General features: G+C 32.7%; 3 protein-coding genes across 10 annotated transcripts in view; all 3 read left to right on the top strand.

Moving 5' to 3' along the window:
- The first annotated feature begins 28405 nt into the window (after positions 1-28405).
- Positions 28406-50056, top strand: LOC100242577 (protein LSD1). Its single transcript, XM_010657562.3, has 8 exons — positions 28406-28617; positions 28706-28748; positions 34478-34591; positions 42535-42645; positions 46700-46815; positions 49327-49407; positions 49505-49558; positions 49656-50056. The coding sequence occupies exons 3-8, from the start codon at positions 34480-34482 to the stop codon at positions 49695-49697; spliced, it is 516 nt and encodes a 171-aa protein (XP_010655864.1). The 5' UTR covers positions 28406-28617; positions 28706-28748; positions 34478-34479; the 3' UTR covers positions 49698-50056.
- A 1834-nt stretch (positions 50057-51890) lies between these two features.
- LOC100247713 (UPF0497 membrane protein 5) lies at positions 51891-54711 on the top strand. The gene is made up of 3 exons (NM_001397737.1): positions 51891-52166; positions 53046-53169; positions 54315-54711. Exons 1-3 carry the CDS (start codon positions 51922-51924, stop codon positions 54558-54560), a joined length of 615 nt encoding a protein of 204 aa, NP_001384666.1. The 5' UTR covers positions 51891-51921; the 3' UTR covers positions 54561-54711.
- A 7171-nt stretch (positions 54712-61882) lies between these two features.
- The window catches only part of LOC100252938 (lysine-specific demethylase JMJ18), a 10858-nt gene continuing 651 nt past the window's right edge, over positions 61883-72089 (top strand). The window contains exons 1-12 of one of the 8 annotated variants that reach the window (XM_010657559.3): positions 61883-62123; positions 62688-62743; positions 64059-64130; positions 64676-64753; positions 64857-65372; positions 65538-65762; positions 66298-66459; positions 67874-68242; positions 68359-69472; positions 69591-69694; positions 70208-70405; positions 71839-72089. The exon at positions 71839-72089 is cut by the window's right edge and continues 651 nt beyond it. In XM_010657559.3, the coding sequence (XP_010655861.1) occupies positions 62702-62743; positions 64059-64130; positions 64676-64753; positions 64857-65372; positions 65538-65762; positions 66298-66459; positions 67874-68242; positions 68359-69472; positions 69591-69694; positions 70208-70405; positions 71839-72089 (3131 nt within the window). In that variant the 5' untranslated portion in view covers positions 61883-62123; positions 62688-62701. The other 7 variants (XM_010657556.3, XM_010657558.3, XM_010657557.2 and 4 more) reach the window with 7 other exon arrangements.

Below are 72089 nucleotides of genomic sequence, written 5' to 3'. Positions count from 1 at the left end.
CTATACCGGTTCGGGAAATAACTATAGGTTAAATCCCCAATGCGAGGAGAAAAATCCGGAATTTCCCACTTTGCATCTGGTACTTGAACCTAGCAACCTTTAGCTCCGGGAGACTTTCTTTCTTCCACTTTTTACTTAGTTCTATGTGAGTTTAGTTTAAATCACCACTTTCAAAACAATTTTATTTTCTTTTAAATTTCAAGTTTGTGCTAAAGGAAATCATCAGAATCAATTTCTAATTTAGAGTCTGTCACTGATAGAGTGAAAACCCATCCCTGAGTTCGACCCTAGAACTGCTATACTATAGTAGCTTTGCTACGCCAGTATAAGGTCATAGGTTTTATAAATGTTTTTGATTAAAAGACCCGGCTGGGAAAAACAAGCGAATCACCTAACCTTCATTACATCATGTGTCTTAAGACCACTTTGAGACCATGGGATCAGATGTCGTCTTCGACAACCTTTATTTCGATAGGTGTTTGAGATTTGGTTGATATTTAGATGTCATCATGTTATTTCTTTTGGGAGACGCCTCTTTGATGTTTGGACCTAATTCAATTGTGGATATGGATGACTGGGATTACATATTTGATGATGGATGATCCAATGTTGTCTGATTTTTCAATCTACCATACATTTGATGCCATATTGGGGCATATTTCCCTTTCAATTAAGATTTATAGATTTTCATGAAGTCACGTGATCCTCATCACTTACAAGATGCATGTCAAGTTGATGGCCTATTGTTATCTTATCATGATCCCTCAGTGGAGTCTCTCTTGGGCTATTCAATCAGGCTCACACTTTTTGACATTTAGATGTCATCACGCTTCTTTTTCTAGAAGGCATCCTTTTGGTGTTTGGATCCGGTTTAGTTGTGGATATAAATGACTGAGATTGCACATTTGATGATGGATGATCCAATGTTATTTGATTTTCTGATCTACCATGCGTCGAATGCCATACTAGGGCATATTTTCCTTTTCGGTTGAGATTTATAGATCTTCATGGATTCACATGATCATCCCTATTTATGAGATACATACCGAGCTGGTGATTTATCTTTGTTTGACCATGATTTCCCAATGAAGCTTTTTTTCAGTCATTCAATTAGGCTCATACTTTTTTATATTGTCGTGATTCTCTGATGGAGTTATTTCAGGCACATGGTCTCCCATGTCATCATTTCAGTGGAACACATGTCAAACTTCCTAGACATTCTTATTGGAGTATCCTTGAGTCAATGATAGATTCCTCATTCATTCCCTAGCTGATCATTTCCAAGCCATTGATAGACTCACTTACTTACGTCATCTCTAGTGATATTTTTGGGTAGATGACAAACTCTCTCATTAGTTACCTTAGTAGATCATTTTTTAGCTATTGACAGATAGGCTTCCTCAGTGGGTCATTGTTGAGTCATTGATACGCAGACTCACATTATCTTTTTCCTTTATGGAGCGCTTTCGAGCCAGTGATGGGTAGGCTCTTACACGTTGATTCTCAGTGAGATAGTACAGTTTGATCACCTCTGGTCATTATTAGGTTCCTGTCGAGTCATTAGGGCATACTGGTATGCCTATACTTTCTGAGTCGTGGATAGTTTGACTCTTTGATACAGAGGTGATTGGCTTGAGCCATTTGGTTATCTACATACCAAGATGCATCAATTGCTATACTGGGACATATTGCCCATTTTTTTGTTGTCAAGATGATTGATTCACATTTAGCTTTTATGGTCTTCTCCGTTAGTCACATTTTCGATGATTCTGTCAAGACAAGCCTTCAGGGAGCATGGTTTTTGAGTTTTAACCGTTCCAATACCTATGACTCCTAAGTGGATCATTATGTTGAGGTGATGATAGTTTCCCCAGTGGACTATTATATTTTAGATCATTTTAGTGGATCGAGTTGTGGCAACACGCCACACTGGGGCATATTTCCCTTCATCATTCTTTTTTTGCTTGGCATTTAGAGCCACCGTATTTTCACAGTTATGGCATTCAAAGCCATTCTCTCTCCACATTTCAAGCTTTTAGAGCCACCATTTCTTTTCTCAGCTTAGGCATTCAAAGCCATTTCATCAGTTTAGGCATTCAAAGCCACTTTCTCAGCTTAAGCGTTCGGAGCCATTTCGTTAGTTTAGGCGTTCAGAGCCACTTCTCCAGTTTAGGCGTTCAAAGCCAGTTCCTCAATTAGGCATTCAGAGCCACATTCCTCTCATAGGTGTTTAGAGCCAAATTCTCATATAGGCATTCAAATCCATATTTTCCAATTTAGGCATTCAAAGCCATCTCTTCCAGTTTAAGCGTTCATGGCCATTTCTTTCAGTTTAGGTGTTCAGAGCCACCATTTTCTCTTATAGGCATTCAAAGCCGCATTTTTAGGCATTTAGAGCCATCTCTTCCAGTGCAAGCATTCAGAGCCATCTTTTATAGTTTAGGCATTCGAAGCCACGTTCCTCAGTTAGGCATTCATAGCCACCCACTTTTAGTTTGACATTCAAAGTCGCAGTTTTAGGCATTCAGAGTCATATTTTCCAGTTTAGGCATTCAAAGTCATCTTTTCCAGTTTAGGCGTTCAGAGCCACATTCCTCAGTTAGGCATTCAAAGCCACCCACTTTTAGTTCAACTTTCACAGCCACAGTTTAGGCATTCAGAGCCACTTTCTTAGCTTAAGAGTTTAGAGCCACCTTACCTAGTTTAGGCATTTAAAGCCACCTCCTCATATTAGGCATTCAGAGCCACTTTCTCTCCACATTTCAGGCGTTTAAAGCCATCATTTCTTTTCAAGTTGGCATTCAAAGTCGTCATTCACAGTTTGGTGTTCGGAGCCATCATTCACAGTTTAGGTGTTCAAAGCCACTTTCTTCAGTTAAGCGTTCAAAGCCACCTTCCATAGTTTAGGCATTCAAAGTCGTCTTGCTCATTTTAGGCATTCAGAGCCACCTTGCTTAGTTTAGGCATTCAGAGCCACCTTTCTCAATTTAGGCATTCAAAGTCACCTTCCTCAGTTAGGCGTTCAAAGCCACTTTCCTTAGCTTAGGCATACAGAGCCACTTTGTTTAGTTTAGGCGTTCAGAGCCACCTTGCTCAATTTAGGCAATTAGAGCTGCTTTCCTTAGATTAGGCATTTAGAGCCACCTTGCTCAGTTTAGGCGTTCAAAACCACCTCCCTCGGTTTAAGTGTTCAAAGCACCTTGCTTAGTTAGGCGTTCAGAGCCACTTTCCACAGTTTAGGCGTTCAGAGCCGCCTTGCTCATTTTAGGTGTTCAAAGCCACCTTGCTTAGTTTAGGCATTTAGAGCCACATTTCTCAATTTAGGCATTCAGAACCACCTTCCACAATTAGGTGTTCAAAGCTACTTTCCTTAGCTTAGGCACACAAAGCCATCTTTTTTAGTTTAGGCGTTCAGAGTCACCTTGCTCAATTTAGGCGATCAGAGCCACTTTCCTTGTGTTAGGTGTTCAAAGCCACCTTGCTCAGTTTAAGCGTTCGGAGCCACCTCCCTCAATTAGGCATTTAGAGCCACTTTTTTTAGCTTAGGCATACAAAGCCACCTTCATCAGTTTATACGTTCAGGGCCACTTTGTTTAGTTTGGGCGTTTAGAGACACCTTCATCAATTTAGGCATTTAGAGCCACCTTCATCAGTTTAGGTGTTCAGAGCCACCTCTTTCAGTTTAGGTCTTCAAATCCACCTTCCACAGTTTTAGGCGTTCAAAGCCACATTGCTTAGTTTAGGCGTTTAGAGCCACTTTCCTCAATTTAGACATTTAAAGCCATCTTGCTCAATTTAGGCGTTCATAGCCATTTTCTCAGTTTAGGTGTTCAAAGCCACTTCCTCAGTTTAAGCGTTCAGAGCCACCTTCTTCGGTTAGGCGTTCAGAGCCACTTTTCTTAGCTTGGGTGTTCAAAGCCACCTTGCTCAATTTAGGTGCTCAAAGCCACCATCCTCGGTTTAGGGATTTAGAGCCATCTTTCTCAACTTAGGCGTTCAAAGCCACCTTTATCAATTTAGGCGTTCAGAGACACTTTGCTCAGTTCCACCTTCCTTAGCTTAGGCATTCAGAGCCACCTTTATCAATTTAGGTGTTCAGAGCCACGTTGTTCAGTTTCACCTTCTTCAGTTAAGCATTTAGAGTTGTTTCCTCTTATTAGGCATTCAAAGTCGTTTTCTCATATTAGGCATTCAAAGCCACCTTGCTCAATTTAGGTGTTCAAAGCTACTTTCCTCAGTTTAGGCATTCAAAGCCACATTTCTTAGTTTAAGCGCTCAAAGCCACATTCCTCAGTTAGGTGTTCAAAGCCATTTTCCTTAGCTTAAGCGTTCAGAGCCACATTCTTAGCATTCAAAGCTATCAATTTTTAGTTTGGCATTTAGAACTATTATCTTCCCCTAGTCGAGCATTCAAAGCCACTTTTTTGTCGTTCAGAGCCACATTCCTAACATTCAGAGCTATCAATTTACAATCAGGCATTCAAAGTTGCGTTCCCAGCATTCAAATATGTTAGTTTTTAGTTTAGTGTTCAGAGCTGCCTCATTTTCTCAATTTAGTGTTTAGAGTCATTGCTCATCGTTAGGCGTTCAAAGCCACCTTCTTCAATTTCAGGTGTTTGGAGCCACCTTCCTTGTCTTAGGCATTCAAAGCCATCATTTTCATAGGCCTTCAGAGCCATTCTTCCCCATAGGCATTTAGAGCCACCACTTTCATAGGCATTCAAAGACATTTCCTTCATAATCATTCAAAGCCACAAGCCTTCAAGGTCATTCCTCCCATTGGCGTTCAGAGCCACCATTTTCATAAACGTTTAGAGTCATTTCCTTTATAGGAATTCAGAGCCACAAGTGTTCAAAGCCACCGTCTCAGTTTAGGCGTTCAGGGCCACTTCTTTCAATTTAGGTATTCAGAGTCATCTCTTTCAATTTTAGGCGTTCAAAGTCATTTCCTTCATAGGCATTCAGAGCCACAGTCCTTCAAAGTCATTCCTCCCATAGGCGTTCAGAGCCACATGCCTTCAAAGCCATTCCTCCCACAATCGTTCAGAGATACAAGCCTTCAAAGCTATTCCTCCCACAGGCATTCAGAGCCACAGGCCTTCAAAGCCATATTCCTATAGGCATTCAGAGCCATCATTTTCATAGGCCTTCAGAGTCATTCTTCTCCATAGGCATTAAGAGTCACCACTTTCATAGACGTTTAGAGCCATAAGCCTTTAAAGTCATTCCTCTCATAGGCGTTCAGAGCCACAAGTGTTCAAAGCTACCGTCTCAGATTGGCATTCAGAGCCATAATTTTAGGCTTTTAGAACCATAATTTTCATAGACGTTCAGAGTGATTTTCTTCATAGGCGTTCAGAGCCACAGGTGTTCAAAGCCACTATCTTAGATAGGCATTCAAAGCCACAATTTTAGGTGTTCAGAGCCACCATTTTCATAGACGTTTAGAGTCATTTCCTTCATAAGCATTTAGAGCCATAAGTATTCAAAGCCACAAACTTTCAAAGCCATTTCTCTCATAGGCGTTCAGAGCTAACATTTTCATAGGCGTTTAGAGTCATTGTTTTAGGCGTTCAGAGCCACCATTTTCATAGACGTTTAGAGCCATTGTACACAATTAGGCATTCAAAGCCATAGTTTAGTTGTTCAAAATCTTTCATCTCAGTCTTAGCGTTCAAAGCCACATTTCAGGCGTTTAAAGTCATGATTTTCCAGAGTTTGTCATCCTCCATTGTGTGTGATATAGCTCTTTGAGCTGCCTCATATGTCTTGATTGTATTGTTAGATACCTTATGCCTTGTGTCCTTGTATGGTACACATATGGTTTTTTTTCTCTTTGTATGTTCATTCCTATACTCCTTAGTGGTTCGGATGCTACTCAACTTTGACATTAATTTTTGAGTCACTTCTGGAGAAATCTTAGAGGGAGATTGGATCCATAGTGTAACTTTAAAAGCACCTTAGGAGTTTCCGTTCTTGCCACTCTCTTAGGATTTTATAGCCCCTTTTGTTCATTATTGGTTTGAGGGAGTTTGTGTTATACTTGTGTACCTTTTTCTTCGGCAGAGTTCACTTCGTTCCACTCACTATTCACACTTTCTTTTTGCTCTAGTGTTCACATTCTTTACACTTATGAGCTCTACCAAATAGGGACATATTTGTAAACCCTTCTTGTGGACCAAGGGATTTTTCTCACCACTTGTTGGTCACCCAGGAAGAGTTGGGCATCTCTATAGAAATGAGTGGGGGATGGGTTCCATATGAGCTGCATGCATGGGATGTGTGGCAAAGAAACCTACCACTTTTCCATGGTGGTGGTTGAAGATGGAGACCCTTTTGCTGAAGAGTGAGCAGTGAAACGGGTAGAAGCTTGTAAGAGAAAAAAAATAGGGGAAGGGAAAGCTATGGATAAAAGGAGTTTTTCTGAGATTCAATTTTTAAGGGTGAGAGCAAAGGAAAAGGGAAAAAAAAAAAAAACAAAGCAAAAGAAAAATAGGATGAGGGGAAGTTTTTCCGAGATTCAGGTTTTGGGAAGCAAGAGCATGGGGTTTTTTAAGGAAAAAAAAAAGTGAGCTAAGCTGAGAAACAGAGTGGGTACCAATTGAGGGGAGATCAAGAAGAGAAAACAAAAGTAAAAGGGATTTTTTTTTCCCCGAGAATAAAAGCAGAGCATCAAGGACGCCTAGGCCATTATGACTTGCTACTAAGCTACGATCTCACTCCCACTTTACTTATTCTCATGCATGATTCATTTTATTATTTGATCATTTCATTGGTATTTATTGATTTCTTTATCAATTGTTGCACTTGTCTCACCTTATTTAATAAAGACCCGTTTTTAGGGACTTAGAGGGGTGCTACGGTTTTTTACCGTACCTTCCCAATTGGTAACCTGACCCTCGGACCTGACTTGATTTTTCACAAACCCGTTTTTCCAAATAAGGAATTATACTTAGAGTTTTCTTTCTTATTTTGTTTTCCCTTTAAAAATCAAACAAAAATAAGTGGTGACTCCAACTCTTTTCTAAAAATAAAAATTTTCAAATAAATAAAGAGTGAGTGTCGCTGTTGAGTGGAAACACATCGTGCGAAATACGGGGTCAACAATAGTGCATTTTTTATTTTGTAAAATAGTAATATGGTAGTTATGCATATAGACATTATATTGTATAATATTTAACTTACAATCATATATTCATTAATAATATATGATATCTTTATACACCCAAGCCATATTTGGAATTCTATGTCAATAGAATATCTTTACAAAAATTAGGCTTTTATTTGATAAATTCCGACATTAACAATTATTTAAAAACTAAGCAATAATTAAAAAAAATACTCCTATTAGTTTAAACTAGGTAATTAAATGTTACTATAAATTTACTTTTGGAGTGAACAAGCCTACGTGCATCAATTGGTGTTGGTGGATCATCCTTTTCTTTTTTTCTTTTTCTTCCTCTTTCTCTAGTATTAGAAACAAAAATATTAAATGCAATAAAGCACTATAATATAGAAATTTATGATATATTTCAATTACATTTATAACTATATTTGTTTTAAATAATTTATTTAAAAAATGTATATAAGTATAAAACCTCCTTTACATGTTAGTAAGTACAACATTTATTATTTTGTGCAATAATTTATTATTTTATTCTAAATAACTAATTATTTTTTATAAATTAGTAATTAATAATTAAAAATAAAATTACATAATGAGATCATTAAATAAATAAATAAATAAAAACTTTATATATATATATATATATATAGCATATTTTTTTATTTTGTAAATAGTACTATTGCTCATTCATAGCTAAGTTAAATTCAATATTTGTATAGATAACTTTTATCTAAAAGAATAAAATTCATTTAGCATTATTTATGTTCGAGGAACATCATATAATAATATTGAAATTTAAATAAAAAATTTATATTATATCTTGGATTATATGTTGTTATTATTTATATAAAAAACATATAAATAACGTACTACACTATAAAAATTAATTGCTCAAATAATTTATCCTTTTATTACTTCATAACAATACTATTATTATATAATAGAACATTTAAATTTAAATAAATCTAAATCTATATCGTAGTGTTCAATTTTATGGATCTTTAATTATTTTTATTATTACTTATATAAATAAAATATTATAATATAAATATCAAGTCTTAAAAAATATGTATTATATTATTTCATAGTATAAATCATCTAGTTATTTGTCAATACTACTTATTAATATTACAATTTAATAACGCTATTTAGTGACAAAATTATTCAATTTGTCAAAAACTAATATATTCATTGATGAACACATTTTGTAAGAAAATATGGATAAAATTTAAACTTTTAGTAAGGAAATTATTTTCATCACCAAAAATTGTATTTAGTAACAAATACTTTTGTGGGCAAATAGTTTTTTGTCACAAAAGTGTTTGTGCCATGTCTTTTAGTGATGAAAATTTCAAATTCATCAACAAAAAATTTCAAAAAATGGCATTACCAACATCTAAAATTTCATCGATAAAAGTTACATTTAGAAATGAAATTATAATTCACCCATAAATTTTTATTAGGAAAAATATGTTTTCTTGTAATAACTATTTGGTCTCTTTTATGTTACCTTTCATATCACACCTTGACTATCCAACCTTTTTATGTTTTTGTTAGTGTCACACTCTAACTGTTTGACCTTTTTATGTTTTTTTATTAGTGTCACGTCTTAACTATCCAACATTTTTATGTTCCCTTTAGTGTCGTATCGTGATTGTATGACTTTTGTGAAACCAAGGTTTGGTTAATCTTGATTTTGATGATAACAAAACAAGGTTTAGAACTAATGATCATATTTCAAGTGTGATTAGACAAGACGATTTCCAAAGTGGCAATCACAAAGACAAATCAAGTCAAGGAGAAATCATGAAGAAAAAGACCACTTCAAAGAGAAAAGTTTTTCAAGACCAAAGCTTCATAAGATCTCTTTTTAAGGTTGTTGATGCATTAGGACTTTCATGCATTTCATTCTTTATTTATGCACCAAAATAATCCAAGAGTAATATTGTTTTAAATATCTTAAGAATTGGATGATTTCATGTTTTCAACTAAAACCTTGTGTTAAATGATTTTCAAACTTGTGTTAAAAGGTTTTAAGTTGAAAAAGGTTGGGTGTTGAGCCAAAAAATGGCTCAACCGGTTCAACCGGTCGACCGGTTGTGCTCGTCCGGTCGAGGACCAATTGAGGGAGGCCAAAAAGTTTCTCTCTCTCCTAGTGGCCTTCTCTTCCCGGTCAAGGTTGAACCTCAACCGGTTGAGGTTCGGTTGAGGCCCAACGGTCACTTACCAAGCATTAAATGATAACGGCTAGTCAATCGGTCGACCCCTAGCTCGATCGGTCGAACCCCCAACAGCTAATTTGGTTTTTTTCTTCTATAAAAAGGCTCCAATCTTCATTGTTTCATAAGTTTAACCTTCCCAAACCTTTCTTGATTATATTTGAGCCTTGGAAGAGTGTTTTTTAGTGCACCATTGTTCTACAACTTGCATATCCTTAGTGCATCATTCAATCCTAGTTTTTCTTGTATCATTTGAGCTTAAAGTTTTTGTGCTAGGATTTTTGAGAGATCATTCATTTGTAAATCTTTGAAAGGAAGTTTCTCAAGTGTGGGGTATCACTTGAGGGGTTGTTCAAGAGTGGGATATCTCTTAAGAAGTGTAAAGGGTGTTTGGAGCCAAAAGTCCAAGATGGTGAATTGGAACCATAATCCAATTGTATTGCTTAAAGGCTTGGTTTGGAAGCCTTGGATTAATGGAACCTCAAGCTCGGGATTGAAGCTAGAGGAGAGTGGATGTAGGTCGGGTTGCGCCGAACCACTATAAACTCTTGTGTTTGCATTATCTCTTCCCTACTCTTTAATTTATATGCAATTGTCTATATATTGATTATTATATACTTGCATATAATTGTATCTTGCATTCACTTGTTTAAATTTGCGAAAAGAGACCATCACCTTATTCACCCTCCCTCTAGGGTGATTACCATAGGTTGGATTAGCCTCAAATTCCTAACAATTGGTATCAGAGCAAGGCTTCTTATTTAAAACTTAACCGTCTAAGAAGTAATGGCTAATCCATCAAGCTCATCCCACATTGAAAGTTTTTCAACCAACCGACTTCCACTTTTTACGGGAACCGATAATCCCTATTGGAAAACCAAAATGACTTGGTTTCTCCAATCTATTAATCTTGATTTATGGGATGTCATTGAAGATGGTCCCCACATTCCTTCAAAATTAGAAAATGGTGTGATGGTTCCAAAACCTAAGCATGAATGAGATGAACTTGATAGAAAGAAAGTTCAATTAAATGCCAAAGTCATTTTTATCTTACATTGTGCTATTGATATAAATGAATTTAATCGTATTTGGCATTGTAAGTCGGCTAAAGAAATTTGAAGACTATTAGAAAACACTTATGAGGGAAACAACCAAGGTAAAGAGTCTAGAATCAATATCCTTGTGCATGATTATGAATTATTTTCTATAAAGGATTTTGAATCTATTGTTAAGATATTTTCTAAGTTCATTGTGATTGTGAATAAGCTTGAAGCCTTGGGAAAGACCTACACCGAAGTAGATAAATTCATGAAGATCTTAAGGTCTCTACCAAAGAAATGGGAAACAAAAGTGACTGTTATTCAAGAAGTAAAGGATCTCACCAAGCTTTCACTTGAAGAACTCATTGGGTCACTCATGACTTATGAGATAGAATTGTACAATCGTCAAAGAGTTGAAGAAAATGAGAAAAGTATAGCCTTCATGGCTTTAACAAATGATGATGAAGAGAGTGAAAGTGAAAGTGATGAAGACTCCATGGAAGAAGAATGCACAAATGAAGATGCCAACATGTGCTTCATGGCTTTGGAAGAACATCAAGATGAGGTAAACTCCAACTCTAACCATTTTGAATTTCAAGATGCACTTCAAGAATTATATTTTGATCTTGAAAAACTTGTTTTCAAAAATATTTCTCTCAAGAAAAAGAATTCTTGTCTTCAAAATGAGCTCAATGAGCATAATGAAAATTTTGAAAATATTGAGAAGCTAAAAATCTCTTTTGAAAAGGAAAATGAGGAGTTAAAAATTCTCAAATGGCCAAAAGACTTTTAATACATTTTTGATAAAAAGAGGCTAGCCTACAAGCTTTTCAAAAATCATTTTTTTTTTTAATTATGTTGTAAAGGAAGCCTCTAGTTTTTCGCCTTTAACTATTTGCAATCTTTAGAGGAGGTTACATTAGTGATATTTGTCCCTTAAAAAAAATCTCCTCATGGTCTTCAAAACTCTAAATTATTTTGGATTCCAAAGGGAAGAAAAACTAACCCTCTAGAACCCAAAAAGTTGTGGGTACCAAAGGTAAATTTGTTTTGTAGGGATCCATGCAAGAAGGAGGATATGCTTACCTTGGAAAGAATGCATTGATGATATTGGTAATGGTATCCCTTCTAAAAGTTTAATTTGTCATTATCATTTTTGCTAACACTTGGTATATTTTTGGCACATTAATAATATATCATTTGGTATCACTTTGATAAAATTAGTATATTTGTTAAACCAAGGTTTGGATTAAAAAGAAGATTTTTTTTACACCTAGGTAAAATTAAATGATCATATGCTTGTATGCCCTAAAAGTGTTATTCAATGCATGTTATATATCTTTTTAAATGCATATGTTCTCCCACATATTTTTCTTTCCAAATCATGCTTTAAATTGGGAATTCTCTAAGGATGAGCAAACTTTTATTTGGAAACTTTTTTCAAATGAAAAAATGGGAGATTCATTTTCATGAGGAACTATATTTTTTATTTCATGATTCCCCTTATATACTTTATTGAAACTTTTTGTTGATGAAAAAAAGGGGGAGAAGTAATGGTAGGTTGCTAACTTGGGAAGAAATGTTAATATTGTTTTAGCAATCCTATTCATATTGATGTTATGTTCTTTATTGGTTATATTTGTATGCATCATATTTAATAATAATGTCTTGCCAAATTGCTAAATGCTCTTTATGTTATTTATGTTTGATTATATCATTTTGAGCATCCTTAATATACTCCTTGAAGTTTCTAAACTTGAAAATTTTCTAAATTCAAAGGAGCATATATTGAGGGGGAGCTTTTTAGCAACCTTGGTTTTGTCATCATCAAAAAGGGGGAGATTGTGAAACCAAGGTTTGGTTAATCTTGATTTTGATGATAACAAAACAAGGTTTAGAACTAATGATCATATTTCAAGTGTGATTAGGCAAGACGATTTTCAAAGTGGCAATCACAAAGACAAATCAAGTCAAGGAGAAATCATGAAGAAGAAGACCACTTCAAAGAGAAGAGTTTTTCAAGACCAAAGCTACATAAGATCTCTTTGTAAGGTTGTTGGTGCACTAGGACTTTCATGCATTTCATTCTTTATTTATGCACCAAAATCATCCAAGAGTAATATTGTTTTAAATATCTTAAGAATTGGATGATTTTATGTTTTCAACTAAAACCTTGTGTTAAATGATTTTCAAACTTGTGTTAAAAGGTTTTAAGTTGAAAAAGGTTGGGTGTTGAGCCAAAAAATGGCTCAACCGATTCAACTGGTCGACCGGTTGTGCTCGTCCGATCAAGGACCGGTTGAGGGAGGCCAAAAAGTTTCTCTCTCCTAGTGGCCTTCTCTTCCCGGTCAAGGTTGAACCTCAACCAATTGAGGTCTGATTGAGGCCCAACGGTCACTTGCCAAACATTAAATGCTAACGACTAATCAACCGGTCGACCCTTAGCTCGACCGGTTGAACCCCCAACGACTAGTTTGGCTTTTTTCTTCTATAAAAAGGCTTCAATCTCATTGTTTCATAAGTTTAACCTTCCCAAACCTTTCTTGATTATATTTGATCCTTGGAATAGTGTTTTTTAGTGCATCATTGTTCTACAACTTGCATATCCTTAATGCACCATTCAATCCTAGTTTTTCTTATATCATTTGAGCTTAAAGTTTTTGTGCTAGGATTTTTGAGAGATCATTCATTTGTAAATCTTTGAGAGAAAGTTTCTCAAGTGTGGGGTATCACTTGAGGGGTTGTTCAAGGGTGGGATATCTCTTGAGAAATGTAAAGGGTGCTTGGAGCCAAAAGTCCAAGATGATGAATTGGAACCATAATCCAATTGTATTGCTTGAAGGCTTGGTTTGGAAGCCTTGGATTAGTGGAATCTCAAGCTCGGGATTGAAGCTAGAGGAGAGTGGATGTAGGTCGAGTTGTGCTGAACCACTATAAACTCTTGTGTTTGCATTCTCTCTTCCCTACTCTTTAATTTATATGCAATTATCTATATATTGATTATTAATTACTTGCATATAATTGTCTCTTGCATTCACTTGTTTAAATTTGAGAAAAGAGACCATCACCCTATTCACCCTCCCTTTAGGGTGATTACCATAGGTTGGATTAGCCTCAAATTCCTAACAACTTTTTTATGTTTCTATTAGTATTGTGCCCTGACTATCTAGAATTTTCATGTTTTTCCTTTGACTCATAATCTTAGGCTATTCTTTTTCATTCCCTTTTATCCATCAGAGCTTCCGGGTTGAGCTTTAGCCTCTTCTATCCACCATTTGATGTTAAGTCACTTATTTGGTTATCTATTTCCTTTCTTGTCTCCTTTCTAGCATGACCATTCACCTTTTTTTATAACATGGTCTTTGTTGTTTCACATAGACATTGTCACCACCTTATTTAGCAAAACCTTCTTTGAGATCTATGTAGATATTGTATGTTTCCCTACTGGTAGATCAATGAGCACATTTCATGACTTTAGAGAGTTCACATCATACCAAGACAAATTTGGTGATCTTTCTTGTTTTTTGGTAAAACCCACTTTGTTTCACTAGTTTATGCACTCATTACACTAGTAGACTTTACTCAAAAAAGGCATATTTTGTAAACCCTCAAATTTGTCCTAAGCTCTTTCCATTTACATTTTTAACCTAATGTTTTAAGTTCACTTTATTTATCTTTTATTTTTTATTATTTTTTCCTTTTTCTTTTTCTCTTTCTTTATTTATTTTCTTTTGTTTACTCTCCATTTCTTTTTTTTATTCCCTCCATCCACAACCTATTTATGCCTCCTCCCAACTTTTTTTCTTCTTCTCTCTATTTCTCTTCCTTCATCTCTCATTCATCCTTCATACTCATCACTTCTCACTCACAACACACTCACCATCAACCCACTGCTCTTGAAAGTTCTCTAATGTCGATGACACTTGCCAATCACTAGCCACCCACAATTCATCGACCACCCCTCAACTTCCCTTTCCTTATTCCTCTATCTTTTTTTTACCTTTCTCTTTCGCTCTCTTTTCCCCTTTCTTTTTAAATTTTATTATTTATTATTATTTTTTTTTTTTTTTACCCATCTCTACCACCAAATCTCACCATCGTGCCACCCATGAATGTCACATTCCTCAACACCATTGTCATCCCTTATAGTTCTACAATCATCTTTCTTCATCTGTGGGTTTCAAAGTAAAATTAATGGTAAAAATATTTCATTTTCATTTACACAATAACTATTTTTTGGGCTTGTATTTATTTGGGCTCCTATTGTTACCATAAATTATGAATATAAGCTTGAATTTAAGTTTTACTACAGTGTTTAGAAAATCAAATTGATTTGACTAGTCAAACCGCCAATCGGTGTCTGGTCCGATTTGATTCACTTTTTGAGCCAAGAACCCACTCAACACATTCTTGTTTGGGCTTCAATATGGGCCTCACATATTTTGGACTTGGGCAAAAGGCCCCTTTGAGCTTAGTTATGGTCCTTAAGCACCCATTTTTCATGCATTGATGAAAGGTTGAACTTTGAATTTAAAGGCCTCAATTTCTCCTAATGTTTTCAATGTGTGATGGCATTTTACGTCAAACAATTCACATGTCACAATGTGGAGGCTCCAACCATTGACCAAAAATTCAAGAAGTGACACTATAACCACCACACCAAGTGTTGATTTTCAGTAAATGCATTATTAAATAATTTTATCATATTTATTTATGTAATAATAAATTTCAAAATAATGTAAGTAAAATAACCTAATATCTTTTTAAATTATAAAATAATATGATATTTAATATGTAAATGAAATTAAATAATATAATTCATTTTCAATATATATCTTCATGTTTATATTCATTTTCAATAAATATTATTGATTTTAAGTCTTTTTATACATACTTAAATATTTTAGATTTTTTATAATTAGTTTTAATTTTAATAAAATATAAATTGTATATTTATGATATTACCAGTTCGACCACTAATCCAACTAATGAACCATAAATTGACAACTTTTTCGATTCAATGATTGGTCTGGTTCTATAAAAAAATGAGTTTTAGGCTTAGTTTCAATGTCATTTAAATTTGGGTTTGTTGATATTTGGATTGTCAATCTGGTGACTTAAGCCCTATATATTATTGATTTGGGTTTTGCTTAGTTGTTAGTTTGGGTTCATTCTTTCCGTGGGCTTTTGTTTTTGCATGGGTTGATTGATTGAGATGGGGAAGATTGACAAAAATGTGGCTCCATAGGGAAGAAGATGTTTTTTATAGGCTACCTAGAGTTTAATGATGATTTCTTTTTAAAAGCTTTGATATCTTGATGAAGCAATGTTATATAATAGAAGAGTGGGCAGATTTTTAAGGGAAGCACTCTCTAGTTTTTTTTTTTTTTTTTATGTTCCTATGTTTTATTTGGTGTGTGTGTGTGTGAGAGAGAGAGAGAGAGAAAAAGAGAGAAAGATGGGATGGGGGGGGAGCTGGTTGGGACTATTTTGCCCTGTTTAAGTATATCCTTCCCCATTCATTCTTTTATTTTTATTTATTTGGATTTTGTAAACATAAGTTTGTAAATATTGGCTTGTCATATTGTGGACCCGCATTTTCCACGTGCGTCCCCACTCGAATGGCAAGACTTGCATTTTATTTATTTTGTGAAAAAATGATTTTTTTGAAAATGACTTCGAGTCGCCACTTATTTTTGTTTTTTTTTTTAAAGGAAAACAAAATAAGAAAGAAAACTCTGTGTGACTCCTTATTTGGAAAAGACATATTTGTAAAAACCAAATCTGGATTTGGGGGTCAAGTTACCTATTGGGAAGGTACAGTTGTGAGTCGTAGCACCCCTCTAAGTTCGTATATATATAGTCTCTATTAAACAAATTAAGAAAATTGTGGCAATTAATTAATTAATTGTGAACACCAAGATTTAAGGAATGAAACAATATACACAAAGATGATGACAAAATAAAATTACAAGAATGTATAAAACAAATGACAATAGAATTATGCAAATTGATTTATTGAACTAATTAGAAGAAAAAAAATTTGAAAGAATTACTTTTCAAGAAATTTTAAATGGTTTTATTAAAAACAATTTTGAATTAGTGATTTCAATTTATTTGTTTACAAAAAATAAGTTTCAATTTATTTTCAATTAATGATTTGATTAAATTTCATTTGTATTTAATTTTCGAAAAAAGTTGTTTATAATTATTGTATCAAAAGAATTTATTTCAAAATTTCAATTTAGCAACAAAAATTATTTTTACTTGCTTTTACCATAAAGGAATGAATTTTTACAATTTTATTTAAAAAAAAAGTATTTCGATTTATTTTCATTTAAGAAAAGTGACCTATACAAATTATTATTATTATTATTATATATATAACTTTATTTGCAAAAAAAAATTTAATTAAAAATTAATTTTTGGGACAACTTTATTTACAAAACAATTTTTGGACAACTTTTATTAAACAAAGAAATTTTTAGACAATTATTATTAAAAACAAATTTTCAATTCTGTTAAAAACAATTTTTTTGGATTTTTCTAAAAGCAATTTTCTAAATTTTTATTTTAAAAAATAAAAAATAAAAAAATTTCTTTTATTAAGAAAAATATTTTAAAATTATTACACACTCAATAAATATATATAAATAAATATTTAAAGAAACCAATGAAAATAAAATCAAATATTAGTAGGAAATAAAACATGTACCCAAATAAGCTTACATTTAAAGTCTTCCTGAGCCTCATTTTCTTCCACAAAATTCATATTTCACGTGTCATAAATCTATACTCATCCAACATAATTGCAGGATGGGTCTATGCAAAAACAAAAATAGCTCAAATGTAAATATTTAGAAATGTATAAAATTCATAATAGATATTCAAACTCAAATTTAAATTTCAAATTAGTCCAACAAATTTTGTCAATCGAGATGGGCCCAACTTAGCAAATATAACCCAACAAAAATATCTCACATAGGCCCTAATCCAAAATTTTCAAATTAATAGCCAAAATATAAATTCAATTAATCAAACCCAAAACATGATAAATTAAAATAAATTTCATTAGACCTAAATTTAATATCTCATAATTTAAGTCTAATTTAATATGCAAACTCACATCCAAAATATACCACAATATTATATCATATCTAAATTAAATAATTTAAATGAGTAAAACCATATAAATTATCAACTAATCTAACCCAAATTAACAAATTCCAAATTAATTCACCAACAATAAATTAGCCCAAATTTCATATTAATTCAATAATTCAAATCTCACTAACAACAATTACTATTAAAATCAAATCAAGAAAAATGAATAATAATAATAATAATAATAATAATAATAAAATGGAGAATGAGATGAAGAAAATGAGATAAAATGAGAGAAGGAAATGAAGTCGGGTACGGTGGAGGAAGAGAAGGGAAAAAAATGGCATGAAAAAAATTGGAAGAAAAATAGGTGGGAGAAGAAAAAAATAAAAAATAAAAATAAAAAATAGGGGAAGAAGTGAGAAGGGGAGGGGTCGTGTGGCCATGTGGAGGGGAGAAAAAAAATGGAAGAAAAATGAAGGTGCCTATGAAGTGATGCAATTGCCAGTGTAGGAGTCTTGTGGCCATGGGGAGTGGTGGTTGTGTTGGAATAGATGAAGAAAATAAAATTAAAAAAAAAAAAAATGGGGCTGAGAGGGTGGCAATCATGAGTGGTAGTGTGTGGGTAAGAAGAACGAAGAAAAAAAAATGGAAGAGAAAATGGGGGTAGGTCGTGTGTGGGTATTGGGAGTGGAGTGTGTGGGAAGGGATAGCAAGCAGAGAAGAAGCAAAAAGAAAAAAAAAAAAAAAAAAGAGGAAAAGAAATGGGTTGGCCATTTGGCGTGTGGGTCGTGTAGTGTATCTCCTGTGAACTAAGGAGCCAAGAGGAAGAAGTGTATGGGGAGTAGAGAAAAATAATGAAAAAAATCAAAAGAGAGAAGTTGGAGGGAAGTATGGGAAGTGGCTTAGACGTGTAAGAGAAGGGAATGGGTAAGGGGAGTAGGTGGAGTGGGTAGGATGAGGAGAAAGAGGAAGAAAGAGGAGAGAGAAAAGAAAGAAAAAAGAAAAAATTAAATAAATAAATAAAATATAATATAATAATAATAATAATAACAAATAAAAATAAAAATAAAACAATTTACAAAATACTAAAAACTAAGAATTAAAGGATGTAACTGGGTCAAACAATTCAGATATAATTGGGATTTAAATCTAAGGATAAAATTAAATTCAATATCAATGTAAAAATAAAATTGGGACAAATTTTGGGGTCCACACATATATGCTTGGTTCATTTTCAACTCCCATTTGCATATGCTTCAAGTATTGCATTTGTTGGTTTTTATTGAATTGTTGTTTTATTTATTCTATTATTTGTTTATTTATTGTTTTTATATATATATATAATTATTTTGTATATATTACGGAGGGTTTGAAATCATTTTTTTAGCTAAAAATCCATTCTTTTATATATTAATAATCTAGAACTTTTAAAAAAATCATAATAAATCTACAAATCTTTTATTTCAAAATAAATCTATGAAATAATTTGAAAAACTTATTATTCTTATTATCATTATTATTATTATATAAATGAATTGTAAGCCCTTCCAATGAAATATTCTTTTAAAAAAAACTAGGGAAAAATGGGTTTTGATTCGCTAATTTGAAAAAATAAAAAATAAAAAATAAACCTCAACTTTTATAAATTAATTTCTTCTTCATCCATTTAAAAATATTTTAAAATATATGCATTTTTTCATAACTCAAATAATTATTTTGTTCCTTGATAATATCAAATGAAATTATCTAAAATTAATTTATTATTTTAATTTAATAAAGGTGTTTTACAAATAACTATACTATAAATTTTTTATTATATAATATGAGATACAAATTATTGCGAAAAACTTCTGTGAGATTCTCAATAAATAAAATCTTTTTAATCCCCTAGTTAATAATGATTTTATATTGTGTATTATATAAATCCCCTCTTTTCTCATTTTATTTATTAAAATTGAATAGAAATTTTGTTAGTTGACATCAATAATAAAATATGAAATATTAAAAATTAAAAATACAATTAAAACTAAAATACATAATAATTAAATACAATTAAAAACCAAAAAAATTAAAAATTAAAAAATAAAATGTTTACTCTCATTGTATTTCAAACTCTTTCTTGATATTTATATTTTCTACCAAAGTGTTTTAATGAAGTGAAAATTAATATTTTATTTTTATATTTTTCGCATTAAAATTTCTTTTTAGTTTTAATTGTATTTTTAATTTTTAAAATTTCTTATTTTATTAATCTCAAATCAATTATCATTATAAAAAAAAAGTTGTTAATTGGTGTTATTAACATGTAAAATGGTCATTTTAGGAATTAATTATTTGAATTATAATAAAGTACATGTATTTTAAAATATTTTTAAATGGGTGAAGATAAAAATTATTTACAAAAATTTGGGTTCTTTTTTATATATTTTTTTCTAATTAGTGAATCAAACTGACTTTTCCCAATAAACTATAAATTATTTTTTAATAAAATAATAAAACTTTTTTTTATATAAAATTAAAAGATCCCTTTCTTAAAATTAAATCCAAAAATCATTTCTTAAAATAAAGTAGAACTTTTTTTTTTGGCAAAATTGAGATTTTTTATTTTTATTTTATCTTCATACCTAAGTCTTTTTTTCTTAATAAAAAACATTTTTTAATAAAATTTAATTGAAGGTGATGATTTTCCTTTTATAATTTTTGTTAATAAAAGTGAAATAGTCATTTTGAATAACAAGAAATTTTAAACATTTTTTATATTTTTATATGTACAGTAACAAAAATCAATTCTTATTTATCAAAACTCTTTTATTCATGCAATCATAAAAATCTGTTTTGGAATAAAATTGGTAAAAAGAAAAAATTGAATTAAAATATCTTTTGTCACACCCTAACTTTCAGACTTAACAATTAATACTCAAATACAACATAAGTGCTCCCAAAATTGGGAATACAAAATTTTAAATGTTGAGTTCCTAGTTGATTTTGTGCAAAAAGATAATGTGGAAACCTGTTATAAAGAAGTATACATCCTATAATACACTTTGTAACTATTAGTTAACAAAATATAATTTGTTTCACAAAGATAACTTGTACCTATATTACTTACATATAAATAAACCCCATGGTTCACTGAGGGTAGCCCATACTGTATACATGACAAATATACATTATATCATTCTTTCAAAAAGATTTAATCTTCGTATGATACAAAGGCAAAGCCTCAAAACACTTTCAATGCGAGCAAACAACATCCAATCAATAGAAAAACAATGCTCAAGTATTATTTCCAACATAGGTCTTCTGACTTACATATAAAGGTAGAAGGAATAAGGTGAGTTTACAACTCAATAGAAAAGTTTATAACCATCTTATGCATATCCCTAAAAAAAACCTTAAATTAAACATAATAGCATGCATGATAATCAATTTATAACCACTAACAAATATGCAATAATATCAAACATGTATGCATGTTGTTGATGGTTTCATCTTCGCTTTTCCTTATTCATCATTTCACACTTGATAAACTACTAACCCCCACCAATGTACACATCAGATATCAATGTTTCACAAGATACTCGATCATAATAATGACTATTCTGGGACTATCACCCAAGGGTAAGTCATACCCCGTGTCTTCTGGGACTCATACCTAAGAGCAAGACCAACCCTGTGTCTTTAAGGACTAAAACTCAGGGGTAGGACCAACCCCATACACCCACATCGAAGTGTATTCTTTGAGGGCTTTAGGGACTTTCACCCAAGGACCCACAATCCCACATACACAATATATAAAATAATAGTGTATGTAGCTTCACATAAACACTTCCCACATATCAATGAATTCTCTGGATATCATTTGCCATTATTCGATATCATTTTTGCAATGCAACCACACCTTGAACCATTTCCTCAATACTGAACAATGAATCCTCATACCACTATATGTTCAAATATCATTGCAACATTTCAATACAATAAACCGAGATACAATGACACATTAAAAGAATTCATGAAATCATAGAAATGATATGAAATTTCAATAACCGTTTCAAGAAAAGAAACCAAGATACACCATAGAACGACATAAAATTCCCGCTACCTTACTCTGACTTCCCTTTTGTGATTATTCTATGTAGGCGATCTTTACCTATTACAAAGAAGTGAAATGAAACAACATAATTTAGGTTTCATAACCATGAAAATTTATACAATTAAAACTTATGATATTTTCCTTTCTTACTAATTTTAACAACTTACTATTTCTAATTTTAATTCTCATATTTTCTAATCTATATGTTTTACTAATCTATTTTTCAATTAAAGCAAACTAAATAAATATGTATGCTGATTCTTCCATCAAAGATACTTAAGTTAAAACTCTTTAAACCTTAATTAATTTTAATTTATAACTAAAACATATTTATAACTAATTACACTCAACTTTTAAACAAACTTCACCATCAATTCGTTTCAAAATATCATTAGGAACCTAAATATACGAAAATCACAAAATTTATCTTCTTCCTTACCTTAATTCTTCACTTTCTCTCTCTAACTTCTCTCTCTAACCCAAGCTGCTGTAGAGACAAGGCTGTAAACGAGGCTACCAGCCCTTATAAAGGGTCCCAAAGTTGCTAAGCAAGAAGTGGCAGACCATAAGGCTGCCACCAACCTCAAATCTCCCAAAATTGCTATTTAGTCCTTCTAATTAGCCATTATTAAACCTACAACTGCCCATTAGTCCTTTAGGTTTTCATAACTTTAATCAACCCCTAAGAACCTAATAAGTGTGCTTAAGTCATTAACTAATCCCACTTAACCTTAATCAAGGTTTAATTCATAATTAAACAAAATTAGTATTAAACTAGTTTTAACATCTAATTAAGCACGTTTAAGGTTAAGTACTAAAATAATCATTATTGTCTATTTAATTATTAGTACTAGGTATTACATCTTTAGTAAATAAATTTTTAAAAATAATTTACAAAATAATTTGTAAAAATCATAAATTTGTTAAAAGCTTTCTTCTCATATGATTTGTAAAGATTTTCTTTTTCTTAATAAATTTGGAGTGAAATATCTTTTGTAAATAAAATTGACAGAAATTTTTTTTTAATAGAAGTTAAGAAAAGTTATTTTTTAGATAAAATTGTAAAAATCTCCCTTAAGGTAAATTTCTTTTTTAAAACAATTTGTAATATTTTTTTTTTGAATAAAAAAGTTAAACAAAATTCTTTTCTTAGACAAGCTTGTAAAAACCTTTTTTTTTAAAAAAAATAAAGTTGTAAATAACAATCCCTTTTTAATAAAAGTCAAGCAAAATTCTTTTTAGATAATGTTGTAAAAATATTTTTTTATAATTAAAGAAAAATTCTCTTTTAAATCAAAATTGTAAAATTTCCTTTTTTTAAAAAAAATAAATATATAAATAAATAAGAAAATTCAAATTGGAATATCTTTGTGAATAAAATTATGAAAATATTTTTTTTAACAAATTTAGATAAAATCTTTTCTAATATTTTTTTCTTTTCTTTTTTTAATAAATTTGAAAATAATTATTTTAAATTTGATTATTTTTGTGAGAATCAGAATAATTCACAAAGTTCTTTTAATAAAATTGAAAACTTATCCTTAAAACAAAGATAAAATCTGTTATTTATAATTTTTTTATAAAATCCAATAAAAAAATTATGTTTGGGAAATACAAATAATTAAAGTTTCTTTTGTAAACTATTTATAAAAAATCATTTCCCTATTAAATATTTTTTACTAATAAAATTTTATTGGATTCTAATACTTGTAAATAAAATTATAAAAATCTTATTTTTAATAAAAGTAATGAAAATTCAATTTTCTTGCAAGTAAACTTGAATTGAAATATCTTTTGTAGATAAAATTATCCTTATTTTTGTCTCACTTGCCTCTTTCGTGTTTTTTCTAATTTCCTTTCGTCGGCCCTAAATTTCCAACTATACCACCATTTTTTTGTTTGTTCCTTATGCTTTTAGGCTTATTTGTTTATCATCGTCCTGCATAGGCAACAAGCGTGATGTGTTGCACTCCTAAGCACTCCACTTCCAACTCAATATGACAAGAATTATTAGTAAAAGTTTTTATATTCTCATTATTCATGAGCACAAGTTTCATTTGCCCCCATGATTCAAGCATAAAGTGGATGATAGTTGTGATTGCTACTCATCGATTAGGTTATTACCAGGTGCACTTAAGTTGAGAATTAAAGCTAACATTGTCCTCAAATGTTCAGCTATCATGTGTTTAGGGTCCTATCATATTGTTTAAACTTCAAAATAAGCGCCCACAACCAAGGATGAAAATATTGATAATCATGGATGCATCAGTACTTAGATTTTACGGATATATAGACAGATATTTTGATACAAAATATCGGTAAGCTAGAAATTGATTAAAACTTATGGAAATGTAAGAAAACTTTTAGAAATGAAATTAGAAATATAATAAATATTTTAAAGTTGTTCTTTTTAAGAAACTAATGTATGTATGAGATGATATGATTTGCAATATTAAATTTAATTATATCGTGTCGGTCAATAAGAAATGTGAATTTTGTAAGTGTATACTCATTATGAAGCTAAATTATTACACATGTACTAATCATGTGATTCAAATATATTACTATATATACTAAGTTAATTTATTTACATTTATTGAAAATATACTAATTATTTGTAAAAATGTACTCATTCAAATTCAATGTTATACTAATTTAAAAATGTATTAAGTCAATTTATTCTCAATAGGCTATTATTACACTTGAATATCAAAATAAAATTAAATCATTAATTTAAAGCTAAATTATTTCAAATGTACTAATTATGTTATTTAAATGTATTTATAATTTTTATTTAAAAATATTGGTACATTTTGACACAAAATATTTTTATTTAACAATATTGATAATTTCATTTATGATTTTATATTTGTCTTATATTTAATTAGTATACAAAATAGATTATAAGAAAATTAAAATAAACTTATTTATAATAATTTAATTTTCACTTATTTTTCATTGATATATCTCCAATATATCTGATATATCATCTAAATTTTGACGATTTTTTTCCATCTAGGACTTATTTTTTGCTTGTATTACCGATATATCTATAATTACTAATATATCGCTGATATTTACCAATATTTCGATTATTCGATATATCTTACCTATATATCATATTCATCTTCTCTGATATACCCATGATTACCATTATATCATCGATATTTACCAATATTTCGATTATTCAATATATTTTACCTATATATCGTATCCGTCTTCTCCGATACACAATATGTCGGCGATATGTCACCGATATATCCTGATATTTTCGTCTTTTCCCACAACCTAGTTGCAAATGTCAAACTATAAGCAATCTTAAGTTTATTCCACATGTATTGAGTCATTGTACATGTTATTCAACATAATGAAACGTGCATAATGATTTTAACCCAAGAATTATAAGCTTCCATATCACATTGATGTTGGGCTAAATTTTGTACTTCGTGTTGGATCATGGCATTAGTTAACATTTTTAAGACCTCTTGTTCATTTAACGGGTATTGGATTTTTCTGTGCCAAATATCATAATTATTGTCATCCATTTTTTTTTCTTTTTGTCAAATCAACAATAACATTTGGGTGACCATTTCACTACATTTATTGCATAAAGTATGATATTAGCATACATTTTTCAATTTCAAATCAACCTACGATATTCTTGTTAGCATAATGAGATCAAAAATTTTGTGTTACTCACAACCATCTCTCATTGAATGTGAATTAGAACATTACAATTTACTTTTTTAAAAAAAAATTAAATACCAATGTCCCTTAAAAAAAATCCACCATAATAGTAAGGAGAAAAAAAAAATCATCCATAAGTAAAGTCCTATTTAAATAATATTGGACAAAACCAACTCACATAAATAATTGATATACAAATAAAAATTGTATGCATAAAAATAAAATAAAATAAAATAAATCCATAAATCCATTGAGGTTGTCAAACTTTTGTGGTTGTAAGTCTAGGCTTGCATTTTTAGATTAGACTTGCACTTCTAGACAGTACATTTTTGTATTTGCACACTTACGTCTACATTTTTGGATTAGACCTACGCTTTTGGGCAATACATTTTTGTGTTTGCATGACTGACCCTATTTAGATTGAACTTGTGCTTCTTGGTAATCCATTTTTTTTTTACACATTTAAGCCTATCCTTTTGGTTTGGACTTGCACTTCTAGGTAGTTCACTTTTGTGTTTGTATGCTTGGGCTTACATTTTTGGATTGGACTTACGCTTCTATGCAGTATAGTTTTGTGTCTACAAACCTACTTTTGTGTTTGCAAGCTTATGCTTTTAAATTGAACCTACGCTTCTAGGCAGTCCATTTTTGTGTTTGCATGCTTGGGCCTACACTTTTGTATTGGATAGTTGGGTGACCCTGTGTACCTTATACAGAGATGTTAATATATATATATACACACACACCTGATATAGCAATATTTAGTGATACTATCTAGTAATATTTTGACACAAGATATTATAAACCTAGATGATGATAATATGATGTACCTATTTATTGATTGTGATATGATATTAACATGAGTTAATGTAAATTGAAAATATATCTTCTTTTATGAACAATTAACATATATTAACAATTTTATGAGAGAATGGAGAGATTGGATTACATGGATTCATGATTTACTTATAATCATTACATAAGAAATACGACTAAGAGGTTGTTTGGTAAATCAACTTAATGACTTAAAGTGACTTAATAACTTAACTTAAATTATTAAGTAGATTAAGCATGTTTAGTAAAATAACTTAATACTATCTTAAAGTTAAAAATGAATCAAAATAGTTAACTTATTCTTAATCTCAAATATTTTTTGTCTTATTTACCTACATCTAATAAGAATATATTTTAGAATTATGACTCCACATTTATGATTAATTTTTTATTGTAAATATTTTAAGGTTACCTTATATATTTAAACATGATTGTTTAATAAACAAATGCATTGCTCAAAATTAATGAAAATAAATATTAGTTAAAATTACTAATAATAGATATTAATTAAAATTAATGAGGATAAATGTATCAATTTGATAAGTTAAAATAAATTTTAAGTTAAGTTTATCAAACAACCTTTATACTTAAAGTAAAAAATAAGTAATAAGTTTTAAATTAACAACTTATAAAAAATTTAACTTAAAGTCAACTCAACTCATCGAGGGGATGTTTGGTAAAACTTAATACTTACTACTTAACGAGCTAAGTTAACTTTAAGTTATTAACTTAAAACTTATTACTTAATTTTAATTTTAAGTATTAAGGTTGTTTGATAAAATTAACTTAAAATTTATTTTAAATCATCAAATTGACATATTTATCCTCATAAATTATAACTAAAGTAAAAAATGTCGAGTAACAATGGAGGTCGTAAAGTAGTGAAAAAGATTGTGGAAGTAATTAAGACAAATGAAAGTAAAAAGGTAAAATGTAAATATAGATTTAAGAATAAGTAAATTATTTTTACTTATTACTTAAAGTTATTTTTAACTTTAAGTTATATTATTAAGTTATTTTATCAAACATGGCGCGTGATAAAAAAATTATACTTCAAAACATATAACATTTATACAACAGATTAAAAAGATATATTCAAAATTGACTAGATTAAGATAGTTATAATTAATATTTAATTAGTTAAAATGTACATATAATGTTTTACTGGCAAATACTCTTAAATTAAAATTGTCAAAATTCTTGTTAGTACATCTTTATTAAAAAAATTTAAAATATCACAACTTTTAAAAAGGCTTCACAATTTTAAAATAATATTACAAATTTACAATTTAGAGTATGTTTGCTTAATGAACAAATTTAAGAAAGTTCAACAAAATTGAAAGAAGTAAGAGGGTGTTTGGTAAAACTTAATACTTATTATTTAATGACATAAGTTGACTTTAAATTAAATTATACTTAAATTATTGACTTAAAACTTATTACTTAATTCTTACTTTAAGTATTAAGGTTATTTGATAAAATTAATTTAAAAATTATTTTAAATTATCAAATTGACATATTTATCTTTATAAATTATAATTAGGATAAAGGAGGTCGAGTAACAATAGAGATTATGGAATAGTAAAAAAGATCATAGAGATAATTAGCGTAAATAAAAATAAAAAAATAAAATGAAGATGTAGACTTAAGAATAAGTTAATTATTTTTACTTGTTACTTAAAGTTGTTTTTCATTTTAAGTTATATAATTAAATTATTTTACTAAATATACTTAATTTACTTAATGAATTAAATTAAATTATTAAGTCATTTTAAGTTATTAAATTGGTTTATCCAAAGTCTATTTAGTTTTATTTAAATAAAGGTAAAATATGAGCATCTAGTGATGGGGGAGAAAATGGAAGAAAAGTAATGTCATATTTATTACCATTTTTACTTAGAAATATTTGATTAAAAATGATAAAATAACATCTATAATTAGAAAAAACAACTTTTATGTATTGAACATATAACCTTTTTATGACATTTTTAGCCTTCACTCTTTTTCTTCAAAAAATACTCGAAATAAAATAGGGATTGAAAAATTCCACAAAAGAGGTCATTTTGTAATATTTATGTTTTCAATGTCCCTTTTAATCTGATAATTTTTCTTAGTCAAATTTTATTTTATTTTTTATCCTCGAAAATTGTCTTAAGGAACCTCCACGTAAAGCCAGTTTCCACCTTTCAAAACTAAAGTCTGTTCTTAAATTATATGGGTAAAGTGGTCAATATCTTCGAGTGGAGGGTGTTTTTAATAAAGTGAGTAAAAAATAAGGCGGGTGTGAAGAGAAGTATTTGTGGGTGTATTTAAATATAACCCTTAATTGAAACATCATGAGGTTTACCGTTTTATTCTTTGTGGGTGACGGATCTGACCCTCCAGGCAACGAAAAGGAATTTCAACGCGCAATATCCTTTCTTAAATCTTCAATTCTCAAAATCTGATTCCACCAAATCTACAACCTTTTCACACCGTATTTTCGCATTCAATTCATCGCCTTTTCCGGTAACAAATCTTGATTTGGTGTCAGAACTATGAGTTCTTGATTCAATTTTGAAATTTGGGTTTTCAAGGTTGTGATTCTTGGTTTCAGTTCAATTGTTCGAGCTCGGAGAGGAAATTCAGTTATCAATCAGGTGAGTCATTTCACACGGTTTCTTGCATTGGATGAAGATAATGGTCAAAGATTTGGCGTTTTTCTTTTTCTAGATTTGTATTGTTTGTTTGGTGAGAAAACCTGCGAAAAAGATTCTTTTTTCGACCTGTATTTTAAACGAAATGAGAATACATGCTGCGTCATCCAGTGTTATTAAAGGCTATTACTCGCGTCGCCTATGACCAGGCAACCTAAAGGTCACCTTGTCGGCCTATGTCCATGGTGCCGGCCTAAGGCGATGGCATCGGCCTAAGGCGATGGCGTCGGCCTAAGGCGATGGCGTCGGCCTACGGCGATGGCGTCGACCTAGGGCAGGAGATCCTCTCGGCCTAAGGCGATCGCGTATTGTCTCGGCCTTGCCCCCATTAAGAGGAGGCAAGCTGTTCCTTGAAGGAAGAAAAATGATCCAATGACGATAATTTGTATTCCAAGGATGGTTACGACGATGATATCTAAAGCCTCTCTAGGATGTTAATTGTCGTGTTTTGTTTTATTTATACTATTATTTATCTCTCTGTTTGGGAAACTAGAATATGGATTTTGGACATTTGATGCTTTGTGTGGTGTGGGATACAATATCTGATGTCTGAAACAATTATTATTATTAGTATTATTTTGATAATTCCCAAGATAAATTGTAACTTAAGGTATGAGCATTCAATAGTGTTTGATTGTTGAATCATATTCTTATTATTATAATCATCAAAATCATGATCATCAAAATGATGGTGATGATGATATATATATTTTTTAAGTTTGGCAGTAGGTTGAGAATGTACACACTTGTTATTTCCCGACATTGCCTTGTTTTTTGCCTTCCCCCTGAGGCAAAACAGGGTCTTATCTCTTTGACACCTCTCTTTGTGATTGACAACACTGGGGAAACATTTAACAGCTAGTGAAAAAATTTGTACAATGTTATTTATTTTGTTTATGGTTGACCATTTTGCTTGTACTTGTACTAGAAATTCACTACTGTGAAGATCTTTAATGTAGTTTAATTTAATTAATATTTTAAGTCTAGGATGCTTTGGGAAATAGATGTTTGGAATATTAGTTCCTCTTTTGTGTTGGCATTCCATTTCTTGTTTGTCCTATACTGCATCTTCATACACATTCAAAGTCCTGAATTAGGATTGTGATTAATTTGGTGCTTGCAATTTTCTTTTAATATCCTCATTCTGATCTATTCTTGATGATGAAATTACAGCTAGAATAATTGACACTGCTGTTTCAATTTTTAGGTTGAACTCAAACATCAACTCCAATAACTAGTTTGTTGTTCTATGCAGGTAGAGTTGATGTTTCAGTTCAACCTTCAAATTGAAGCAGCAGTGTTAATTATTCTAAATCCTATTCCAAAACATATATTGTCTTTGTGGCCTGCAATTTTTAAATTTATTTTCATTATTATTATTATTATTATTATTATTATTTATTTATTTTTTTTTTTAAATCACTAATTTTGCTCCAGATGATGAAATGAACACCCAGGATATTAGCACTACTGGTTAAACGTTTTGGTTGAACTAAAGAATCCACTCCAGTGATTGATCTATTATGCTGTAACTATACAATAGCCCCCCATCTTGCACTTCTAAGGTGCTGAAAATTAAGTTATATAATGTTGGCATCGTCTGGCTTCCTTACAGTCAACTCATGGTTTCCTTCAATCAGCTCCATCCAAAGCAAAAAGGAAATTCATGAGCAAACTTTGGTCATGAGAGACTATTCAAGATAATTTAAAAAATTAAGTTAGATTCAATGCTTTATTAGAAGACCTTGAATCCTATAAACATGTCTGTTCAAAATCTAATTGATACTTCCTTCTTTCCAACCTTGGCTTTTTCTAAAGTTTTGGAAGATAGGAACTTCTTAAATAGAAGTTTTTAGAAAATAAAAGATTTGAAAGTATAGAAAAGGCATAGCTAAATACCACCAAATTTTATTTTAAACAAAAAAAGCAAAAATTGCCAAAATATTATTTTCTTCCCTGTTGTGAATATATACTAAGAGGTTTATGCCCATCAATTCCCCATACTTGAAAGAAGCTCGACCTCGAGTTGAGATGACTTTCATTGGTTTATTGGAATCACAAGTAATATCTTCTATCCTTTCTTTCTTTGTTATCTCTCATGAATGAATTGATTATGCATTATGCATTAGTTGAGCTCATCATTAGAGCCGTGTAATCTTGTTTCAAAATGAAACAACCTAGTGAGGTATTCCAAATTTCCAACCGCTCTTTAAATTTATTCTTTGCCAGTGTAAAATTGGGTCTCAAGATCTCTGTGGCTTGTAACTCCAAGGACAAACAGTGAAGAGGGAGGAGGACAGAGTAGTTTGGAAGGGAGATAGTAAAGGAGTCTTCTCTATAAGAGGGCCTTATTCTATGTTGGGGACACATTGTATTGTCCCTTTCCTTTTAAAGATAATTTGGAACTCGTGGATTTCTTCGAATGTGAGTTTCTTCACTTGGGAGGCTTGCTAGGGAAAGGTATTGACTTTGGATCAGCTTTAAAGAAGAGGGTGGATGTTGGCCAATAGCTGTGCATTGTGTAAAGATGTGTCAAAGTCCATTGACCATATCCTCCTTCATTGTGACAAGGCGAGAAATTTAATGGCAGCTGGTATTCTCCATTTTTTGTACTTGGTGGGTTATATCTAAGTCGATTAGGGAGATTCGCCTATGGTGGCATGACTCTTTTGTAGATAAAAGGTGTACTGAGGCTTGGAGAGTTGCTCCTTGTATTTTTTGGACGATCTAGAAGGAAAGATATAAGAGATACTTTAAATGTGAAGAATTGTGAGATCAAAGGCTAAAAGATATTTTCCTTAACAATTTCCATGTGGTTAAGGGTGTATATAGATAGAGGATATACACATTTGATTGATTTCATCGATTGGTTGGGTTATGGATGAAGGAGGGAGTATTTTTTTGTGTACCCTCTTTCCTGTACAACTCATGTACTCTTATGCGCTTTTTTGTGTGTTTTTAATATAATCTCTTCTGCAAAAAAAAAAAGGTTATGCAAGGCAAGTACCAAACTTCCAAGAACTATCATGTGAGACAAATTGATGATTTCTCAAATGATGGTGCTATGTTTGAGCTGTGGCCAGTTGGATTCATGCTTCTTTTTTATTCTGCTGCTTCATCAGTAAAATGCCATAAGCATATAGAAACTGGTTTTCTCCCTCAATGCAAGAAAGGATTCATCATGTAAACTGTTCCAATCAAACCAAGTGCCTGGGATGGTAGTTTAGGATCACAAGTACAAATGTAAAAGACAGCTGCATAAACTTAGCCATAGCTTGCCTTGATTTGTCCTATATTAGTTTTCCTGCTTCAATAAAATGGACAGTTGCTTAACTGAAATGGACAGTTGCTTAACTGAAATGGCCAGTTGAATGAGCATGCTGCCATCTAGGCATCTTGATGGTGCTCTCATATGATGCGCCTGTAGAAGTTTTGAAAACCAACCAAACTAATTTCTGGCCTACATCAAACCTCCAAAATCTTTGCAAATCAAGCTGGTGAAGCTGCACAACTATGTTGTTTGGACTTGGGTGTGGGTTTCAGATGTTGGTACATATCTAGGAGTCAGATTCTTTTAACCCCAGAATTTAGGATATGGAGGCACAGCTAAAACAAATCTCAATAATGGATATGGACACTTTGATATGACATACTAAAAGGAATCTCAATAATCTCAGGAGGAGTACATTGTGTTTTTCTTTCAAAGAGTCTTGTTGCTTGATTAGTGGAATTGCCTCTATTGAGGGAAGCATCTTCTTATTCCTTTGTGCACAAAGTTATAGGTATTTTCATAGTCTTCATGTTGGGCTGTCGATCAAAAAGTCATGTTATTCCAAGCAAAATACGGTTGACATTCATCTTGCAAAAATCACACCATACTAATCTCAAAATCCTTTTTATTTTTATTTTTATAGGCATACTAATCTCAAAATCCTTATAACAAGAATATAAGGATTTGTATAACACTCCATTCTTAGATCACCATGCTGCATCCATGCACAAAGGGCATGCCATGTGCACTACCCGGTAGGGTATGCTTGAAGTACTACCTCCATTGATAACCATAGTACTTGCATAATCTCCTCTAGCAATAAACACAAGTTTACTAGATGCTAGAACAGCACAAAATCTTCTCTTTGTATTTGGTACAGCTAGTAATGGTCACATTAGATAGTGACATAGTTTTAAAAGGGTCAAGGTGCAAAGTCCTCCTAGAGCCTAAGGCACAAGGCGCAACTAAGGCACTGGCTTTAATGAAGTGAGACACACCTTAATTTACATATATAATTTTATATAGTACGCTTGGAAAGCTACGTTGCTACTTCTTCTTCTTCTTCTTCTACACACATGAGATAGAGAGCCCTAATTTGGGCTGAGCCTTTTTTTTAAGCCCTAATCTGGGCTGGACCATTTTTTTTTTTTTTAATTTTTGTTGGGTCAAAACCCCAATCTAGGTTGGGCCCTTTCTTTTTTTTTTTTTGAATTTTGTTGGGTCAAAACACTGCGTTTTGATCCAATTGAAAAAAAAAAAAGGCCTCTCTTCTCCACCTCTGCAACTCGTTTGTGGTTTGTGGAGGAAGAAAGGAGAAGAGAGAAGAAAAAGCGTACTTTTTTGGGGCTTTGCGCCTGGCCGAAGGTGAGCGCCTTGCATGCCTAAGCCGCGCCTCCTTCAACAAGCGTCGCTTGGAGAAAGGCGTGCCGCCTTGTGCCTAGGCGCACCTGAAACGCACCTTTCACAACTATGGACAGTGACACTTGTAGTCATGGTTGCTTAAATTATTCACATCTTTAAAATTACGTACTTTGAAGCTAAGAACTTTTCCTTTGATACTAAACCTAATGTAGGACAAGATAAGGCAATAGCCTACAATCAAATAAGGGTAGACCAGGGATTTCATTTTTAGGATTTAAAGAGAGAAGTACAAAATTAAGGTTATGCAAGCAGGAAAAAAAAAGAAAAAAAAAAAAAAAGGAAAGAACTTCTGATTTGATCAATGTGGATGACAGAATGTTGTTAGGGAGTAAGTTTATGGAAGGGGAGGTGGTGGCTGCTCTTAGACAGACCTTAGGGTTTGACCTGACCCTGACAACTTGATAGCAAACCTTGGACTGTCACAAAGGATCTGATGAAACAGTGCATTGAGAGGGCAGGTATGCTTGTGCTGGGAGAGCAGAAATGTGCAATCACACTTCCATGTGAGTACCTATTATTGTGGTGTAGCAGTACCTTAATAAAGACCCTGAATCAAATGTTGGTGCAGGCTTTTTGTTGAGTTCTTACGTAAATAAAATTCTCATCTGAAATCTCTCTCTCTTTCTCTCTTTATCTATCTATCTCTCTACTGTTTTACCAGTGTAGTCTTGAAGAAATTTTGAGTTGACTAGACCAATTAAGTGAGTAGCAGTCAAATTGTGGTGCAGATTCATCTTATTTTCTTATGTAAATAAAACTTTCTGGTTGATGAGAATGGGTAAGTTTTTTGTGTTACCATTATAGCTTTGACGGAAGTTTGATTCCACTAGACTAAAAGTGTATTACAAGCAATTGGGGCATGTTCAGTATATAATTTCAACAATTGAAATTGTGGAGGCCATGGAGGGTATAGATATCTCTTATGGTGTAATGTAGTTTATTAGTTAAGCTTTAATATGTGGACTTTCTGAAATTGCAGCTATGCAGAGCCATCTCATGTGTAATGGGTGTAGGAGCATTCTTGTTTATCCCAGAGGAGCTACAAATGTCTGTTGCGCATTATGCAATTCAGTTACCTCAGTCCCACCTCCTGGTACTTTCCTTTTCTATTTTCTCAATTTTGATTGCTCATCTAGAATGTTTAATCAGCCAACTAATATGTTACTCTTGTTTATATACACTGTTTTTGTGCAAAATGCTATCAGTAGTTGAAAACAAAAAAAAAAAAAGAAAAAAAAGAAAAAAAAGAAAAGGGAATTTAAAAGCAAGGAAAAAGGAAAACACCTCTTATGAAAGAAACCCTTGTGCAAATGACATATGTGACTGCTATAACTCAAAATAATCTATGATTACAAATCAGTGTAACAGTTGGGATAGGGTATGAATAGGTGCAGAACCCAGCTTCTTGATGTTGTTGTGTGATTGATACTAAAACAGTTGAAAAAACTTGATGCAGATGGAACCCAGCTCCTTATATTCAAAATAATTTCACATGCTGAATCATCCAATTCCGCTTATGATTTTGTAGTCTTCATTTATTTATGTCTATTCCCAATCTCATGTTGACAAGAGATTGTTTGGCAACCAAAAAAGTTTAATACACTAGGAAGAGAGGATACAAATCATAGAAGACCATAAATTACCCAAAACAAAAAGAAGACAACAGCAAAGCAACTACAGTTGAAAGAAACTTCATTTTGACAAATGATCTGCTACTAAGAATATGAAGTACCCTCAGCCATTATAGCTAGTCTGAATACTTCTCACAAAAAGTGTAAACAGCCTAAGTTGTGAAGTTTTATCAAAACTTGATTAATGAATTGTAAGCATCTCCTTGGATGTATATGACTCTTGTATTGTGAGCTCCAGGCTTTTTTGCTTTCCTCTAATTTTCTTAAGACCCAAACATGATTTTTCATATTACTTGCATTTCCTTAATCCCAGGGCTTGAATTATTTATTTATTTATTATTTATTTTTTTGATAGGCTAACCCTAAGGCTTGAAAATGTCAAGGCTAATTGCTCTTCATGGTTTTTAGTTATTGCTTGAGGCCCTATTACTTGAATCATCAAGAAGTAATACATCATCCTTTGAGGGAGTATTACGACTTTTCTAGGGCTGGTTGGGAGATAGCCCAGGGGGAAACACCGTGTTGCATTGTCAATGGCCCGGGGTCTACAGAGAAGAAGACTGTCACTAGTTGGGAGCTGATGGAGGTTAACAATGGCAGCAATGGAGAATGTGGAGAGGAGTTATGCTTGGTCCGTACAATGCCACATGAAGCTACAGAATGGGAGGAGGTCAATTGGGAGGATAGTGAGCTGGCTAGATTCAGCAAGTTCCTGGGGTTTTCGACAAAAGGCTTGGAGAAGGACATTTTGGATTTCTTGGTCAAGATTAGAAAGAGGGAAAGAGTCCATAGCAAAGTTCTTCTGGACAAATCGAAATTTGAAAGGGAATTGAAAAGACTAGAATGCTTCATTAACTACGAGGGGGGGGGGGGGGGGGGGGGGAAGAAGTAGAAGTGCGGTACGCAAGAAAGAGGGGGCCTAAGCTGGAATGTGCGTGGAGCTAATGATAGCTCCAAAAGAAAGGTGATTAAGGCCATGATTAGAAATCAAAGGGTGGATCTATTCTGTCTCCAGGAGACAAAAATTCAAACAATGTCTGAGGGTGTGGTGAGGAGTCTAGGCTCTGGGAGGTTCCTGGACTGGGGTGCCATGGATGCTCATGGATCTGCGGGTGGAATTTTGATCTATTGGGACAAAAGGACCCTGGAGGTGCTTGAGATGGAGGTGGGACACTTCTCAATTTCCTGTAGGCTCAGGAATGTGGAAGATGTGCTCGTCTGGATTTTCACAGGAGTATATTGGCAGTTCTCTAGGGAGGACAGGGAGGCTTTATGGGAGGAGCTAGGGGCCATCAGAGGCATCTGGAATGACCCCTGGTGTTTAGGGGGTGATTTTAATGTCATCCTTTCCCAAAGAGAAAGGAGCAGTTGGGGAAGGATAAGTGGTGCAATGAGAAGATTTGTCTAGGTTGTTGATGAGTTAGAGCTTCTAGATCTTCCGCTGCAAGGTCTTGGGCTAGACTGGATAGATTCCTTGTGACCCAGAACTGGTTTGATCAATTCTGTGGAGTTGTCCAAAGCAGGCTGTCGAGACCCACTTCTGACCACTTTCCCATCTTGCTGAAAGGTGGTAGGTTAAGACGAGGCCCCTCTCCGTTTAGGTTTGAAAACATGTGGCTGAAAGTGGATGGGTTTAAGGACCTTCTTCGGGGATGGTGGCAGGGGTCTGAGTGAGTGGGAGGGCCAATTTTAGATTGGCCACTAAGTTGAAAGTGCTGAAACAGAAAATCAAAGATTGGAATAGGGACGTGTTTGGAAGGTTGGAAGTTAACAAAAACTCGGCTCTCCAGCAGGTTGAGTTCTGGGATAGGGTGGAAAGTGAAAGGAGCCTATCAGAAAGAGAAATGGAGATGAAAAAAGAAGCAAAGGAAACTTTCAAAAAGCGGGTTTTGTTGGAAGAAACCCATTGGAGACAAGTGTCGAGGGAGTTGTGGCTGAAGGAAGGGGACAAGAATAAAGGATTCTTTCACCAGATGGTCAATGCCCACCGAAGAAACAATTCCCTAGATAGAATTAAAATTAATGGGGTGTGGAGGATTGAGGAGCAGGAGGTGAGGGAGGGAATTGTGAACGCTTTTCAGCAACTACTCTCTGAAAAGCCCAGGCTGGAAAGCTGATATAGAGGGGTTGCACCTCCAAAGTCTAAATTCCAGTGAAGCTAAAGGCTTGGAGCTGCCTTTCACTGAGGAAGAAATTCACTCTGCCCTGTTGGAAATGAATGGTGACAAAGCTCCTAGACCAGATGGGTTTATAGTGGCCTTTTGGCAATTTTGTTGGGACTTTGTGAAGGAGGAGATTGTGGATCTGTTTAAGGAGTTTTATGAACAAAGATCATTTGCCAAAAGCCTCAACACCACTTTCTTGATCCTTATTCCAAAGAAAGGGGGGGCTAAGGACCTTGGGGACTATCGATCTATCAGCCTTTTAGGGGGGCTATACAAGCTATTGGCCAAGGTGTTGGCGAATAGGCTGAAGAAGGTCCTAGGAAAGGTGATTTCTGTGGACCAGAATGCATTTGTGAGGGACAGACAGATTTTGGATGCCTCGCTCATAGCTAATGAGGTGATCGACTTTTGGCATAAACGTAAAGAGAAAGGGCTGATTTGCAAACTGGACATTGAGAAAGCCTACGATAGCATCAATTGGAATTTTCTCATGAAGGTTTTGCACAAGATGGGTTTTGGGTCTCGGTGGATGGAGTGGATTTGGTGGTGCATTTCAACTACAAAATTTTCTGTCCTGGTCAATGGGGTGCCAACAGGCTTTTTCTCGAATTCCAAGGGACTACATCAAGGAGATCCTCTGTCTCCTTACCTCTTTGTCCTGGGTATGGAAGTGCTAAGTGCACTCATAAGCAGGGCTGTTGTTGGGGGTTTCATTTCAAGTTGCAGCCTTCAGGGAAGAGGGAGGATGAAGATGGATGTCTCTCACCTACTCTTTGCTGATGACACAATCATCTTTTGTGAAGCAAGGAAAGAGTTTCTAACCTCTTTAAGTTGGATTTTGGCTTGGTTTGAGGCGGCTTCTGGGCTAAGAATAAACCTAGCTAAAAGCGAATTAATTCCTATTGGGGAGGTAGAAGAAATTGAGGAAATGACAATGGAGCTTGGGTACAAAGTAAGGACTCTTCCTTCAATTTATCTGGGGCTGCCCCTTGGAGCCCATCACAAGGCCATATCTATGTGGGATGGGGTGGAAGAAAGAATGAGGAGAAGATTAGCCCTTTGGAAAAGACAATATATTTCTAAGGGTGGGAGAATTACTCTCATCAAGAGCACTCTAGCCAGCATTCCTATTTACCAATTGTCCCTTTTTCGAATGCCCAAGATAGTGGCAAGAAGGCTTGAAAAATTACAAAGAGACTTTCTTTGGGGAGGGGGAAGAATGGAAAGGAAAATCCACTTAATCAATTAGGAGGTGGTGTGTACTCAAAAGGAGAAAGGGGGTCTAGGTATACAGAAGATTGATCTCCTTAACAAGGCCTTGTTGGGTAAGTGGATCTGGAGGTTTGCCTTTGAAAAGGATATCCTTTGGAAGAAAGTGATCGGGGTGAAGTATGGCTAAGAGGGCTTTGGTTGGCGGACTAATGAAGCTCATGGGGCGTTTGGAGTGGGGGTGTGGAAGGAGATTTTGAAGGAGGCAAATTGGTGCTGGGATAACATGATGTTTAATGTGGGCAAGGGGACTAAGGTCAAATTCTGGATTGATCACTGGTGTGGTAACACGGCGTTGTCCCGAATTTTTCCTCAGTTATTTGCCTTGGCGGTCTATAGGAATGCAACGGTAAATGAGGTGTGGGACTCTAGCCTCGGTCAAAGGGGCTGGAACCTCAGATTTGCTAGAGATTCTAATGATTGGGAGCTGGATTTAATAGGAGCTTTGTTTAATATGCTGAGGGACTTCAAGATCTCCCAAGAAGAGGACTCGGTGTTATGGAAAGGTGGGGGTCAAGGCACCTTTGGAGATAGGGAAGCTTACAATTTGCTGGTTGTTCCCAATGCCCTCGCCGTCCCGGTTAGATGCATTTGGGTGGACAAGGTCCCATCTAAAGCTGCTTTTTTTGCTTGGGAGGCTACGTGAGGGAAGATCCTCACCTTGGATAGGCTTCAAAAATGAGGGTGGCAGTTTCTTAATTGTTGTTTTTTGTGTGGCTGTGAAGAGGAAAATGTAAATCACATTCTTTTACACTGTATAGTGGTCAGGGTCCTTTGGGAAATTGTCCTTGCCTTGTTTGGGGTTCATTGGGTGTTCCCAGAGACAGTCAAAGAGGTGTTATTTAGTTGGACGGGCCCTTTTGTGGGGAGAAAGAGGAAAAAAATCTGGTATTCCATCCCGTTGTGTATTTTTTGGACGGTATGAAAGGAAAGAAATAGATTAGCTTTTAGGGGGGGTTCCTTAGATATTCAGAAACTCAAAAATTCTTTTGTTTGTAACTTGTGGAGTTGGGCTAGAGTGTACATGGGAAAGGAGTCCTCTTTGCTTTTAGTCTTTTTGGAGTGGCTAGCGGCTACTTAAGGGCTGGTGAGGCTGCTTGTTCTTTTGTTTTTGGGTTAGGCTGCGTTGTATACTCCCTGTATGCTTTCTGGCTTTTTGCCCTTTAATATATTTTGTGCTCATTTATCAAAAAAAAAAAAAAAATCTTTTTAGTTTCATCTTATTGAGGGAGGAGTTCACCTTATACCATGAATGAGAAGATGCAGAAAGTCAAACTACATCTCTAACGATGGGGTTGTGGTACAGATTATTTCAATTAGCAAAGACGGATTGGGTTCCCCCAAGGAGCATCTCTGACATGTTCTACTAATTTTAATGGTTTTGGATCTTCTAAGAGAGGGATTGTTTTATGGCAAGACGCGTGCATCGCGTTAATGTGGGTGGTGTGGCGGGAAAGAAATGTAAGGATTTTTTAGGATAAAGCAAGGAATTCAGAGTATCTTTGGGATTCTATTCATTTTCTTGCTTCTCTTTGGGCTTTTTGTTCTAAGGTTTTTAAGGGGATACCTCTTAACGTGTTACAACTTGATTGGTTAGCGGTGTGTAACTAGAGTGTTTGCTTATTCCCTTTTTGTATTTTCTTATATTTGATTACTTGTAGTCTTGTTTTTCTTTGGTGGGAGGATTCCTCGTCCTTCTATTGTACCTTCTTTTTATCAATATATTCTTTTGTCGTTTCCTATCAAAAAAAGAAAGAAAGTCAAACTACATCCAGTTCTAAGGTATGAGATAAAGAGGGATCTCTTTGAACTCTTTACAGGCTACCTCAACTGAAGATTGGTTAGAAACCCTCTCCATACTGAACCCAGAGGATCTGTCATAATAAATTCCACCATACTTCCATGCCCTTCCCAAGTAATAGCAAAAAAGAGACAACTCCAAGGGGCTCCCACTTCCTAACAGATCCTGGAAAAGCCCTCTTAACCAAGGAAGAGAGATGAGATAAAGTTTTCCAACTATCACCACTAACCCACAAGGTCTTTGCTTTGCACTTCTAAGCTGTCAGACAATGTGTGCAGATATGGTTGACCAGTTCAATAACTTTTTTTGAGTAAAACAGATACAAAGCTTTCTCCATCTTCTGACCTACAGCATAATCCTGATGAAAGGACCAGGTAAGAGTTCTGACTTCCAGAGGCACTTTTGGATGCTGTAATAACTTTGACAATTAACAGGGTTTTGGATATCAAGAAGGTCATGGAAAAAATATTTACAGGAAAATATAGCCAGTGACACCCCAAGTTTCATGGTTTAAACCTGCATCAACATGGGGTGGTCTATCTTGATTATCGAAGTGGAGACCTTGGGTTAGTTTATTATTAGAGTTTCTAGGAAAGATTGGACTGGATCAGCAGGAAGACATTCCAATAATATGCTGTCATCTAAATACTTAGGTTCTAGCTAGTGAACTGCAGTGCTCTGAATCCTGAGAGAACACTAGAACTTGAGTGGTATGTTTGTTACTTTGATTAACCAAATGGCATGATATTTTGTGGTTTAAAATATAGGTTAATTATGTAGTCTATGTGGTAGAATTGGGGAATATTTTATTCCCAATATGGAATCGACAATTTCTTTGAGATGGATTGAAGCTCCTTAAGAGAATTTGATGAGTTTGGTTAGAGTCAAAGAAGTCCTCTGCATTTACTGCAATGTTTAGTGAATCATTATTGATTAAGCATGGGCAGGGTCGTCAAAAAATTGTAAGATGTAAGTGAAGATGTTGCCCGTCAGGGTGCCCAGATGGTTAGGGCAAATGCGGGGATGTGTGGTAGAGGCGCATGGTCCCGGGTTAGATTCATGCCACTAGTTGAATGCCCCAGATTACCCAGTGCTGGTTGTGGCAGGCAAAATTAGCACCTGGAGGTTTTAGTCCCATGGAGAGTCCAAAGGGCTTAACCATGGAAGGTGGTTCTTGGGTTATAAAAAAGAAAAAAGGTGTAAGTGAAGATGTTGAGGGCTCGTTAAACACCTAGTTTCACTTATGGATGTTAATATATGGAGGGTTGTTACTGCAAATTTTCAATAGTGGTTATCAATATAATGGAGGGGTATTACTGCAAAGATTCAGGAGTGGTGCTCAATTCATGGAGGTTATTACTGCAAATATTGAGTAGGTCCAGGTACACTTGATTTAGCATAATTTTCTGCTATCATGTAAATACATGAATCTTAGAGTTCATCTGCAATTTTTATGTGGAGAAAATTGCAATTGGTGGGTTCTAGAAGTTTTCATTGTTTGTCAGAGCTAGATTTCATTTGTCCTTGTGGTTCCCAGACCAGCTCACTATATGTATCCTCTTCACCATGCTTTTCCTCTACTCACTGTCTCATAATCTATGTAAGCCAAGATATAATCCTTGCTCCTTAACACTGTTTCCTAATGAAGTTGTGTTTTACCCCTGACTGAAACTTGGTACTGATGATGCTAGTATGAGTGCTTTTCGCTTTTGAGGAGGTGGAGTTATTGGAGACCATGATGATTTTATTTTCTTCCTCCAATACAGAGTTTTTTATTCCTAGGATGAAAACTCTGTTCTGTTGAATTTTATGTGCCAAAGAGGATTCTTCCTAATAATCTTGGAAGTGGTCCCCCAAATCCTGGTAGAAAATATCAACACAAATGCTTTGGCTTTGAAATATTCTGTATGACCTTCATAAAGTGAAATAGTCAGTTCTTGGTTTCTTGTTTATCCCTCCTTTTTTTGGCCTTGTATACATTGTGTATACTTTAGGTGCTTTTGGGTGCTTTTATACAATTGCTTTACTTATCAAAAAAAAAGTGAAATAGTTGGTTTCTCTTGTGTGGTTTGAATTGACCATATTTATAAAGAAGGTAATGTGGCTACTGATTTCCTTGTGAACCATTGTGATCAGCTTGATTCACCAAAATTTATCAATGACCCTGCAGGGTTGGAAATGGCTCAACTTATATGTGGAGGATGTCGGACCTTGCTAATGTACACTCGTGGTGCAACAAGTGTGAGATGCTCCTGCTGTCATACGGTGAACCTTGCACCAGGTAATATTTTCTCGCTTGAGCATGATGTTTAAAGGTCAGTCTCTATATCCTAATAGCCAATATCATCTTGTGATTGTCAAGATAATCTACAGTGCAGCCAGGTGAATAACAACATCTTGTAACTCTCCCTATAATGAGCATGTTCAAGGTTGGGACCCTTTGTTCAATGAATGATGTCTGGCTCTCTTTGGTTGAACTATGCTTTACCATTGTAATGAGTTTCTTCATTAACATGCTTCAATGACTACTTTTGTCATCTTAATCATTCTAGCAAAAACAAAATTTGGGTAATGAGATTATATTTTGTAGTAATGCTTTTTTTTTTTTGGTTAATTGTGTCGAGGATTTTGAAGATTAATTATATATTTATGTAAGCTAGACAATAAAAGTAATTATCGATTTCTAATGACTAGCATCTATATATGTCTTCCAATTGGCAGAGGGGGAGGGGTGGAGAGATGGGGAGAGAGAGAGAGGGTTTTTGACACATCAGAAAAGGGAATCCATTTTGTTTGGTGTTTATATGAATAAAATCTTTTGATTATTAAGAACACAATGGGACCTTATCAGAAAAGAGGGGGTGTGTCTCATTGGGTTTTTACACTCTCATGTCAACAACTCAATTCATCCATTTACTATAAAGATGAACCCAATCCTGAATATGAACCATAGAAGAACATGCCTATAAAACCAATTAGAGAGAATACCGATTACAATACATATTAGCCAAAGAGGAATCCTTCCAAAAGGAAGAGCCATTTACTAGACTTCCCTCCACATTTCATCAAGTGGTAATGGAAACAATAATTGAAGGAGATTTTACATAATGTCTCAAACTTGAGGTAGATTCCTAACTTCAAATACATTGCAACCTCTCAGTATTTTTACATTTCTTAAATGCTGAAAAGTTTTCAGAGGGTGCACTTGTTACAGCAGCCAACTGCAGATATGGTGGCTCTTGGTGCATCACCCTTCACTGTTGCTACTTGTCTAGCTCTCCTATTTAATGGATGATAAGAGCTTTCTCAAATTCTGGTCCTTACAAAACTCCACCATATCTATATTTTCCATTTCCAATAACTGCACACAACTTGCTCTCTCATCTTACTGTAGTCGATAACAAATAGCTTCATCACCTCCTCTTAGAGACCTTCATAGAAAAGCTGATTTGTTTTCTCAAACCTCCAATTTTATCAAGCACCCAATATGAAACAACACTCCCTTCAGCAGCTCCAGAAACACCTCCTTATCAAATCTATTGTCAATATCAATAGCCTTCAAAATACCCTTTAACTTCAACCTTTGCAAGGATCAAAGCATCCTCCAAACTATATTAAACTGTGTGATGATCGCCACCAGTATTAACTTCCCTTAACTCGCCCATACTCATTAGCATCTCATTTGCCTCTCCTAAAACAATGAACCTGACAGTCACAATGGATGTGTGTCCTTTAGGTCCTCTGGCACCAGAGGACCTAAAGGACACACATGCCCCTCTAAAATATCACCAGCCAAGCCATGTTCCAACAACATCAGCACCGCCCACCACGGCCACATGAGGACCAAATCTAGATTTGCAGGGGCTCAACCCTTGCCTCTTCTCTTTATCAGTAGAGGTTTTGGCATAGACTTTAAATGCCAAGTTCAATTTGGCCTAAGCCTAGGATTCTATTCATTTCCTTGCTTCTCTTTAGGCTTTTTGTTCCAAGGTCTTTAAGGGGACTCCCCTTATTGTGTTACAACTTGATTGGCTAGCGGCGTATAATTCCTTTGGGTTGGTCTAGTCTAGAGAGTTTGTTCGTTATTACATTGTATTTTCTTGTTTTCGTATTCTTGTAGTTTAGTTTTCTTTAGTGGGAGGATTCCTCATCCTTCTCTTGTACTTCTTTTTTCTATCAATATATTCCTTTGTCGTTTCCTATCAAAAAAAAAAAAAAAGTTTGGCCGGAGCCCATGCCAAAGTAACCAATAATGGAGTAACTTAAACCCATAGGCCAAAGGTGCCTTTATCGCAAATTGGTTTCTCAACCACCAAAGCCTACACCCAACTCCACTGGAAGTGGATAAAAATCGGCCAGCTGGGCCAAAGGCCAGAAACCCTCCATCCCTCATCCATTAGTGTACTGGCTGAATAATGATCCTGTATAATTGGCTAAACACTTTGTGTTTCAGCCTCTCCACCATGCTTCTTTGCAGACTGGGGCATGTCACCAACCTCTCTCCCCTGTCCAATCAAGGCTACATGGACTCCACTGGCCTCACCAGATGCCAAGCTCCCTCCAAAGCATGCCCCTGCCCCTTCATCTTTAACCTCCTTATACGCCTACATCCGTACCCATGCAAGAATCTTGAGAAGCATGGAAGGTTGGACTTCATCACCATCCAAGGTAGCATATCCCACCATAGTAGTTCCTGAGAGTCATCCCATAATTCTTGACACATTGCTTTTGTCTTTGCCTATCAAATCCAACTTAAATGCTTTTTGGTCTGTCTCACTCCAACAGAAGCCCCTACATGAGATATGGTCATGGTGACCATTTTTGAATCCAGGCCTCATGAGCTCAAGCTCCACTTGAAGCACCCTCCAGCAGTTCCAGCAGTCAAGGGGAATAATTTTCCTCTTAAAGGTACTGTTTTCGCCGCTTTTAGGCATTTCTAATGCAAGCCCTTTATTTACCTATCAAAAAAATAAATAAATTTCCTCTTAAAGACTCTATAGCCTGCGGTGAAGACCCAACAGGAGCATCAGATGGCCTAAACTCAACAAGAACATGTTACAACTTTGGTCTATCCACTCTCCATCAAACCTTGTTAATTGAAGCTTCAAACTCAGTGAGAAAAGGAATAGGGCCAACATATCCAACCCCATTCCTCACCCAAACTTTCAAGTCCTTGATCTCAAGAGCAATTGCAGCCTTACCAAAAAGCTCAAGACCTTCAGGGAAAGATAAATATAAAAACCTCTTTGCATTCTCAGAGAAGATTGAAAATAACAAGAATCTACATGTATCATTATTTTTCATCTCCAAAAAATTCCATGTTCCTCTCTCTCTCTCTCTCTCTCCCTCTCTCTCTGAAGTCCCCATGAAAAGTTTTCTCAGACTACCACATTCAGCAATGCTCCAACCTTTCCAGTAGCCAAACGTAGCCACTCTTCCCTGCTTTGATCCATCTTGAGAGATTCCTCGCCCTTTTTATGATCCTACCTTCCGTGCAACCCTTCACCTCATAGCAGTAGTTTTCGGAGTCCAAGTGATCTAGAGCTTTCTTCATTTTCCTCTTTTGTTTGCTAAACTTAGAACCATCAATTCAAACCTCAATGTGATACTAATTTCCCAATTTGGAACCACCAAGCTTTTCAATCTTTTTCCTTCTTCTGCCATTTATTCTTCTTGTTTCTTATAAAAAGGCAAATACTGGTGAAAACAAATAAAGAGATGATCGAAAAGAGAGAGTTAAACTGATTTCAGGTGGTTCCCCCAAATGAGGCAAGCACGTTCATCCTGTTCCACTAGACTATGAGGGAAAAGGCAAATAGAATACAATATAGCAGTCTTCTTCTTGCTAGTTGTTTTATATATATATATGCTCGAAGTCCTTAGGATTTAGGTAGATTGAAGGATAAATACCCAAAATATAGCTCAAGGTTTGTATGATATTCTATAATAATGCTATTCTATCTTAGCCTTTATGATAATGCATTCTTTCTAAGTTTCTTCTCCCTGATAACAACTTTTTTTATCTTGTTACTGATATACACTATGTGATGTCATTGTTCCCTTCTATGCCAAACGCTGAAACCTGACTTGGATGACATCTCAGAACCTTTTTGGGATTTGGGTGCTGCAATGTGTTAATATTCTTTTATTTCATTTGTTCTTTACTTTTTATGCAAGAGTGTAGACTTGTGAAACGAAATTTTGTTAGTGTCCCATACCATTTTGATCCTAGATTGCATATATGGATCTTCTTAGTTCCCATTATGTTACTCATCTTCAGTGCTTCAACTGACTTGTTCTGTGTATACTTTGGTTCTGTCCTTGTGCATAAAAAGCGCCATCCAACCAGGTTGCCCATGTCAACTGCGGGAACTGCCGAACAACACTTATGTATCCATATGGAGCTCCATCAGTCAAATGTGCAGTTTGCCACTATGTTACAAGTGTTGGTGTAAGTATAATAAAAATTTCTTTTATATGTTAATCAGGGAAATCATTATTCAGTTTTTGGATATGATTCTAAATAACCATTTGTAAATTGTCTTAAAATTTCTTTTTGGAAAGGTCCTGAACTTGCTTTACTGTGATGAGCTCCCTAGCTCCTTATCAGTTTTTCTCTCTTCAATCATGCATTGGACAACTGTGTAGCTTGTGTACTTAACTAATGAATTCACCTATCTTATGTACTGTGCTAGTGATTCATTCATATGTTACTCACTCCTGTTTTTTAAGTTGTTGGGCTCAGACAGACACATGTAGACATGGAAGGAAATATTTATTCATTTATTAATGTATAGGTCAGGCATATCTACCAAGTTTGATGGGCATTCCTCAAGAGATTCCTAAATGGCAAGTCCTGACCAAGATATTGGTACAGTGAAAGCATGTATGCAATGTATAGATCCTGCCATACATCTACTAATTGTCATTTTACTAGTTTCTCTGGGTTACTTAAAAAGATTCCAGAGATATTCAAAAACTGAACCCACTCAGATTTTGTTATTCTTTTTTTCCTTTTTTTTTGCCTTTGTTTTCTTCTGCTTTTTCTTAATCTCTGTTTTTATTTTTATTTTTTTGATAGGTAAATTTTTGTCCCTAGTAGGACTTGAACCTAGAACCTCCCACAAACCCTTCCCATCCCTTTACCACTTGAGTCATGCCTCAAGGGCCTTAATCTCTGTTAGTTATCATGATAAACAGGTGTCATAAGTTGGTTTTTATATAAAAAAAAATTTTCTAATTTTAGACATAGCATATTAGTTTATACCTAAACCTCAATGTGTATATTTCTAACAAAATATATTGAGATAACAGATCACATTTTTGAAACAAAATGTTAATTATATCTCTATTATCAGTATTAAGTTTAATGATATATGTAGTTTATTTTGATGGTTGTGTGTAATAAGTTAGTTTTAATTATATAAAAATATATTGTTTGGGATTATCATTAATAGGTGCAGTATTTAAAGAATCTTGGAAGGTTAACCTTACATATTGTTGAAAGGAGTTCCTGTCCTGGTTGTGTGATAAGAGTTGTGAGCTTCCCTAGGAACTCTATGTGGTAGTGAACATTAACCGACTTTGGTAGTGTTGTAGGTTTCTTGACTGAATATTTTGTATTCGCACTTGTATGATTGATTGTTGGATCATATATGATTAGTATTCTATTTATGGCTGTTTTCTAGATGATACCATTGTACATGAATGCAATTCTATTGTTGAATGTTTTTTGGATACTAAATGGAGCATGTGGATTGCAACCAGCTATTGCATTTTGTTATTTATGCTTTTTGTGTTATATGTATATTCAGGATTGTTCATTGTTTGTCACTTTTGAAGATTAGTTTCTTAAAGTTACATTGAAATTTTCAATGTTTTGCTGTTAATTTCAGACTTCTCAGGTATATTGATATTGCTATTGATTTCAATTACTTTCAGGACTCCTTTTAGACAATAGATTTTTTCTTCCTTGCTTCCACATGACACATCTTGTTCAATTGATGTTTTTTATATGGTTCCATCTTCATGCTATAATTGGATCTGCATTGCGTGTATCTTGTCCTGGGGATGCTTTATATCCTGTGCATTTGACAATGTTGTGTATATGGAATCTAGTGGTTCAGTGCTAATGTGGACTCCGAAATTAAAATTATCTATATTAGATTTTTAGAAATAGTACAAAAGAACTACTCCATACTAGGATTGAAAGCCAAGGAGAAGAAAGGCCCTTGCCATAAGCTAGAGTTCAGTTTTTCATCTCAATTGTTTGAAAAGCTAAAATTACAGATTCTTCATCTATTGAAAAAGAAAACTTGCTTCATATATCTACCTCTCCTCTCCTTGCTCTTATGGAACCTCAAGCCAAACTTGATCTCTTTGAAGAAAGAGAATGTAGAAGGAAATGAGAAGCACAACAAAGCCTATTAGGTTTCAAATAGGGAGTTCCACTTACCCTAAGTTTTATGGTTTCTACCTTTTTGCAGGAAAGATTTTTGAGGGCCAACTCCATCTGGGGAAGTTTCGTTCTATTCCTTTATTTTCACAAGCACAAGGGAGCCATCCTCAATTTCTTTTTTTACATTTGTTACCTACAAAACTTCCATGCCAAGACCCTAAAATCGTCCTGGCATCCTGATAGACTTCTGACTTTGAACTTTTCCAATGTTGAGTTAATCCAACTTTGAAGTAAATTTGACATTATGATGGAGGCAAGATACTGCATGTGAGTGGTGGGGTTTTTTAGCTAACTCAAGAATTATCTGTTATCTCTAAACAGCATTTAATGCTATGACTGTTATTTAATCTTTTTTTTAACTACCCCTCATGTTTTATGAGGTAAAATTCTGCAGTTTTGCATATATATTCATTTCAGCCTATGGCGAGTTAGTGTACAGTGAGTGCCAAAAAATATAACAGACAATGTAACAGAAGTCTATTCCTTGTTTTCCCCTCCTTGCAGATGGTTAATGTTAGGGTTCCAATTCCTGTGCACAGACCTAATGCTGCAGCAATCTCTGCATCAACACCCTCTACTTCATCAGTAAGTTGTCAATTTTTTTTCTGTATTTTACTTGGGAAGTCTGGATTTACCTGATACTAAATAAATTTACTTGGATACCCTGTGGGCCCATTCCCAGAGCCAAACTGTGGTCGTCAAGAACCCTATGTCTGTTGATGAAAGTGGCAAATTGGTAAACTTTTTCTCACCACCTATTTCTTTCCCCTCCCCCAATCCCTTCTTCCCTTCATAAAAAGAAAATGTTCTGATTATATCCCGAAACTTTTCAGGTTAGCAATGTTGTTGTTGGAGTCACCACAGAGAAAAAATGATGCTGAGACCAAGAGCGGTTAGCTTACATAGAAGAGAACCAAGTTCTTAAAACGCATAAGATGGAAAGGTGGATTTAGAGATTGGTTGTGGATATTAAGACGGATATGGGCTTTTATAAAATTAGATTCAACAGACTATTTCCAAACATGAGGTTGTAGATGAAATTTTAATAGGTGGTGTACATTAAGAACATAAGAGAAGTGGAAAGGTTCTTGTGAAATGTGTGGTTATCCCAAAGACTAAACCATTGTTTGCTGCATGCTTATTCTCTAGCTGAGTGGATGTACTCAATGAAGTAAATGTGTTTTCAAGTTTCAAAAATAAATAAATAAATTGAAGAACTTTTTCTGGACTTAAATTTGTACTTGTATATGTAATCGGTCTGTTTATTTATTGTGGCCAACTCTTGGCCGGCCTCTTGTTTGATTCCCCGGATACAAAGTTTTGGAAAGGGCGGGGATGTTGCTTGATGTGGTGGTATTCTTGATTCCCCAAAGATTTATTATTATGGAATTTTTTTATTATCTTTCTGTCTGCGAATGAAATCTATTCTCAGGATTTCCAACTGTGAAGATGGTTATGTTTTTCATAACTATTCCCTGGATTTCTTCATCTTATTTTCAATTAGCTTAATAAGAGCCTATTAAAAAGGGTTTTAACTTAACTTTTTATTTTACTACTCTTTCCATTTCTTTCTGGGTTGGTGAAGGGTTGGAACTTGGGTATGAAAATGCCTTACCCAAACTTATACTCCTGTGATTAGGTTGGAAAATGCTGCTTGGATGATCAGCCAAACTAAAGATGCAAACTCTTTATCATCTTATCCAATACTGTTTAACAAAACCCACCCTCATTGATAGTTTTATCTTGCAGAACAATTTTAGGCTAATGTTTGGTTCCAAAAAGTTTGAGAGGAATCGCGAGGGAAAGAAAATGGAGAAGAAAAATAGAAGGAACAAAAAAATAAAAGTAAAAGAAAAAAAAATATAGGTTTAAGATCAATAAATTATTTTAATTTTCTATTTCAAATTTATTTCATTTATTTAACTTTTTCATATAAAGATTAAATAATTTAAAAATATATAAGTTTTTTATTTTTTTTATTTTTTTATTTTTTGTATTTTTGTGATAAAACAAAATATGAAAAAATCATTTTCTTTAATAATTTTTTTTATTTATTAGTATTGAAACCAAATATAACCTATATGTGATAAAATTACTTAATTTTAATCCTTGTGTCGTGCCACAAACTAACTTCTGAAAGCGAGAATAACTCTAAAGAAACATTCTTAGCCCTTAAATAGTTAACCCCTGATTCATTTTTTAATCTTATTAATTTTTTTTATGTTTTCCATTAATCGAAATCATGGGCTTTATTGTTTTCATCTTCTAGTCCAAGCCATTTGTCTTTACTGGTTCCTTTTGAATCTGATGTATAATATGTGAGATATTGTGATTTTCCCATAAATTTGTATTTGAGCATGTTTCATCCAAAAAAATCATTTGAAAATTGCTCTAATTTTTAACTAATTTACTAATGCTCACAGTTTTTTGGATACCCATGTGAGGGGTTGGATGTTTATATGAATAGGACATAGGTTGGTTTTTAGTTTTTTTTCTTATATATATAAAAGTTATTCTTATTTTTTATTTTTTTTGGGATCATTTTAGTTATTTGTGGGGTTAATTTCATTTATCTCTTCGTTATTGTTTAAATATATTTAACCCCAGTAGGCTTGAAATTTCACCACATCCTCTCATATTCTTCTCATTTGATATTTTCACTCGTCTCTCCTTTAATTCAAAATAAGGAAGGTATTTGATGAATTTTTAAACTAATGAAGATTAGTTGTATTTAGCTAAATCCCGGGGAGTTGAGTGAAATTATCTCTTTTAAAAGAAAAAAAAAATTGCCAAAATTCCAAAGAGATCTGAATTTTATTAAAAAAAAAAAAAGACATCTTTAAGTTTTCCCCTGAGAAATGGGTTGATTTGTGAATACATCCAACCAGTAGAGTGGAACTTCAAATTCCCAACCACTGGAACCAATACCCCATGACGTGGATATATGGTTAGACCACCCTAAGAAACTATAAATGCTCAACACTTAGCTTGCAAGACCCAACAAATCAAAAGAGATCATCCATATCTTCCTCCAACCCTATAAAAAACCATCCATCAAACACAAACTCATCCTCAGTAATTAGTACTTCTCCATAATCCATGGCCTCAAAAGGTGAAGAAAAGCCAGAATTAGTTGGAAGCAAACAAGGGATCGTCAGTGTAACAAAGGCAAAGCATGATCAGATAGTGTTGGTGTTGAGGGTGGTTGCATTCTTGGCAACAGCATCAGCCACGATTGTGATGGGTCTTAACCAAGAAACCAAAACCCTGCTGGTTGGCACCATTGGGACTACCCCTATCAGAGCCACCCTCAAGGCCAAGTTTCAGCATACCCCAGCATTTGTGTACGTTCATTAATTCATGATCTCCTTATATGCATGCATGTCAATATTATCAGTGCATTGGATTGTTTTTTTTTACCTTTGTGATGGATGTAATTTACTTTCAAACTTCAAATAATTTGTTTTAACCTTTTTCTTTTCTCTTCTTATTTTTTAAATTCTTTTATGAAATAGAAAATGTCAAAATCTTGGGTTTTCTTTTTGTTGAATGTTCAAAAAAACTTTTTAAAACCATCAAAACATAATCTCAATAATAATTTCACTCTATTAATACTTAATACTACTAAATTGTGTTTAGAATTAAGTTAAATTAAATCGTATTTAGATTTAAATAAAAAAACAAACATCTAATTACTACGATTAGGTTATATTAAGACTATGTTTAACTTTTGAAAAACGCCGAGTGAAAAGAAAAAAAAAAGTTAAGAAATATGTTTGGTTTTACCATAAAAAAAAAATACTTTTCATATTTATTACCCTAAAAAATACTCGTTTTTAACAAGAAAACCCTTATTTTTTTTCTGTAAAAATATTCTTTTTCAAAACCTAAATGTAAATAATTGAAATATTAGAAGAACATTTACATAAAAAATGAGTTATTCCTCAAATTCAAACATGGAAGATGTTAGATTTAGAAATATGAGATCATTTCATCATTTTTAATCAATTAATTCAAAAAAAAAATTAAATAGCATACAAAAATAATTTATTGATTTTAAATATATATATATATATATATATATATATATATTCTATTTTATCTCCCAATTTTTTTTTCTTTCTATTTTCTCTCAAATTTTCCAAGCCAGCCATAAACTAAATCTTGTCATTCAAACTGATTTATTAGTTTGGTTTTTGATGAGTGTAAATGGATGGATGCAGGTTCTTTGTAGTAGCGAATGGTTTGGCGAGTGTTTATAACTTGGTGATGTTAGGAGTGGATGTCTTTGGAAGAAAGCTTGATTGCAAGGGACTTCGCCTTGTCATAATCTCCATTTTGGACATGGTACACTACCATAATCTTTCGGTCTCTGTTTATTTTCTTGGTTGCTTCTCATCCAGTATTATTATTTTTATTAATTAAAAATAATAAAAAAATATCAAATTTATAAAACTAATCTCTCACTTAATGAACTTGAAGTAACCCATTTTTGACATAAATACCCTTCAATACTACAATTATTTATGTATATATTTTAAATGAAATAATTATCTTTACAAGAAAAAAAATATGGGTATTTTTATCAAAAATGGATTTTTTTAAATAGAAATATTTTTTAAGATCACTCAAATAAAATATTAAAGTCTACCAAGTGGTTTTTTTTCTTTTCATTAAATATTATTTTATTTTTTTATCACAATTTAGGGGTGAACATTTTCTTGAAAAAAATCAACCTAAACCAATCCACAGAAGTGGGTGTGGAATCTTTGGATGCAATTCTTGTTTGATTTTTTTTTTTTCTAAAAAAAATATTTTTTTATTTTGTTGTTTATACGTCATTCATTAATTAACTTAGTCTCATATATCTAATAATTTAACAAATATATTTTTAATATTTAAGATCCAAAAAGTAATATTTGTGTATTTATTCTACAAAAAAAAAAAAAATAATATGGGTTGTTGTTAATAAAGCAATATTTTAATTAAATTGAGTATACAAAATTTTTAAGCATAATATTTGAAAACTTTTTTAAAATTAGATATCCTAAAATTTGAAAGAATTTATCTTGAATACATGTTCAAATCAATTAATCAATCCAAACCAAACCAATATTACAAGGGTTAATTTCATTCAATTGGAATAGTTGTATTTATTTTAAAAAAACCTGCAACAATTCCATCAATCAATTATGCTATATGACATTAAATCGAACAAAGTGGTTTTACGTTTAAAACTCGTTTGGTAACGATTTTAGAAAACATTTTTAATTTTTTTAATATTTAATAATTTTTATCTTTTAAATATTAAAAATACTACCATGGTTCCAAAAATAATTATCAAAACACACTCTTAACCATCTTTAAAAAATTTAAATAATCATCTTAAAAAAATTTAAAAATAGTTATTAGCTGTTAGAGAGAGAGAAAAAAAAAAAAAGACAAGTTAATGAGTAAACATAAGAATTGTGATAAGGGAGTTAAATTGGCAGGTGATAGTGGCAGTGGTGGCAGCAGGGGCAAGTTCAGCAGCTTTCATGGCAGAGCTCGGGAAGAATGGGAATTCACATGCAAAGTGGAACAAGATTTGTGACAAATTTGAAAGCTTCTGCCACCAGGGGGGTGGGGCTCTCATTCCCTCTTTCATTGCTCTCCTTCTCTTGCTTCTCATCTCTGCCATCTCCATTATCACACTTCATAACCAAAAACTTACCAGTCCTCATGCCACCACCCCTTGATCCATTCATTGCTTCTATTATGATTTATATGTTTGCTGCTCTCAACTTTAATACTATTATGTCATATGTATGGAATGATAAATTTCTTGTGAATTTACTTTGTATTTCTGTAAAATTTGTTCCAACATAAAAAAAAAAATCTCGATAAATCCAAATCATCATGGCTGTTAAACTTCACAATTTATGTAACAACGGGTTTTCATGCAGATATTATCCGTTTTGGGTCTAAAAGGTTCTCACAATTTAGGTTTTCACCATAGATGACATGAACAGATTACAAAGTGCATCACCATAGTTTCCTATTCCGTTTTGATTGATGGTGTCCCAAAAGGAAAATTTTGATCTTCCAGAGGCATTAGGAAAGAAGATCTTTATATCATTATAAGTTTTATCTTGTGCATATAGGTACTGGGTTAATTAAACAAGCCAACAACTTTAGGAATCAACCAAATATTCCAACACATCTTAAAGGGTATTTGTTTTTAGATTTTAGGTTATTTGTTTTTCTACTTTTTTTATGATTTATTAAAAAAATTTTACTGAATAGAAAAAGTCAAAATATTTAGTTTTTTTTTAAAATGAAAAAAAAGTAATATGTTGATTTTTTTTTTACTTTTTAATATTTAACAAAAATAAAATATTACAAAAACAAACAATCTAATATTTAACACTATTAAATATTAAAATTCTATTTATAATTAAGTAAAAAAAAAAAAAACCACCTTAATAAACCTAAAGTATCATTGCTCATTTGTAAATGATCACATCATCTTTGCTAAGGCTTCACAAATTGCTTGTCATAATATTAATATGATTTTTTTTTTTTCTAAATTTTGTGCTATGTTGCTTCAACTTGTAAAATTTTACAAATTCTCGGTTTAGATTTCTAGTAACATTCAATAGAGTTGTTGGAAGTAGATTAAGAGAGCCTTTGAGTATCCAAATGGAATCAATAAATATAGTGAATATTTCATCATCCAATGTAAAATAAATGAGAAGTACCTTCTCCGAAGTCACCCTTAAATCCCTAAAGAAGCTAGCCTCATGGAAAACTTGCATTCTATCAAGAGTTGGAAAAGTAGCTTTAGGTAAGGTTAATTAAGCTAGCTTCATATTCTATATAATAAATTATTTTAAGCTTACAAAAAGATATAATGAGGATTTAGATAGGATAAATATAAAATTCTTGTTGCCTCAAAACCTTTCTTGTTATTGAGAAAGTTATCCTTAACTTCCAAAATATATAAAACTATTTGAGTGGAATTTTTTTTTCTTTTTTTCTTTTTCTTTATTTTTTTTTGGTGGGTGGGGGGTTCGAGAAAGATTCCTCCTGTCAATGAAAAATTTAAACTAAGTTAGGATGGATCAAAGATTGGAAATGTAAGTATTTCAAGATAAGTGATTAACTCTAATAGACTTATAAAAATGACTTAAAGTAGAAATTTAACTAATGCATTAATGAATGTTATAAAACTTGTAACTAAAAGATGGTATCCTGATAGTGAGAAGGGTTAGTTTGAAAGTTATTCAAACACATTCATTCCCTTTCTCATTTGTTATTTTCATTCACCTCTCATTTGATTTAAAATAAGTAATGCATTTAATGAAATTTCTAACTTGTAATGACTAGATGTATTTAATTCAAACTTTGGGGAAGGTAAGCAAAATTTATGCATAGTAAACAACAATGAATTTATGATATAGAAACTATGAATTAAAAATATTTAATTAAATTGAATTTGTGATACCGTCTTTGATTTGAAGATCAAATTTTCTTAGAGATATTATAAGGCTTACATTTGAATACAATTAAAAGCTTTTCCTTGAAATAACTTCTTTGAAAAAAAATAGTAAAATAAAAAGTTCTCAAAAATTTAAAAAGTAATAATAATATAGCAAAAAGTGGGTTTAAAATAGAACCGTTTCTTAGGAAAATTCTAAGGTACCATACCAAATCTAAAATCTCGATTATTGAAGTGTAAAATACTAAAAAAAATTAAAAATGCATATAAAGAAATAAGACATAATAATATAATCATTTTCAAGATACAAAATAGGTACCAACCAATATGTATGACTAATAAGATAGTGTCACGTGTATATATATAAAAACTATTATTTTATATACATTGATCTTATTAATTTATACCTTAATTTTATTCTTTATCTTTATTAATACTCTGCTACCTTGATCTTATTACTTATACCTTTATTTAATAAGTTAAATTTTTTTCTTATAGTTTCAATAGATTTCAATTATTGCCTCTTTGATATCTTAGGTGGTATTTATGTTTAAAACTTTTTACTGAAAACAATTTGTTTTTAGATTTCAAATTGTTTGTTTTTTTTTTTTTTTTTTTTTTGTTAATTTATTACATATTTCTTAATTTTTTTTATTAAATATAAAAAAATAAAATATTTAACTTTTTTAATACTAAAAATAATATTCATTTTTTTAATATTTAATAGAAATAAAATATTAAAAAAATAAAATAACTTAATACTTAATATTATTAAGTATTATTTAGTATTAAATTATATTTAAAATTAAGTATAAAAAAAATCACCACTTTAGTTTTTTCTTATAAAATAAAGAGACTTTTTGCTATGATATGTAAAATTACCAAAAAAATATCCTTGGGCTATGGCACCGAATATTGAGCCGCATAGTTTTACCATTATGTTATTGGCCGGAAGTGGGCGTGACAAAAGATAGCCCAGTTTATTGTTGTTATTACAATAATGCCATTGATCACCACGCGGAGAAAAACGCTTCTTTGGAAGAGTCAAGGAAACATCCAAATATATATTTTTTTTTAGGTCTGGTCAAGCTCCGACTTTGACCTCCCAATGCCCGGGGGTCAAAAGAAGAATATGGAAAACCAAAATTCCAATCTAGACAAGGCAACCTTTTCTTTTTCCCTTTTTTTTTTTTTTTTTTTTTTTCTTAAAGAATGTGAATACTTTATTCTAAAGTACATAGTGGGTCGTAGCATGTGCCATGGCACGGGTAGTGGTACATGTTACGTGTCTTGGCTCGGGTCGAGACACCATATATAAGGTCATGGTACAAGAAATGACACACATTTTCATTAAAAACACTTCGAAATAAAAACATTATCAAATATATTCTTAATTTTTTATATTTTTTAAGAATATAAAAAAAAATTGATGTCAAGTAAAATAAATAATTTCTTTACTATCAATTATGTGGCTTGTCTATAATCATAAATTTTAGGCTTCAAATCAAGCCGAAGCTATAAAATAAGCCTTGTTGAATTAGAATTATAAACATTAATAATTCAATTCATTCAAAAATAATAATAATAATAATTATGATCACATGCAAAGTTTACCTTTAGTACCAAAGCAAGGATCATATGAGATATTATTCTTTCTTTGAGATACTACTTCAATGAATTTTTTTAAATGAATTATATGAATTTTTTTAATTTTACATTTTAACTAAAGAATAAAAAATTGAAATTTAAAATAATAAAAATATTATTATTATTATTATATATTTGGATAAATAGAAGAAGCAGAAGTATAAATGGTTATTTGGTGGTGTTATTGAATTTTATTTTAGCTAGATTTTAAATTTTAAAATACTTTTATTAAAAGTAAAAAATATTTTAAAATATTTTAATTAGGTAAAAATATACTTTAAAATATACATGACATGTGTAATGAGTTGTACCCAATCATGTAGATATTATTTGATAACGGCAAGAATTTTCTTTTCTATCCTATATGGAATATCACAAACACCCCTTATACTTAGGGTTAAACCAAATAAACTCATATAATTTGTAATGATTCACAGCCAATCGTGTAAATCCAACCATATAGATATTATTTGATAATAGCAAAAACTTTTTTTCTTATCCTATATGGAATATTACAAACACAAACTCATACAATTTGTAATGATTTACAGGGTCAATCATGTAAATATTGTTCATTTTGGATCCAAAAAAGTTCTCATGATTAGTCCATACTTATATAGTGTTAGAAACTGTATTCGTTATCCAATATGAGATAGCACATGTGTGCATTGCATTTAGTATGAATTAAATTATGGTAGCATTTAAATAAAAAAATGTAACTAGAAATGAAATAATAAATAAATAAAATTGATATCGATAATATTATATATATAGATTAGGTCATGGACAGAGACTCTAAGGAGAACTACTTCTAGAAGGATCACCTAATTATACTTTTCTAATTTTCAACATTTTTCCATGGTTGGTGGAATACTAATTATTTAAATACACGTGGCTCCAGCTGCTCGATCGTAGTCTAATAAATGTTTGAAGAGATGGAACAACCCATCAGCTTTCTTACAAGTAAATTTCATGTATACCCAAAATGAAGATAGAGATATTATTATTATTATTGTTATTTACTTGACTGTCCAGTTTATCCCTAATAAAATGAGTTTTAAAAAAATAAAATAAATTTTTGAAAATACAAATTAATTAGAAGAGAATGTGAGAATTTTTTTAAAACTCTGAACGGATTTAGATCCATTTTGTAGGAAGAACATGTGACTAAAAATATTAAAAAATAATAATAATTTCATATTGATAATATTTAATATACTTTTATTTTCTTTATTTATGGTGGGGCCTTGAAGTATATTGCGATATAAATGTTGTCAACAACTTAACGGCCATAGTCAAATCATGTTGGATAAGTAGATAAATAATTTAATGATGCAATAATTTGATCGTTGAAAAGAGAATTTATTCACGTTTTAATTGTCATGGGAGCAAATGCCTCAACAAATATAATCCTCACAAATTCATCTCTCTCGTCAACTTTTTCATCGACCTATCATAGAGATATTCTTATTTTTTTTATATATAAAAAATTCAATTATAATTATATATAAATTTAAAAAATATTTTATATAATATTTTATATATATATAAAATTTTGAGACATATGAAAGACATTAGATGTCAAAAACAAAAGCAGAAAAGACACCAATTTGCATTTTTTTATAATATTAAAAGATCGGTATTATAACTACTTTGATGATCATATAGAAAAACAAATTGACTTCATGATATGTTAAATATATTTTTATTTTATTTATTTGTTTTGAGTCATAGATTAAATTAATATTTCTTATTTTTAAGAATTTTATTAAATTTTGATTAAATAAGTAATTTAATAAAAATAATAATTTAGAGAGACTTTCCATCAACTATTTTTAATGGCAGAAATAATAAATTATATGTATTATAGGCATTTTAAAATAATTCAATTATTATTATTTTCTTCTTGATAATTTCATAGTTTAATAAGTAATTTAATAATTCAATAGCATAATATCGGTTTAGATGAAAGTAGTTAGACTTGTTTGAATCACTTTTTTTAAACGGTCAAAATAATAAATTATATATATTATGGGTTAATTTTGTTTTTGAAATTTTTTTATGAAATTTTAAATTCAAGATGACTAAATATATTTAATTCAAAGTGAATTTTGTTATAAAAATATATGCTTTGATATATGAATTAATTAATTAAAAGGGATCAAAAGATCCCATATTTGCAAATTTAACACCATCCATTTTTTTTGTCTTGAAAAGTAATATATATATTTTTACATATATGCCCTTAATTTATTGATTATTTACATGTGTTTTAAAATAAAAGATTGTTTTTAAAAGAAAAAAGTGAGGATATTTATGTCTAAAATGAGTATTTTTTTAGGATTTAAAAAAATTGAGGATTAAATTTACAAAATGGGAATAATTTTCATCCCTTTTAATAAAAAAATCAAGAATTAATTGGTTAATAATTCTCATATTTATGAATTTAACCCCTTTCATGTTTTTACGTAAAGAGGTTCCTTTACAAAGATATTCATTAATTGAACATGGAAATAGGGGGAGTTGGCTAGCCATTTATAAGGTGGGGAGAAAAAGGTTCGAAAAAAAATGGGTAAAATGACTCATAAGCAAACAATTGATTACATTAGACCTTTTCTTTTAGTCTTTAAGTCATGTTGAGAAAAGGACGAAGAGTACATGAGAGTGGATTATGGAAAGGGTAAGATATGCTTCCTAAATCTATTATTGTAGCCAAGGAAAAACTACAACAAAAAAGACTTTTTAGTTACCATATTGGAATTTTGAACAACACAACCCGCCAATTGTATACAATGACAAAAAGGCTCAGACAAACGTTTAGCGAGTTTGATGGGACCCAGATCACTAACCCATTTTTTATATAAATGTCATTGACTATTTCAAGTATTTATATATAGGTTTTAATATAAATGATTATTTTTACAAGAAAAGATTGAGAGCATTTTTGTCAAAATATGATAAAAAAATGGAGGGTTAAATTTCCAAAATCAAGTTTCTAATGACCCTTTTAATAAAATAATTATTGAAATAGTGTTTTTAAAACTATATATTCCATCAAATTTGTCCCCCTATATGAATCAAATTCCAATAATATTTTTATTAACAACATTTAATTAGTTTAAAAAAGTAGTTGAGGCCATGGTTAAGAAAAAAAAGAAAATAACAAATATATTTATAGTATGATTAAAAAGGAATGTTTGGATTTACTTTCTAATTTTTGTTTTGAAGAATAGAAAGTTAAACGGATAGGAACTTGTACATAGAAAGTAATTATATAAACACTTTTTATAAAATATAAGGAAGTAAAGATTTTTATTGGAATTTTTATTTTTAAAAATAAAAAATAAAAAATATTCCCCGACTATCTAAATTATTATTTTATTTTGATGATGGTGTATATTTTAAAAATGGCAATCCATAATTTTTCTTTTTTCCCTTTATATTTAGTCATTAAGGATAAAAAAGAAAAAAAAGGAAAAAGAATAAAGAAAATATGTCTAATTAATAACAAATAATAATAATAAAAATAATAACAACAGAAACTCTTAAAATTCTCATAAAAAACCCTGAAAAAAATGAGTTTTCACATATTTACGTAAAAATAATTATAAAATAAATTTTTTTTAAAAATAATTCAAATTTCATATACTTAGTATTTAAAATGGTGAAAAATAGTACATATATTATTAAAATATAGTATCTAGAGAATAAAAAAATAAAAATAAATTATTAATTATTTTTAGATAATTATTTGAAATTTGAGTCTTATTTTATGTTTTTTACTCATTTGAGTGTACGAAAACAGGCGTTTGCCAGGATCTCAAGATTGAATATACTACAAAAGATGAAACGTTTTTCCTTTTAAAATTATTTAATTAGAAATTTATATATATATAATAACTTAACGTGTGTGGTTTGTTGGAATCACCGATTTCCGTTAATACTGCGTGCGCGAGTGGGTTTTGTTCCTTCTGGTTGACCCTCTCCCCTTATCAAATTCTTCCTCTCTCTCTCTCTCTCTAGAGATCCAACTTCCTCGTTTCATGACCAGTCTTTGTCCTAGCTTGTCATTCTTTCTTTTTTCTAATCAACCCATTATTTCCTTTTTTTGAATTATTTAATCACTGGTTTGGATACGCCAACACTTCAACCTGGAATATCAACCATTGCTGAGGTATCTTCCTCCTCAATTTTTTTAAGCCTTAATTCCAATTTTTTTATGATTAAATATCTCACAGATTTGTATTGGGTTTTCTCCTGTTTATCTGCTAATGACTTTCCACCCAACAACATCTATTACGAATTTTATTCCTTTTTCAATTTGGCTTATTGGGTCAATCTATTTCTTTAATATAAAATCAGGTCTCAGTCAATTGTGGTGAAATTTGTGTGAAATTAGGTCTGAAATAGGTATTTGCAAGTCAATTCCTTTTTGGGTTCTTTTTCTGTTTTATATTTAAGGCATTTATTATGCTTTAAGTTTGTTTTGATACATAACAAGCGACCTGGTTCTTCTGAGAATTGTTTTTGGGATCTTTTGGAAGGACTGGGTCTGTCTGTTTTTTTTCCCCAATTGTTTGATTTAGTTTGTGGCTTCTTGAGTATGTATTGATTGAAATATTAGAAACTGTTTCTGGGAATTGCTTTGGGTGAATTAGGTCTGTATTGGTTTTTTCAGGTCACCAGAAAGGGCCATTTTTTCAGAGAGTAGTGATTGACAAATTAGGTTTTGATACAGATTGTTTCTGGTCAATGGAACAGTCCTCATTGGAACCAGAATTTCAGATCAAAGAGGTTAGATTTCTTATCTTTCTTTGCAATTTAATTGTGTCATTTTATTTATATTTATGTTCTATATAAATCCTTGGTGTCTTAGGTATTTGAAGATTTTGGTTTAGTTGGCTTTTGTTGATGTCTTTTAGTATTGACTTGCAACTGCAAACTGATTGTGGATCTGATCCTTTGATCTTTAGCAAAATTTTCTGCTATTATATGTTTGTTTTTCCTTGATCTAGGTTTTCTCCTGTAGGTATTATGTTTCATCTGCTAAGACATGGTAATAAATTTTCAATCTTGTCATGTATATTCTATGTCTTGGAGGTTTGTGATCTTTAGACATCCACTTTTTCTGTAAATATTTCATTAAAATTCGGCTTTAACATCTCAGTGTTGTTCAATTAGTAGGGTGTCATTCTTGGCTTTAGCATGCCATTCTTGTTGAATTTGTAGGGTGTGAGTGTCGATTAAGCCTCAAAGATTTCCTTGAGATGTTATTGAGCCTGATGCTTGCTTTGGGGTGAGCCTCAAGGCGTTAGTCTTTGGAAACGATGCTCAGGAGAATAAATGAATGATTCACTTACTGCATTCATTCTGGTTCCCTAACACGGATACCTGTAATATTAGCCACCCTTAAACCTTTTTCTGTCAATATTTGTTAAATGAAAAATCATGGTATCATTTATAGCTTACACTTTTATTATTGTAAGATAAGATATAAAATGAGAGTTGGTCTTGGATGACCGAAAAATAATTGGGAAAAAATATGAATTGGTTTGGGTTGGATCATGGTTCCTAAAAGGACTAATATCGACATAAAATTTCATTAATGAGACCTTACATTGTTGATGAATTTAAGCAATCCCTCAGACTGAAATTCAGTTGCTTAATGGTCTTTTGATGATAGGCTATGAGGAATCTGATAGTGAAGAAAATCATTAAGGATATTTCATCTATATTTTTTTTCCAGCTCAATATTGGAAATTTCATTAACTCTTATTCTTGGTTGTGTACTTTGAATTCGTACCACCAGTTCTAAATATTTTAATCTTGTCACCATCATTTGCCTAAAGAAAGACATTTTGTATGTAGCCATTTGTTATGACTTTTGTTCTTTAATTCTTGAATGTTGGTATCTGATGCTTAGTTCTTCTTGGAAATCTTCTGTTCATCCACTAGTTATCATTTTCTAAAAGGGAAACAATCCTGTAATATGATCTTATTGTCATTCTATCTTATAAGGTGTAGTGTATAATTGGAATGCCTAGATTGGTGAAGAGTTTAAATCTTAACCACCTATGTATATTTACAACATAAGTTGTATCTTTGTCAGGATCATTCATCAAAGCATGCCTTGAAAAATGACAGCAATATTGAGTACTCAGGCAGTCCTCAAAATCAAAAGGTGCAAAAACTTAATATGGTGTTCAATTTGTTGATCAATGTAGGGAGCAGTAGGGTATGGCATCCTAAAAACGTCAAAGATTTGGGACCCATTATGATTCATAATTTTTTAAATGTTTTTGTGCTATAGAAGAAAATCCATTTAAACTTTTTTTAATTGAATTCCATCTTTTGAAGCTTTAGGGAAATTTAATCAATTGATTTGATTTCTGTACCATTTGACTGCACAAATCCATCTATATACTGAAATTGAAGAAAATTGGGACTTACGGTGTATATGATTGTGAATGCTATACAAATTTTTTTTCAAAAAAAGAAAAAGAAAAAAAGAGTCATGATTCTCACATTGCCCACACTTACACAATTTTTAAGATAGAAAAAGAGACTTAACCAAAAATGCCCTCAGAAGCATATTCCTTTCACTTGATACACTTGAGAAACCATGTGGATGATTCAATTTCTATCTCACATCTAAAATTTCCCTAATTTGTCCTCTCAATTTATGATACTTATTCCTGTAAGAACATTTTTGATCTGTTAAAACAGATATCAGCCAGATGGAACCCAACTGAAGCATGTAGGCCACTCATCGAAGAAGCTCCTGTTTTCTATCCAACTGTTGAGGTATTATTCTTTTCTGTGTTTTTCTACCAGTAGAAGATAGATGCCATTTGATATTTCTTTTGTGGTTATAACTTTATATTTTTCTTGATATGATGGTCCATAGGAGTTTCAAGATACACTAAATTATATAGCAAGCATTCGCCCAAAAGCAGAGCCATATGGTATATGTAGGATTGTGCCACCACCTTCCTGGGTTCCACCCTGCCCTCTCAGGGAGGAGAGCATTTGGAAACATTTAAAGTTTCCTACAAGAATGCAGCAAGTGGACTTACTTCAAAATAGGGAACCCATGAGAAAGAAAAACAGAGGCCGGAAGCGAAAACGAAGAAGGTATTCAAGGATGGGAACAACAAGGAGGCATTCCAGATCTGAAGTTTCTGAAGCAAACATTGTCTCTGACAGCGATGAGAAGTTTGGGTTCCATTCAGGATCAGACTTCACATTAGAAGAGTTTCAGAAACACGCTGATAGTTTCAAAGAATTTTATTTTGGAATAAAGGATGCTAAGGATAACTTGAATTCTGATGGTGTGGAATGCAACAAAAGGTGGGAACCTTCTGTAGAAGATATTGAGGGAGAATACTGGCGGATAGTGGAGAAACCAACAGATGAGGTTGAGGTAAGGAAATATGGTTTTTCCACTCCTTCCCTCCCTCCCTCCCTCCCTTTGTTTGTGTTTATGGAAGTATATATTGTGTACACATAAGAAAATAAATTTCTCTCTCTCTCTCTCTCTCTCTCTCACATTTTTTTTTTTTTTTCTTTTGGTTATGTGTTATCACAGGTATACTATGGAGCTGATCTTGAAACTGAAGCATTTGTGAGTGGTTTTCCTAAGGCATCATCCTTGATTTCTGAAAATGATTCAGATCAGTATGTGGCTTCAGGATGGAATTTAAATAACTTCCCCCGACTGCCTGGTTCTGTACTTTGTTTTGAACAAAATGATATCTCAGGAGTTCTGGTCCCATGGCTCTATGTCGGGATGTGCTTCTCATCATTTTGTTGGGTAAGTTATGGGAATTCCTCTATCAAAGCTGTACATGACGCTAAAAAGAAAAATTAAATAAAAAGGGCAAAAGGCAGAATCTCGTTGTTCTTCAGCTTTGTAATAATTCTAATTACTTATTACAAGAAAAATAGCGATTCTAATTAGTGATAGAAGTGTCTTGTTTTGAATTTTTCTTTTCACATCATTTTGAAATGTAGTATTTCTATTAGGTCTACACAGAAAATGAAAAACACAAATTTCATGGACTTACTTCTAATTAGCCTAACTAAAAGCATAATAACCACTTGGCTTTGGATAGATAATAGATTTATAGTGTATGGAAGTTTTACTCTTAAAGTAGAATGATAATGAATAGAAATATTAACAAGGTGAAAGCCCTAGCATGGTTTCAAGTTTTTGCAAAATCTACTTTACTATTAGACTTTTCTAGTTGCAGCTAGTTGTCTTGAATTGTGAAGTCACCCATTTTCTTTTCTGGAGCTGACCTGTTGTGCTTCCTTTTTTTTTGTTTGTTTTTTTTTTTTTGGAGCAGCATGTTGAGGACCACCACCTATACTCACTAAATTATCTACACTGGGGTGATTCAAAAGTATGGTATGGAGTACCAGGAAGTCATGCTTCAGCATTGGAGAATGCAATGAGAAAACATCTACCTGATTTGTTTGAAGAACAACCATATTTACTGAATGAACTGGTAAGTGGATGATATTTTTCACACTTTGTTGTCTATGCCTGGGTCAGAGTGCATGTATTTCTCACACTTTGTGGATTAGATTATGATACAAGAAGATATTAATTACTTTGTAATGAATGCACTAAGTTTGAGCATCAATGATCTTAAATTATCTGTTGATAAAATTGGGTTGCAGAACATGATCTCGTTCTGCATTGTTTTTCTGGCATTTTAGAAATAGAGAATTTTGAAAAATCTTTTTGATGCATATTCCGTGTCTAAGAGTGTAACATTAATAAATTATTTGTTGAAGCGGCCTGTATATTGAAATAAATAAGGGAAAGGTATGGATAAGTAACACTAATGGCTACAGAAGTCATAGCTACTAGCTAGAAAAGGATCTAGAAACACAAAATTCCCTAGAACAATTTCCTTTCAAAAGATAATGGAGTTTCCATACCCAATAGTCTATCCTAGTGTGTCCTAGGTATGTGAAGAAAGGTGGTAAAAGGGGGGCTAAAAGGGGAGAACAAGTATAAGGATGGGAAAGCAGCATTCTAGTTGCGTTTGAAATTGGAATGAATTCATGACACATTGGCAACATGTAGTTGTCTCAGCCAATTACACAGTTAGAAATGATACTCTATTTACTTATTTTTTGATGGGTGAACCTTTTTTTCCTCCATTGGGATTGGAACCTAAAACCAACCCCTAACCACTTGTGCTAGGCCCAAGTGCAACAAATGATACTTTATATCAAATTAAGATACAGGATGTCCTTTAGGCCCAACTCAAGTGGTAAAGGTTTGGGGAGGGTTTATGGGGGGTTCTAGGTTCTAGTCTCAATGAGGACAAAAATTTACCTTTCAAATATATATCTATAGATATAGATTTGATACATGAAGTCTCTTAACTGCACTGTTACCTGCTGTTACTGTACATATTGGCATTCAGTTACTTTTGAATGAGGAGTGGGGATGGAGGTTTGATGTTTGTCAATCCGAACAAGCTTGACTTGAAGTCCGAGCAGCTTGATTTGAATCCCTTACTCTGAACCTGAGGGTGCTTTGGATGTTCCAGGTCTGAATATGACCTCCATAATCATTCACCAAACTCTATCCAGAACTTCTAAACCTACTATAATTTTCCTGATGAATAAATATCAGATGCATAGGCCTTTTATTTGTTTTCCCTTTTCTGTTCATAGTTATTTGCTGACCACACTCTTCAAACAAAGAACATAAAGACTATCTTGTATTAGAGATCTTTTTGGTCAATTGTCAGAGTCCCCTATCCCATGTCTGCCCAGATATCTCAAGAGCGTGTGGGCTTCTGCTTTTATATTTCTACCTCAAATTTGCTTGAATTCTATGTGAGGGTATTACATATATTGAAGTACATTAAGTCTTTTTTTTTCTTGTCCATCTTGGTGCAGGTTACTCAGTTATCTCCTTCAGTTCTAAAATCTGAAAATGTACCAGTATATCGAGCTATTCAGAATTCTGGGGAGTTTATTCTTACCTTTCCAAGAGCATACCATTCAGGGTTTAATTGTGGCTTCAATTGTGCTGAAGCTGTGAATGTGGCCCCTGTTGATTGGCTGTCACATGGGCAAAGCGCAGTGGAGCTCTACAGTGAGCAGTGTCGCAAGACATCAATTTCCCATGACAAACTGCTGTTAGCATCAGCTCAAAAAGCTGTCCAGGCACTTAGGGATCCGTCAGTTCTTGGAAAGGAAGATCAAGTAAATTTAAGCTGGAAAAGTGTCTGTGGGAAGGATGGGACACTTACGAAGGCAGTTAAGGTGAGTATCTGTCTCTCTCTCCCTTCTTCTCACTCCTCTTCCTAGGCAAGTTTCTATTTTCTTTTGAGATATTTAAAAAAAAAATTTCCCCTTGTAATTTTTTCTTGTTTTTTCAGACGAGAGTACAGATGGAAGAGGAAAGACTAGATCGTCTTCCAATTGGTTGGCGGCTTCAGAAGATGGAAAGAGACTTTGATTTGAAAAATGAGAGAGAATGTTTTTCATGCTTCTATGACCTACACTTATCTGCTGCAAGTTGTGAGTGCTCTCCTGACCAATTTGCATGCCTTAAACATGCTAGCCTTATTTGTTCATGTGAACCAAATCGTAAGTTTGTCCTTCTGCGTTACACCATGGATGATTTGAAGACCCTGGTTGAATCATTGGAAGGGGGATTAGATGCTATTGAAGTATGGGCATCAGAAGACCTTGGATTGGTTTCTGCTGATAAGGATGCTTGTGGCGCTATGCTGGATCAGGAGAGAGAGATATCTGGACCCATTGGTTGTGACCAAAAGGAAAGTCCACCTTGTTCCTCTAGAACACAAGAAAACTTAGACATAAATGAGCCTTGCAGTTCAAGTTATCATGTTTCTTCAGAAGTAGTTCAGTCAGAAAACCAGCAAGGAACATTTGGTTTTTGTGTATCCCATATCAGGACAGACAGGCATAATGACAACTTAAACAAAGAAGGTCTAACTAAGGGCTATGAAAGTAAGGTGGGGCAGGGGTTCTGTATTGATTTGAATCTTGATACCATGTCTGATGAACATGTAAGTGGGTTGCAGCAAGTATCTTATAGCTGTGATAGTAAAGCAACTGGAAATGTGGCTGAGACTTTTTTGTCAGTCTGCAAGGAAGAAAAGGTTAATTGTGCGGATGTTCCAAAGCAACCAGATATAGTACGACTTGGTGGTGATTGTGATTCATCAGTTTCATATGTTCTTCCAAACAAACATCACTTTCCCTATCCAGTAGATAATGGAAATCCTTGTATATCTGATGGTAGTAAGTTGTTTGGGGCTGATATATTGGTTTCACTTCCACATTCAAGTACTCTGCCAAGCAGCTTGCCAAAAACTGAAATTTTAGGCAGCTCAGATGTGAAGGCATGTGCGACTGATCAAACCTGTCTCATACCAAAGATGAATTTTTGTGTTGAGCCTATGCATTTTGGTACTGTATTGTTTGGAAAGCCATGGTGCAGTAAGCAGGCCATATTCCCTAAAGGTATGCTCATTAGGAGGTTACAGAGTTCTAGGAATGTTTCTTTCCAATTTTGTTCCTTTTCTTTTATCTATGGTATGACCAATTTGTTTATTTTGTAATTTTCAATGGTCCTGTGCAGGATTTACAAGCCGTGTTAAATTCTTTAGTGTATGTGATCCAACACAAATGTGTTACTATATTTCAGAGGTGCTGGATGCAGGGCTCCTTGGGCCTCTATTTAAGGTGGGATTTATTGTTGTATTATGTTTTAGATTTCATAATTTTAGCAAAATTTGCATCCTCTAGCAAGTATATTTCTATCATTTATTTAAGTTTTGATGTTATATGGTGAATTCTATATTTGCTTATGTTGGTTGTCACATGCCTCAAAAATCTTCAGGGACAGTTTAAAATTTCCTAATTTTATTAGTTAAGTTTGATAAATGGAAAGATGTTTGCTTGGCTCCACATATCAATTCATTAGCTTGCTTTTGGAATCTTTTCCAAATTTTCTGTTATTTTTGTGGACAATTTTGTCAAAGAATCCAACATAGTTATTTCCACCAATTGTGAAGAGAATTTCAATCACCAAAAAGTTTACTAGAACATGTTTTTTATTATAATGAATTACAAGATAATGACCATCCAAACACTCCTCAAAAGGTCTTTTTATTTTTATTTTATTTTATTTATGTGATCAGTGCTTTATTGATTCTGATGTTTATCTTTATTCTGATTCTGTTCTCTGAATTTCAGGTTACTTCAGAGGGGTGCCCAAGTGAGACCTTTGCAAATGTCTCGCCAGAAAAATGCTGGGAAATGGTGCTGCAGAAACTGCAGCAAGAAATCATAAGACACAGCAGTTTAGGGAAACAACTGCTGCCCTCTTTGGAATGTTTGCAGGGTGTTAATGGCCTTGAGATGTTTGGGTTTTTATCACCACCCATCATTCAGGTATAGCTATCTCCTTAATTTGTATTATTTTCTGCTTGTTAATAGTTAATTCTACTATACGTATGCAAACACAAAATCCAAGACACTCATTGGGTTTGCACTTCTTGATGGAGATGGTCAAGAAATGAAATCCTTTTATCTCCTTTCCCCTCTATTATACCCTTGAAAAAAATTTTAGTTTCCAAGGACACTCATGTGAAACATCCTTGGAATGTGGAAGATTTTTGCAGGTTGCTGTGTTTGGACTGAAACATTGTTTTTGATGGAAACATTTTGGGCTTTCCTTATGGGCCACTTTAAAATAATTTCTTAAAATTATTTAGTATTTGAGTCATTTATTAGTATGACCAATCAAAGCACATAGTGGGAGTGAGTCGATCTTGATTCCCAAGTTTTTCCAACTTATTCTTTGAAAATATGTTGCCTTTCTTGCATTTAATTTAATTCATGTATTTCCCTTCCAAATGTTCAGATTTGATGTCAAATCCATATTCCAAAATGTCTATATCACAGGATTCAAGTAATAATTTAAACTGTCATTGGGTGTTTATGGTTTCAATATGCTATATTTTATCCTGTGTTAGAATGAAATGATTCCACACAGTTGCATGTAGACAAATGTATGGTATTTCTCATCTTTGGAGTGCCTTTAGTAGTTTTTCAGTTTAACTTTTAAACAAGCTAACTAAGTGGAAGGCATCTTTAATATTGTGAGTTTTCCTCCATATTTTCAAGGGTTTCCATGTTCCCAAATCTTTTCACTGTTCCATGCTTAAGTAACCGTAAAATGTAATTACTTGGGGATAATGAAGGGGTTCTTGCATTTGTTTAGGTCTAGTTGTCATCTAAATATTTACTCGAGAGTATAATTCTTACCATCTTACAAGCTTGTCTTTCATCTTTTCCATCCATTCTAATAGCCTGCTTGAATTATATTCTTGGATTTCAAGCTGAATAATCCCATCTAGTTTAACACTCTTTAATTATGTTGAACATTATGAATGATTTTCAAACTATTTACACAATCCCTGATTGTTCCAAATAGCCGTGGAATGATAACTGATCCTTCTCCAAGTTTGTTGCTTTCCTGAATCTCAAATTTATGATTTGATTTTCTCAAATATTTTAATGATGTTTCATTACTCTGTCCCAAAACCCAAATTGATCCTGAATAATCCTTGAACCATAAGTTTGAGCTATCTCCAGCTAAATTCTTTGCTGTTACATTGTCAGAACAAGCTATTACCTACTCATGCATTTGAATTTGATCAATCATCAAGCATGATAGTATTTATTGGTTTCATGATATTGTTACATGATCATGTTTTTGAACCAAAGATAGTCCTTCAGGCATATGATGTGTATTGTCAATATTTTTCGGTTGTAACATTAAAATTCTACATACATATGCTAATTGAAGTATGCTACCGCAGGTTATTGAGGCTCTTGATCCAAATCATCAATGCTTAGAATACTGGAATCAGAAGAGTAGAGTAAAAATGGAAAATGTGAATGACATGTCTGCAAGTAATTCGAGGAAGTACCCTTTTGGATTGAGTTGCTCTCCAGGGGAAACAAAGGCAAAACTCTTTGGTTTCGATTTGACAAAGCAAGACCCTGATAATTCAAGCATTGGAAGAGGTGATCACTCAGTTGGGGAAGACATAAAGACCACATTACAAGG

Source organism: Vitis vinifera, chromosome 10 (assembly GCF_030704535.1).
Source record: "Vitis vinifera cultivar Pinot Noir 40024 chromosome 10, ASM3070453v1".
Taxonomy (NCBI): domain Eukaryota; kingdom Viridiplantae; phylum Streptophyta; class Magnoliopsida; order Vitales; family Vitaceae; genus Vitis; species Vitis vinifera.
This window is presented reverse-complemented; position numbering and strand designations above follow the sequence as displayed.

What these genes read in the sequence shown, in the direction of transcription:
- LOC100242577 (XM_010657562.3), top strand. Translation starts at nt 34,480, where the DNA reads ATGCAGAGCCATCTCATGTGTAATGGGTGTAGGAGCATTCTTGTTTAT. An exon ending in TACCTCAGTCCCACCTCCTG is followed by an intron (nt 34,592 to 42,534) that starts GTACTTTCCTTT and finishes ATGACCCTGCAG; the next exon opens with GGTTGGAAATGGCTCAACTT. An exon ending in TACGGTGAACCTTGCACCAG is followed by an intron (nt 42,646 to 46,699) that starts GTAATATTTTCT and finishes GTGCATAAAAAG; the next exon opens with CGCCATCCAACCAGGTTGCC.
- LOC100247713 (NM_001397737.1), top strand. Translation starts at nt 51,922, where the DNA reads ATGGCCTCAAAAGGTGAAGAAAAGCCAGAATTAGTTGGAAGCAAACAA. An exon ending in CAGCATACCCCAGCATTTGT is followed by an intron (nt 52,167 to 53,045) that starts GTACGTTCATTA and finishes GGATGGATGCAG; the next exon opens with GTTCTTTGTAGTAGCGAATG. An exon ending in TAATCTCCATTTTGGACATG is followed by an intron (nt 53,170 to 54,314) that starts GTACACTACCAT and finishes TTAAATTGGCAG; the next exon opens with GTGATAGTGGCAGTGGTGGC.